The sequence below is a fragment of the Gymnoscopelus microlampas genome (genome assembly GCF_963454915.1).
Source record: "Gymnoscopelus microlampas genome assembly, chromosome: 4".
NCBI lineage: Eukaryota > Metazoa > Chordata > Actinopteri > Myctophiformes > Myctophidae > Gymnoscopelus > Gymnoscopelus microlampas.
This window is the reverse complement of record NC_139941.1, coordinates 6356545-6428633: the sequence shown is the minus strand read 5'-3', so window position 1 is coordinate 6428633 and position 72089 is coordinate 6356545. Positions and strand designations below refer to the sequence as shown.

The window sequence follows — 72089 nt, the reverse complement described above, 5'->3', positions numbered from 1 at the left end:
CTTTTTTTGTGCATAGGTGTATATGTGTATACATTGTATCATTATGTCTTTAGGACCCCCTCGAAAACGAGATGCTACATCTGAAGGGGTTATTCCTAAATAAAGAGAATGTCAATTATCATCAGATACAAATGTGGTGAATCTGGGGTTGCAGGCCTCTCTCTCTCTTTCTCTCTCTCTCTCTCTCTCTCTCTCTCTCTCTCTCAAAGATTTGAGTTAAAATGTTCGCTTTAAAAATATATATATTCAAAGATTTGCACACATTTTCACAAATTAAAAAAAATAGCAGATCTACAAGCTCGTAGTGCGGCACTCGGTGCCGCGCTATGAGCTTGTATATCTGCTATTTTTGAATAGACAAAAGTGTAAGTCTAATGTTCCAGCTCCAATGTTGTCTGCTCAAGAATGTGTATGTGTGCCATCACTTCCGATTTCACGTGTTCATCCTGTATCCTGTATGAGTTCTCCCTCTCCTGATTGGATAAAATCGGTATCCCGACCTGAACCTGTATTTTGTATTCACTAAAGAGCTGGAGAGACGGGGAGACCCCATGTTTCTGAACAAACACTTAGCAATGATTACCATCAGGGATATAGAGCTATGTAACACTTATTTGAACAAAATAATAATAATAGAGCACCTTTAACTCTCAAGATTTGTGTTCAGCGCTGAGAAAACGATTCATACCTCCACAGAATGCTGTATCCGGGCAGACATTTCAATATTTATTCTCTGTCAGTCAGTCGACACGCGCTGACACTCTGCACCTTAAAGGAGGAGTTCACACAAAAAATGACTTATTTTCTATCAATTGCACACCCCATGAAGCCTTGAATTCATGGATTTATTTTTGTTTTTGTGGCATTCCTAAGCCAATAATTTGATGACCGGGTGTGTATCCGGTAGGAGACAAAAAGAATCTACTTTGTGTCTCCTACCGGATACATTAGCCGGTAGGCGACGGGAATCAAATTATTAGCTTAGGAATGCGACAAAAACAAAAAGAAATCCATGGATTCAAGGCTTCATGGGGTGTGCAATTGATAGAAAATAAGTCATTTTTTGGGTGAACTACTCCTTTAATCCCATGCACAATGCACTGATTTGTATGATTCTTGCACATTTATTTAGTCCATATCACCTGCAGTATACATATATCTACTGCTATGCTCACACACCTTACAGCATGTCTAACCTCAGGTACTTACCGCACCAGATAGATAAACAATGCGTAAATACTGTATGTATACATTGTTGTTTTTATTTGATCGATCTCTCTCTTGCAGTGTTGATTTTGACCGCAGATTTTGATTTAGTTTTAGTCATAGTCTTTTGAATAAAATTCCATTTCGTTTTAGTCCTATTTTAGTCATCTGAAATGTTTTAGTTTTTGTCTAGTTTTAGTCGACTAAATATCATAAGATGTAGTCGACTAAAACTACAATTGATTTAGTCGACTAAAAATGTATTTTGGCGGTGCCTTGATGGCGTCGTTATGGCTGATTTTACACTTGGTTGCGCGCTGAAGATAGCCGATCTACAAGCCCACAACGCGTCGCAGCGCGACGCGTTGTGGGCTTGTAGATCTGCTATTTTCAGAGCGCAGCACCCGAGTGCAACCAAACATAAAACGACTCGTCTTTTAGTTCTACTGGATCTCTTCTCCACTAGTCCCTCACTAACATTTCAGTCTAGTTTTTATTTGTTTGACGAAATTGTCAATACATTTAGTCTTAGGTTTTCCTCTGTGAAAAAAAGGTAGTCGACGAACATTTTTCGTTGTCGTTTTAGTCGACGAAATCAACACTGCTCTTTAGCACTCTTGAGATTCGCAAGAATGTAAAGTGCTTTATAAATAAAATGCATTATTATTGTTATTAGCTCTCTCCCCCCCCTTCTTCTTCTTCCCTTTCTTTTTTTTATGGAAATAACAAAAAACGATGGGAGTTTGTGTAACGCCCAAACTCTCCCGCGTGGAATGCCAACATCTTAACCACTTCGCCAAAGGGAATTCCCTATCACTCGGGTGGAGATATTAGACTTTCAGGCCATCAGGCTCTGTTGCATTTGCACAAAAAACTAATTTCCCCCACATTTTTGCACCCGTAAACCTGTGACGTGACAATAAAAGTTGACTCTGATTCTGGTTCTAAACTAACTAATAGTGCTGAGATGGTTTTCATGCAGCCATGATGGCTGTGTGATGGATGCTCGTCTCTCCGTCAGACATGCAGGGCTTTATCGAGCGGGTCTGACTTCTCTGTGATGTCTGTGGGGTCGTGTTGTGTTGTGGTCATGTCTACACAGTGGTGGAAAAAGTACTCAAATGTTTTACTTTTACGTAAAAGTATCGATACTGCAATGTGGAAGTACAGTACTCTGCTACAAGTAAAAGTCTGGAATGAAAAATGTACTTGAGTAAAAGTACAAACCCTAACCCCAACAGGGGTCTCTGAGACCCCTGTTAGGGTTAGGGTTTGTATTGAATAAACACTCTTAACAGGGGTCTCCGTGTCTCTCCAGTTCTTGAATTAAACAGAAAATGCATGTTCAGGTGGGTTACCAATCGTAGTCAATCAGGAAGAGAGTACCCACTTATCAGCTTCAATGTTAGTGTTCTGTTCCAGTTCCATTTTTGTCCTGCTCATTTCTTGGTGTCATCACTTCCAATTTCACTTGTTTAATCTGTATCCTGTATGAGTGTCTCTATCCTGATTGGATCAAATTGGTATCCCGACCTGAAAATGGATGTTCTGTTTAATAAAGAGCTGGAGAGACATGGAGACTCCTGTTACTGAACAAACACCGCCCGCGCTATGAGCTTGTAGATCTGCTATTTAATTTTTTTAATCGTGAAAATGTAATCACGATTAATTTAATCGTCAAATATTTGAATATATATATTTTTTTAAAGCGAACACTTTTATCTCAAATCTTTGCTTCCGGGGATTCTACAAATGTCTTCTTTAAACGTATGCTGCTATAATATCAGTGGTTCTCAAACTTTTTTCATGTCATGGACCCCCAAAATGATTTGTATTTGCCCGCGGACCCCCATCTCAAAATGTTTTGTTCCAGGGACTCCCCCAGAAGCAAAGATTTGAGTTACAAATGTTCGCTTTAAAAAATAACATATAGGCCTATATTCAAATGTTCCACGACTTAAAAAAAAAAAAAAAGGCAGATCTACAAGCTACATATCTATCTGCTATTTTTGAATAGCCAAAGAAATCTAAAAATGACACAGATTCTTTCCCGGTCTTAAAGGGTAAATACTTATTTTAACAACGAAACAAGAAAAATCACGTACTGCACCTTTACCACTAACACTGAGGGTTTGACATTGAAACTGGTTTACATGCATGTTTGGAGAGCATGGTGTCCATTCCCAGCAGGGAGACAGTCAGAGCAGTATATAGTAACTGGACACTTCATTCCTTTGGACTTAATTAAGTGTTTTATTTTAGCTGAAAGCTAATTGGCCACAGATATACTACACTGTAATGGGCAAGGCTGCAGTTGATTTGTAAAGCACATTTCAACAACAAGACAACTCAAAGAGCTTTGAGCACCCAAACCGTGTGTTGTGCGTGGTGTGTGCGTGTGTGTGTGCGTGCGTGTGTGTGTGTGTGTGTGTGTGTGTGTGTGTGTGTGTGTGTGTGTGTGTGTGTGTGTGTGTGTGTGTGTGTGTGTGTGTGCGTGCGTGCGTGCGTGCGTGCGTGTGTGCGTGTGTGTGTGTGTGTTGAGAGAGGGAGAGAGAGAGAGATTATTAGGCTACATCTTTTGGCATGTGACCACAAAATTTGTGGTCACATGCCAAAAGATGTAGCCTAATCTCTCTCTCTCTCTCTCTCTCTCTCTCTCTCTCTCTCTCTCTCTCTCTCTCTCTCTCTCAGACACACACACACACACACACACACACACACACACACACACACACACACACACATTTGTGGCACAAAATGCTTTTCCACAACAATTCAGGTCTCACATAAATTGCCATGCATATTTTTTTTTAAAGAACCACTACAAACTACTAACCAATACAATAAGCAATGAACAAATTCACACACCAGCCCATCCATATGGATGACAAACAACACATCCTCTGGTACATGTGATGAGAGAGCTGTTATCATCCAGGTGATGGTGGTGGTTTAAACCTCTATGCAGTGGCTACTTGAAGATAGCAGATCTAACACGGCGTGCTGTGAGCTTGTAGATCTGCTATTTTCAAAAATAAATCTTGAAGAAAATGTAAAAAATGTGCAATATTTTTGGAAAACATTTTTTTTTTTAAAGGTGAGAAACAAGTCCAACAAAAAAACAATCCAACCAGGCTAATAATACTCACCCATGTATGAATGTTGTCACACTCCTCCTTTGCTGGGTAAATATTTGATCACGATCCTTCAGGGATCCATTGAGACACATGGATATGGACTGACAACCAACGTCCCTCCCGGTGATGGTGGTGTTTGGGGGGGGGGGGGGGGGGCTGTCAAAGGGCCCAAGATGTGTTTTTGACAGAAAAACCCCGAGGAAAATGGCGTCAACAGAGGGAGAGAGAGAGAGAGAGAGAGAGAGAGAGAGAGAGAGAGAGAGAGAGAGAAAAGGGGGCTGAAAATAGGGATTTTTTTTGCAGCCAAGATCTTGGAAGATCTACGCACGAATGTGTGCACGCACACACACACAGTGAGAGAGAGAGAAAAAATCCAATCCTTAAAAAAAATATGATGTCCAGATATTTCCCTTAGAATTAGATCTATATTCTAACGCGCGCATTCAGAGAGAGAGAGAGAGAGAGAGAGAGAGAGAGAGAGAGAGAGAGAGAGCGAGAGAGGGTGGTTTTGGTCACTCTGCGCCTCAGATCCCTTTCCCCCAAAAATCCCGTTATATATCAGACCGAGCCATTTTTTTTTTTTTTTTTTTACTGCAGTCTAAAACGGAACAGACCCCGGGACGGGAGCGATCGCACACGCACGCACGCACACACACATACACTCACACACAGAGACGTGGTTGGTTGGTTGGTTGGTTGGTATCCGATTTGCAAGAAGAGGAGAAAAAAAAGCCCCAAATATAATCCGACGAAGGGAAAGCGTCAGTTGGTTGTTGAGAGATATCATCCACCGTCAAATATATATATATATGTATATATATATTAGAGCTGAGTTGCAGAGGGGAAAAAGCGCAGAAGAAAAGAGCAGTTTTTTTGGGGGGGGGGTTGTCTGTCTGTTCCTCCTGGTTGCATGGGATGAGGGCTTGTAGCTCTCTCTCCTGCTCTCTGGGTGAATGTCAGGTCCCTCTTCGCCGTGTGTCTGCGAACCATCTGACGGGGAACAGACGGGAGACGCAAAGCTCTACGCGGTGTTGCCAGGTCAGTGAAAGAAACAAGCAAACCAGCTATATGAGAACGGTAAGCGGAAGTCTCGCCCCAAAACACGCTCGCCCCCATTTCTTTTTTTTTACTGGGGATAAGGTTAGAAATAAGATCTAAGGCAGTTTTACTGAGGTTACGTCTAGGAATAAGGTTAGGTTTAGGCATAGTTTACTGAGGTTATGTTTAGGAATAAGGTGCGGTTTAGGCAGTGTTTGTACTATTCAGTGATGTATCGGTGAATCTATCTCTGGTGGGACGCTATTTTAAAGACGTTTGATTGATTGATTGATTGATTGATTGATTGATTGATTGATTGATTGAATACTTTATTTAGAATTTCGCAGAGAAAAAGCACATGAAAGTACAGTTTACAATCAGGGGTGCAATGCTCACTGGACGGGCTTGCACGCCGTGCCGGAACCTATTTGACCAGGAGCACACGCAGGCACACGCATAGATTTAAAACTACTTTAAATTTGCACGTCAACAATGTTTTCAAAGACTCCCCACACCTAGCGAATTAACATAGGAATAAGCCTAGATGCATATCAATTGTCCATTGTGCGACTTGCAGTGTAGGTGTTAAGCGACGTGCGCGTCACATCATTGAAATAGAGTGCAAGAACATACCAAATGAGCATTGCATGCCTGTTTACAATACAAGGTCAACTAAAATGGATCGCTCATGAAAGCCGCAATGGCTTGTTTCAAATTAGAAACAACGTCATACGCACGTCGCTTAACACCTACACTGCAAGGTCACACAATGGACAACTGATATGCATCTGGGCTCAATCCTATGTTAATTCACCTGGTGTGACACACGGCAGTCGGCAGCATTTGCAAACTTTGCTGAGTTGTGAACTTAAGGGCTGTTTTTAATCGATGCATTTGCGTGTGCTCCTGCTCAGAAGACTGGTGGGACGGCGTGTTACCGCGTCTCAATGACCAATGCATCCCTGGGTTTAGGCATAGTTTACTGAGGTTTCGTTTAGGAATAAGGTTAGGTTTAGGCATAGTTTACTGAGGTTTCGTTTAGGAATAAGGTTAGGTTTAGGCATAGTTTACTGAGGTTTCGTTTAGGAATAAGGTTAGATACTTTACTGAGGTAACGTTTAATAAGGTTAGGTTTAGGCATACTTCACTGAGGTAACGTTTAGGAATAAGGTTAGGTTAGGCATAGTTTACTGAGGTTACGTTTATGAATAGGCCTACCAGGCGGCGACCGTTCCGAGGTTGCCAGATTTGCTCGGGGGTGACCGTGTTTTGGGGCCAGCGTTTTGGGATTCTAACAAGCCCAAAAGAGGTGACTACATGAGCCCTTCATCTGCTTTTTGAAAATAGCCGATCTACAAGTTGTGAGCGAATACTAAACACTCACAAAACACAGTCACCCCGGGGCAAATCCGGCGACCTCGGAACGGTCGCCACCTGGTCATAAACGTTACCTCAGTAACTATGCCTAAACCTAACCTTATTCCTAAACTTAACCTCAGTAAGGCTATGCCTAACCCTAAACTTATTTCTAACCTTATATCCTCAGTAAAATAAGTCAAAGAATACAAGAACCTCTGGGGACAAGTGGTCTTCGAAACAAATAGGGGCGAGCGTGTTTAGGGGCGAGGCTTCATGTTACCTAGTCAGCTTGTAGATCTAGTAGATCTGAAGAAATTGTGAAAAAAATTGGATATTTTTGAAACATTTTAACATCACAAATCTGGTACGGGGGTCCCTGGCACAACATTAGATGGGGGTCCGTGGAAATACATATTAATTTGGGGGTCCTTGACATGCAAATGAGAACCACTGGTTTAAACAACATTAGGAAGCTATCCCAAATAAGCAACTACACTTTAGAAAAAAGCCCCGCAAAAAAGAATTGCAACCCACAACAACTACAAATATTTACAAGCGACTTTACGGAAAAACAAGCCCAAAGTCGCTTATAATAAGCGGACATGGCAACACCGGCTCTAAGCCCTCCTCACACACACACACGCACGCACGCACGCACGCACGCACACACATACACAGACATACACACACTGGGAGAGCCGTCAAGTCACACAACACCAAGACTCCTCCCATAGCACCTTCTCCGACCACTGACTTCAATATAAAATGCATGTTATGATTAATCATGTTATTATTATTAGACCACAGTGATTCACAACTTTTTGAATTGTATTTGATATGCATTAGGCCACAGCCCCTCCCCCATTTGATAGGCTACAGGTTTTTTATTCATTTCATTTCATTTCATTTTTTTTATTTATTATTATTTTATTTTATTTATTTATTTATTTATTTATTTATTTATTTATTTATTTATTTATTTATTTATTTATTTATTTATTTATTTAAGACTCACAGGCTCACAACGTGTCGCATCGCGACGCATTGTGCGCTTGTAGATCAGCTATTTTCAAAATATTTTCATACATTTGAAAACTTGTGAAATGGAACATTCTGCATAATGAGAACTTTGACTTTTGATACTTTAAGTATATTTTTATACCAATAATGTACTTCTACTCAAGTACATTTTGATTACCAGACTTGTACTTGTAATAGAGTATTTCTACATTGCAGTATTGATACTTTTTCTTTAATAGAAAACGTTTAGAACTTTTTCCACCACTTTGTGCAAAATAGGAAAATAAATCCCAACCTTGAGCTTTTATTTTGAAGGCAGCATCCATAGACTTTTTTTTTTCTGTGGCTGGCTGTGGGTCACTTGTTACGTCAGGACAGGAGCGGAGGAGCGACAGCGCCTCCTACTGGTCACACGCAGTGGTATAAAGCAGGGGTCTTCAACGTTCTCAGCCCAAGGACCCCCTTAGATGAAGCAGGGACCCCCCACCACTAGATATTGTATAATACAGGGGTCTTCAACGTTTTCAGGCCAAGGACCCTCTAGCTGAGAAAGAGATGAAGCAGGGACCCCCTCTATATTGTATAAAATTGTGTTTCAGATAAACCTTTGCTGCTCTTTTTTCCCTCTACACCTATAACTCTTTTTGCCAAAAATAGCTGATCCAGCTCGAGCTATAGATCTGCTATTTTCGGCCAATGTTCCCCTCAGAAAAGTAGCTCTAGGGTTCAAGTGGTTCATTTTTTTTAAAGTTCCTATTCCTTTAGCTACTAGTTACTTTGTAGATTTGGATTATTATTACAAAACATACATTAACCACTTCAGCCCTATACATTTCAGCCATTTGAAAATAGCAGATCTACAAGCTCACAATGCATGCGATGCATTGTGAGCTTGTAGATCTGCTATTTTCTAAAGATGTTTATACATTTTATACATTTGAAAACTTGTGAAATGGGACATTCTGCATAATGACTACTTTTGTACTTTAAGTATATTTTGATACCAATACTTTTGTACTTTTACTCGAGTAAGTTTTGATTACCGGACTTAGACTTGTAACAACAGAGTGTTTCTACATTGCAGTATTGATACTTTTACTTAGTAAAAAATGTGAGTATCCCACCGCTGGTCACAGTTTTTTGCAAGGGCTTAAATATACACATGTGACACGTGTATATTTAAGCCCTTGCAAAAAAAAATGCATGTGTACAGTAATATGGAACAAATTAATTTATGTTTTGAGTGGCTAAAATAATATCTACATTTCTCTTTTGCCAAAATGTAATTCCAGTGTCAATATGTGTTAGGCCGGGCCGGACCACAGTGGAAATAAGTTGATGACTTTACTCTTTTACTGTGCTTTATTATCCTTGATTGTCTTTTTAACCCTCATGGCTGAAAGCAATTAAATAAATCAAAGCAAATCAGTGTAAAAATATATATATTTTGGCCAAAACAAACAATATGAACTGAAGAATGTACTGTCTATCATCGTAACATGCTAGCAGTGGTGCATGGACAGTAGTACTCAACCCCCTACTTGAGTCAAAGTATAGATACTCCTGGTCAAATATTACTCCACTAAAAAGTGAAAGTTGCTCTGTCAAATGTGTACTTGAGTTAAAGTACTTTAAGAAAATACTTCAGTATTCAACATGTCTTAAAAAGAAGAATTCAAAAGTAGGCTACAATTACATTTTCTTTTTAAAGGTAGCTGGGTGATATATTTTGGTTAAAACAAAACGTTTTTTGTTAAAAGGTTAAAGCTCTATATTTTGATAGTGGGCTAATCATTGCTATAGAGTGTTTGTTCAGTAACAGAAGTCTTCCCGTCTCTCCAGCTCTTTAACAAACAGAAAATACATTTTAGGCAGGTGACGAAATTTCAGCCAATCCAGGAGAGAGTACCCATATATCAGCTTCATTTTTATAGGGTTCCAGTTAATTGTGTCTGCTCATGTATTTGTGTCATCACTGCCAATTTCACTTGTTTAATCTGTATCCTGTCTGAGTTTCTATCCTGATTGGATAAAATTGGTATCCTGACCTGAAAAATGCATTTTCTGTTTAATAAAGAGCTGGAGAGACATGGAGGCTCCTGCTACTGAACACTCTATAGCAATGAGTAGCCTACTATCAGAATGTAGAGCTATTTAACACTTATTTTAACGAAAGAAAATCACTGACCCTACCATTAATATCAATGCATTGCTATATTAACATTCTGTAATAGGCTCTATGAACAGCAGCCATATTGGGAATGAATTGGGCCCCTTCCTTACTTCCTTCACAGGTGTTACCAATAATACTAATTAAGGCTCTGTTCCATTCTGGTCTCAAAGTGTGGTCCAGGGACCCTCATGGTTCCTTGAGGGGGTTCCAAATGGCCCCTTACGGGTGTGTAACGGGTCCATTTGGTTCCATTTGTACACTCTCAGAGTTATGGGAGTCCTTGAAATTAAAAAGTTTGAGAACCACTGTGCTACACTAAATGGAACAGAGCCTTCATTAGTATCATTGGTAACACCTGTGAAGGCCCAATTTCCTTCCAATATGGCTGCTGTGCATAGAGCCTATTTCCCCCCCAAAAAATCAAAGACTTGAAAAAAAATGGCAGATCTTGCAGAGCTTGTAGATCAGCTATTTTTACTCCCTCGCCACTGCAGCTCATAAGCCTAGTATGATCTCCCCTGGCCAAGTGGGGAAAGCAAAGCAAAGTTTGTTGTTTATCCAGGGTGTCGGACTAAGCACGAAGCTTGTTTCCAGCCGGACCCTGCATGGAAGCCTTGCTCAAGGGCTATTCAGCGGTGATTCATGATTGATGAATTGGGGAATCGAACTTGGGACCTTCCGGTATCAAGGCCGCCCCTCTAACCACTAGGCCACCGCGGGGGCTCAACCAAAAGGGCCGCGGGGGAGATATGAGGCTTATACTCCATGAGCCAGACAAGATTTCATTATCGAAAGAGTGGGCAAAACCATACCTATATTAAATTGTTCATAGGGTCAATACGAGTAAATAAATATATGATAACCTCTCCACAGGAGCAGCTTTTTCATGGTTATCACACATTTTGTTATTTTCCCCATACGTAGCCTACATGACAGGTGAAAAAATGACAAAATTTAAAAAAGAGTTATCATAATGAAACTTCCTGAGATGATTACTTACATGAAGACAATGTATTGTGCATTCAAATATGCAAATTAGGCATTACGAAAATATGCCCAAATTTGTATAACTCTCCAGAATCAACATTGGAACATTGGACAAAGCCAGAGTGAACATTCTTATTTCATTTTGTTAAGATGTTGGAGTCAAAGGTTTTTAACGAGGGAATATTAAATATCTGGCTCAATTTTGGGGCTCTGGCTCATGAACTAAATGCCTAATTTGCATATTTAAATATACAATTGCAGAAAACTTGTAATACGAAAAATCATTGTCTTCATGCAAGTAATCAACTCAGGAAGTTTCATTATGATAACTCTTTTTTAGATTTTGTCATTTTTTCACCTGTCATGTACGTATGGGGAAAATAACAAAATGTGTGATAACCATGAAAAAGCTACTCCTGTGGGAAGCTTATAATATATTTATTTACTCGTATTGACCCTATGAACAATTTAATATAGGTTTGGTTTTGCCCATTCTTTCGATAGTCATTACGCAATTTTGGGGCTCTGGCTCATGGATTATTATGAACTGGAAGGGCAGGGGTACTCCCTGACCCCTATACCACCCACAGTGTTTTTTAGCCGCGAGCTGAAAGCGCTGCGGCTCTACAGACAGCCTCAGACATCGTCACTCGCGACACGACATGTTTTCGACATGTTTTCGGGACACCTATTTGTCTATTGGCTGTCCTGGCTGTCCTTCACTACTTTACAGCCAATGGGGAGACACTACTTTAAAGCCCATGGACGGCCCATGGACGGCCAATGGACGGCCGTCATTCACAGCACCCGCCTCCCCTCGCAGCACCCCCCCCCATCCGTCTCCATCTGTCCCTCTCCCAAGTCCCTCTCTCTCTCTCTCTCTCTCACACACACACACACACACACACACACACGCGCGCGCGCACGCTCTCTTTCTCTCTCTCTCTCTCTCTCTCTCTCTCTCTCTCTCTCTCTCTCTCTCTCTCTCTCTCTCTCTCTCTCTCTCTCTCACACACACACACACCAGCTCCAGCGAAAAGTTTGTGGTTGCTTTGTTGATGTGTTAGCAACATGCTATGCTAACCGTAATAGTGAGAGGACAGAGTGAGAGGCTGAGAGTCATAAAGTCATTAAGTCATAAAAAGTCGGCCAGCGGAGAATCTTCTAATCATCTGTGACTTACAACAGCCGCAGGGCTTCAGTGTTGATTTAACTCTGAGGAGCAGTGGAAGTACTCAAATGTTTTACTTGAGTAAAAGTATTAATACTGCAATGTAGAAGTACTCTGTTACAAGTAAAAGTCCGCAATTCAAAATTTACATGAGTAAAAGTACAAAAGTGTTGGTATCCAAATGTATTTAAAGTACCAAAAGTAAAAGTACACAAATGTTTGAAAATAGCAGATCTACAAGCTCACAACGTGTCGCGATGCGACACTTTGTGAGCTTGTAGATCAGCTATTTTCAAATAGCCTTGGTATAAAATAGGACTAAAGTGGTTAATGTATGTTTTATAATGTAATAATTTATATCTGCAAAGTAACTAGTAACTCAAGTTTTCAAATAATTGTAGTGGAGCAAAAGTACAATATTTGCCTCTGAGATGTAGTGGAGTAGAAGTACAAGTACTGAAAACTGGAAATACCACAGTAAAGTGAAAAATACCTCAAAATTGTACTTAAATACAGTACTTGAGTACATGTAGTTACTTTACACCACTGATGACATGCCTGTCTAAGACAAGTCCCAGAGTATTCCTAAAACTGTATATATCTGTAGGCTATTTTTATTTAGTTATTATTGTCCATTTTATTTTCTTGCTTAATATTTTCTTTTCTTCATTATATCAATTATATGTAGAACCATCTGTGGTACAAGTTCCAACAACATTTCGCTGCTTGTATCTTTATGAGTCAGTAACAAATAAAGCTTCTTGAATTCTGCACAATCCTAATGTTGTAATTCACTGCAGAAGGACTTGTTTTGTACCACAATAGGTAGCCTAGTCCTATACCGGTTACTTATTTTTATTTTAATGTTAAGACATTTATGCTTGAATGACAGTGATTAGGCCATAACATGTTACAGCACTATACAAAAACAAGACATGACAAAGTCATAATATAGCCGCAAAATGTCATATTGAGGTATGCCATTTTTTGGCAGAGTTCTTCTACATTGCAGTATTGATACTTTAACTTGAGTAGTTGGGGGGACACACACACACAATACAGCTGCTAATAATATGAATGTCAAATCATATTCAAAAGGACATATATATTTTTTTTTAAGTTTTTTTTTTTTTTTTATGTTTTTTCAAAAAGTTTTTTTTTTTTCATTTTTTTTTTTAATTTCAATTTCTCAACGGCAGATTGGGGCAAAAAAAGCCTGCCGCTCGCGGCTAAATTATGACTTTAGTCATTTCTTGTTTTTTTACAAACGGCATGTTTTTGGACTAAATATAGAAGCGCTGGTATTTCCACATCCCTCCTGAAGGATGATGTGTGTATTAGAGCAGGGGTCTTCAACGTTTTCAGGCCAAGGAGAGAGAGATGAAGCAGGAACCCCCTCTATGTTGTATAAAATTGTGTTTGAGATAAACCTTTGCTGCTCTTTTTTCCCTCTACACCTATAACTCTTTGCCAAAAAATAGCCGATCTACAAGCTCACATAGATCTGCTATTTTTGGCTAAAGTTCTCCTCAGAAAAGGGATGCTAGGGTTCAAGTGGTTAATGTAAAAAAAAAAGAAAAAATCATATCACACAAAGATTTGGCGGACCCCCTGTATTAACTCTGAGGACCCCCTAGGGGTCCCGGACCCCCTGTAGAAGACCCCTGCATTAGAGCATTGGTGCTGAAAGTGGGGTCCGGGGACCCCCAGGGGTCCTTGGGAGGGTACCCCTAAAATGAAATGTATTTTGGCTGCAGACCCCCATCTCAGAATATGTTGTTCCAAGGACCCCCAGAAGCAAAGATTTGGGTTAAAAATAAAAAAATGTGCACACATTTTCACGATTTTTCAAAAATAGCCAAAGTATAAAATAATGGTTAAACTGGTTACACAGATGTGTTCCCGTTTTCTTTATTGAAGCGTTATTTTACTTTGTTGCACAACAGTATCGGGCAAAAAGAAAAAAAAGAGCAGATTAAGCTTTTTCATAATGTTTCATACTGTAGATTGTTTATAGACTTGCTTGACAGCACTATCAGTGCTGTGTGAATTGATGTTGCTTGACCGTAGGCTCTGTACTTCGTCTGCTCCTTTTTTCCTATAGGCTACAACAAACCTATCTGCGATGCATTGTGAGCTTGTAGATAGGCTATTTTCGGCAAATGCCCCCCTCCATAGGGATGCTAGGGTTCAAGTAGTTCATACAAAATAAAATAGTTCCTATCACACAAAGATTTGGTGCCCCCCCCCCCCCCTGTAGTAACTCTGAGGACCCCCTAGGGCCACGGACCCCCTGTTGAAGACCCATGATGTGTTAGAGGATGGGTGGAGTTGACGGGTGGGTCTTTAGCGTTTCCTTCACTTTCGTACGGCTGCTGCTCACATCCAGTTCAAAACACTGGTGTATACCTACAGTGCAGTACAAGGCAGTCAAGGTCATGAACCCCAGTGGTGGAAAAAGTACTCAAATGTTTTACTTAAGTAAAACTATCGATACTGCAATATAGAAATACTCTGTTGCAGAGTCCGGAATTCAAAATGTACTTGAGTAAAAGTAGTACACTTGGCATCAAAATGTACTTAAAGTACCAAAAGTAAAGTTACATTATGCAAAATGTCCCATTTCAAGTTTTCAAATGTTTAAAAATCTTTTGAAAATAGCAGATCTACAAGCTCACGACGCATTGTGAGCTTGTATATCGGCTATTTTCAAATGGCTGAAATGTATATAGGGCTGAAGTGGTTACTGTATGTGTTGTAATAATAATACAAATGGAACCAAATGGAACCAAATGGATCCGTGACGGGTCCATTTGGTTCCATTTGTGTACTCTCAGAGTTACATTCCTCTAAGGGTTCCTAACCCCCCTCAAGGACCACTGGGGGTCACCTGACTCCTGGCTCCCAAGATGTGGAATGACCTTTGACCTCTGCCCCTCAGCCAGGACTGCAGACTCACTCCCCATATTCCACCACAGTCTGAAAACTCACTCCTACAGACTCCACCTCACTAGCCCTAGCACTCACTTATTCAGATTCTAGCTCCCCTAGCACTCACTTATTCAGATTCTAGCTCCCCTAGCACTCACTTACTCAGATTCTACCTCCTATAGCACACACCTCTTCAGACTCCACCTCACCCCCTAGCACTCACCTCTTCAGACTCCACCTCACCCCCTAGCACTCACCTCTTCAGACTCCACCTCACCCCCCCAGCACCCCCTTTCCTTGTATCACTTCTTGTTGCCTATTTTTTGACAGATGCTGGTTACACTATGCTGATGTGTGTTGGTTGCTTGTTTACTTATGTTATGTTATGCTCTTCAGATAGACTGATATTAGTCTAGATAGAATGATATTTAGATAGCATCTTGTTTGGACTGACGCTAGGGTTGATGTTTACCTCTTTGCACCATACCTGCATGGCCATTTACACTCACACGGTCACAAGTTAACTGGTAGAACCACAAATCTATCAATCAGCTTGAATCAGCGTCCCAATTTCGGGCATTTCATGAAAGTGAAACGGCCAATCTACAAGCTTACCCCTGGGGGACCCTGGTCAACTTAAGTAATTCATGGCCATAGGGTTTAAGTGCTTAAAATGACATTAACGCCAAATAAAAACATTAATCACCATTCTGAGAGATGTGAGAGGTTGTCGCGTTACGTGTATTTGAGTCAGCATATACGTATGCGTATGTGCGCATGCGTGTGCATATGTGTGCGTGCCAAGGGCCCAGCATTGGCCTTGGTCTTAGTCTAGTGACAAGAAGAAGTGACAGTTAATATGAATGGCTTGTAGTTTCGCTTTACCCCTGCTGGTGTCAGATTTTTTTTTCTCAATGCAAGTGGGTGGGTTTTTGACGAATTTTAGACTTGATTTTCTTACCTTAATACACATTGTCATAAATACTATATGCTTCCAGTCGCTAGTTTAAAGTCTTCTTTCAATCATCATGATATGCATTATAAAGTATGGTCCCATTTATTTTAAAATTGACGATAAAGTACCCAGATAGCAAAATATGGTTATTCAACGTTGAATTATAGTGGTTAGGGTTGATTTTTGGTTACGATTGAAGACTGATGGTTTTTCAACATTGAATCACTGTTGTATTGCAGTGCAAAATTCAATGATTGAAATGCCAACATTGAATCAGCGTTTAATCTATGGTGCAAATTCAATGATTGTGATGCCAACATTGAATCAGCGTTTTATCTATGGTGCAAATTCAATGATTGAAATGCCAACATTGAATCAGCGTTTAATCTATGGTGCAAATTCAATGATTGAAATGCCAACATTGAATCAGCGTTTTATCTATGGTGCAAATTCAATGATTGAAATGCCAACATTGAATCAGCGTTGAATCTATGGTGCAAATTCAATGATTGAAATGCCAACATTGAATCAGCATTGAATCTATGCTGTTTGCCTTTTTCTTTTCTTTTTTCTTGATGGGGGGAGGGGGGGAGGCACACCCCTCCTCACACCCCCCCTCCCCCCTTTTAATGATTGAAATGACAACATTGATTCAACGTTTTATCCATGCAGTTTGCCGTTTTCTTTTCTTTTTTTCTTGTTGGGGGGAGGGGGGGCAACCCCCTCCTCCCCCTCCCCCCTCCTCCCATTTAATTATTGAAATACCAACATTGATTCAATGTTGAATCTACACTGTAAAATCCAATAGCTATACTTAAATAAATATAAGTTAGCTTTACTCATTTGTTACAATACTAGGTTTAATCAAGTAACGTGTACTAAAAAATACAATTTACTTATTGTTATTAAGTAAAGACATCTTTGTTTACTTGCCCAGAATCAGTAACATTTAATTGCACTGTGTTTAGTACACTCTTAAAAATGCTGGGTTATTTCTATAAACACATTGCTGGGTTGATTTGGCTGGGTCATAATTATGGGTTATTTGGGTACTGTAAACTGATGGGTCAAAGGGGTTATTAGGGCTTCAATTGCCTGCCTGGGTTATTTTTAACCCAGAGGTTGCTTTATTCATTTTCCCACTTGTGAATCATTCTGATACCTTCTTTTTGTCACTTCTCACATGAAAACACAAGGTACGTAACCTATATTTTATCACTATATTTGACCTATATTCATATAATGAGGGGGATCATTATAGGGATCTGTATTAATTGTAATATGGTACAATACTGTGCAAAGTATACACTGTAACAAATTTCTGTAATTTCTACAGTAAAAATGTACAGTAATTTACTGTTCTGTCATTTTACAATGTTTAACTGTATTTTGCAATGCATCATGGGAAAAAAATCATTACAGAAACATGAACATCATCATCATTATCAGTTATTATCATCATTATTAATTGTATCCTTCATCTTCTTGTTTATGCCCCAAAATGACTGAAGAGCTGATCGATAATCCATTGTCCGATTGTTTCGGCGCACCCTAGGGGCCGAGACAATAGTGAAAAACTGTTTGAAAGGAGTAAAAACTAAATTGGACACCAAATTCTGGGTCAGCGCGTCGCCCCGAACGCGAACATATAACTCCCCTAACACACGGCCTTACCGTTCTCCTTAATTGGCTAGGGTCCAATGTCAAGTTATTATATGCGCAATAAAGCAATATATCTCGATACGATACGTTTTTCGAATCCGCCTTTCGGATATGTTGTACAGCTTGCCAAGACGCACACGTGGATGTCTTGTTTGTCCCGGTACGACACTCCTAAGTTGACCTCCTACACTATCGGAAGGCACATAGAGTCTTAAACCTTAAGACCATACCAAAGGACAAAGTCAGAAAAAAAAAAGTGCCGTACCGGGACAAACAAGACATCCACACGTGCGTCTCAGCCAGCTCTACAACATATCCAAAAAGTGGACCCTAAGTCCTTATCGTATTCGAGATATTGAGCGAGATAGCGAAGCCGTAACCATAGCCAATTAAGGGATAATTAAATCATGATTTGATATGAGGGTTTGATGATTTCAAATTTTAGCATTATTTTACATGTAGATTTGGAAAAAAAATATATCGGGGTTATCACGGGCCTGGAACACCCTAAAACCAACCAGAAAGTGGCCTTTTGAGGCACTTCCTGTTTTCTGAGAAAAATATAACTTACATATTTGGAATCAGCGTCATCACATTAGTCTAAAGCCAGAGTATCGAAGAAAAATACAATTTCTAAAAATGTAACGAGGGTTGACCTTTGCAGTCTTTTCGCTGAACTTTGAGCTTTATCAGTGTCTAAAAAAATCAAGGCTGGTGCCAAAAAATCTGGCTTACTCTCAATATGGATGGAGAGAAGTTTTAGATTTTTAAAAAATATCTGGAGCGATTAGTTCCAGATTTTGTGCTCAACAAAATCTGTTTTTTATTCAAAAGTCAACGTCCAATCTTTTTGGTGAGCTTTTGTATTTCCCAAGGTTATAGAAAATCGAGACCTATCCCATTCGATTTCAGCGTCCTTTTCTAAGTCAGAAAAAGTTTGTTTTAATTTAAAAATAAAATATTTTAAAAAAATGTGAGAAAAGCTAGACTTTGAACTATTTCAAAAATCTTTAACTTCTTATTAAACAATTCTAGACTATTGTTTAACCTACCATTCAACTCTAAATCATCTAAATAAGAGGGTTGAAGGGTCAAAATAAAATAATGATAATAATAATATGTTTGTGAAAAAAGCTTCAAGTTTATGAAACTTTAACGCTTATTTAAGCCACTTTTTAAGGGTCATACAAAATCAAAACCTAGCCCATTCAATTCAGCGTCCTCTTCTGAGTCTGAAAACATGTTTTTTAATTAAAACAAAATATTTTAGAAAAATGTGAGAAAAGCTAAACTTTGAACTATTTCAAAAATCTATAACTTCTTATTGCAGATCGGCTATTTTCTTTTTTTCTCTCTTTCTTATATTATTTGACAATTTGGCCAATGTTTGACCAGTTTATAGTATAGTTTGTTGATTACTTGTATTACAGTCTTTTTCTTTGATTTGTTTTCATTTATTTTCTAAGGTATTAAAATTATTACTTAAATTGTCAGGGTCTCGACCCACAGGTTGAGAACCGCAGACATCCTTCATGCACAAGGCGGACAGTGTTGCCAGATTTTGCGATAGAAATAAGCAACCAGGTCTATGGAAATTAGCCCAAAAGAAGCAACTATGACTAATTGAAAATAGCCAATCTACAAGCTCACAACGGGTTGCGATGCGACGCGCTGTGAGCTTGTAGATCTGCTATTTTAAAACAAAACTCTTATCTGGAAGAAAATGTGAAAAATTAGGAATATTTTTGAAACATTTTAATACGAATCTTGTATTGGGGGTCCCCCCTGGCATAACATGTGTTCAGATGGGGGTCCGTTGATTGGATAATAGCCTACATATTAATCTGGGGGTCCTTGACATGAAAATGTTTGAGAACCACCACTGGTTTAAACGACAGTAAGGAAGCAAGCCCAAAAAACTTCACAGAAAAAGAAGCCCAAAGTCGCTTATAATAAGCGGATATGGCAACACTGAAGGCGGAGCTTGTTAGTTTTGAAATCACACCGGAAGGCAGAGGAAACGGCTGTTGGCTGAGAGATTTCTTTTTCAAACCGGGGTGCTTTCGTGTTTACTGTACTAGATAACAGGTAAGTTTAATTAGTTTATGGAATTAAAATGTTATCCAAACACGGTCGTACACGGTTACATGAACTAACACGTTCATGTAACCGTGCACGACCGAGTTTTAGCCATGGTTCACACGACGCTCGTCCTTTCACGAGCCTCATAGCCGGAATTTCAACCTGTTTTTTGCACTTTCAACCCGTACATCAACATAAATATTCATACTTCAACTATAAAGTGCTTACCCCACGGCCACGAATGTTACAATTTTAATCGGGTGTGTCTAAGTACCCGCATCTTCCGTATTGTTGAATAAAAGATATTTTAATCCGATCGGTGGCCATTTTCTCATAGTTGTAATGCATGTGTATAATGTAATACACCTCCCAACCGACGGTCGCGTAGTTTAAAGCATACAGAAAACTCGGAGAAAATGGCCACCGATCGGATTAAAATTACTTTTATTGAACAATACAGGAGGTACGGATACTTAGACCCTCCCGATTCAAATTGTAACATCCTTGGCCCTGGGCTAAGTGCTTTATATTTGAAATCTGAACGTTTATGTATGGGTTGTAAATGTAGAAAACGTCATGATATGATCATGTTTCAGGACTAACGGTTTGTCAACCGCGTTTACATAGAAAGCAATGTGTTTGTATGATGTTACAATGCGACCAGGTATCCTAAAACGTTAAAATATGATTCAACTTGTTAGTTGTAACATTAGCTCTTAAAAGAGAGCTAATGTTGGCCACATATCCCTTTGGTGAGGCCACATTTGTTTTGACTGTAATTATTATTTTATATATGAATCTTGTTTTTAACCTACAGTAAAAAGTAAAATAATTTAATTAAGAGACAGAGAGTACAAATGGTACCAATGTATCCTTAAGGAGAATAAATTAACATTGAGGATTTTAGTGTGCAGACAAATTTGGTAATCCGTTTTTTAACTTAAGTTTTGTTTTGCAGACAGTAGCTAACAAAAGCAGGTAATGTTTATCATCAAAGTGGGCTCCAGGGACCCTCAGGGGTCATTGGGGGGTTTCCATGTGGTTCCCAGCTAAATGAGATTATATAGCATGAAACTCAGTTTAACCACTTAAACCCTATAAATTGCCTATTTGAAAATGGCAGATCCACAAGCTCACAGTGCATGGTGATGCGTTGTGAGGGTGTAGATCAGCTATTAAAAAACAGTATAAACAACATTTGTGGAATATTTTTGAAACACTTTTGTAAATCTTGAGTCCTTAGCCAAGTACATACTAATTAGGGGGTCCTTGACATGAACATGTTTGAGAACCACTGATTTCATTTGTATAACATGAGTTCATTAATCAGTATGCATTGTGAAACACTTTGCCAAGTTCATCAGAAGAACTGGTTATCACACACCTTCAATTAACCCATTAAGACCTGAGGCCGATTCTACAAAATGTCTTCTAAATGTATTTGTTTTTAACTTGTGTTATTATGTCAGTGGTTCTCAAACTTTTTCATGTCAAGGACCCCAAAATGTATATGTATTTGGCCACAGACCCTCATCTCAAAATATTTTGTTCTAGGGACCCCCAGAAACAAAGATTTGAGTTACAAATGTTCGTTAAAAATTCAAAGATTTGCGCACATTTTCAAGATTTTTCTAAAATAACAGATCTACAAGCTCGTAGCGCAGCACTCGGTGCCACGCTATGAGCTTGTATATCTGCTGTTTTTGAGTAGCCAAAGTGTAAAATAATGCTTTTTAGGTCAAATCTAAAAATGACACAGAATCGAATGCACTTAAAAAGCGCATAACCATTCAGTGTTCAATTCAGGGATTTGAATCGTCATATATTTGTAACAATGATTACTGTCTCATTTCATCGTTCTTTGACAAACTTCTACCATCTATTTAACAGGCCGTCACCAAGAAAGCCCTTGCCTTAATTTGGATGGTACTACAGTTGGCAGTGGCTATGTAAGTCATCAATCAATCAACACAAAAAGGAGAACACTCCATACACACACACACACCTAAAAGAAATGTGCTCAAAGTTTTTCCTAGTGCACAGTCACACGCACATTTTTGGATTGCTCCTTAAAATCCCATGTAACCATCTTCATGGTTTACGCCAGGCAAATTTAAGCTGAACCTAATTGTCTCTTTTACAGGCAGCTTGGTACACACCTGGCCGGGGAAAAAAACCTGCTACAGACTTCCTGGAGGAGCGATTGAGGAACACCAGGAAGCGCATGAGAAGGCTGAAACGACCACACCACCAAGAACCAGAGGAACAGACCGTCCCTAGTACACCAGGTAATACTAATAACCAATGTTAATTATCCCCACCAGGCTAGATTGGACAGATGCAAGGGATTATATTTGCGGTCCCATGACTCTTCTGTCCATCATCTTCTAAAAACTAGTCTCAGGCACCGCTGGACCGATTGGCGACTTTTCACACACTCCAAGTAGGCCAGAACCTCAAATACTTGAAATCAGCTATAATGAATCTGTACTTATCATTCAACAGAATCTGATGTGCCTCCTGAAAAACTTATTGAAATGGTTGAATGGATGAAGGTCAATAGGTGTCCAGTGTCCCAGGTTGAGGACTACATGAATCAAACATCTCTACATGGAGGCAAGTGGATTCGCAGCAATGGAACTAAAGGCCTACCGGAAATATTGGCGTATAGTTCCCTAGGCTTGTAGACAATCCTGGCATGGTAATACATTATTTTGCTATTGCAGTTTTGCCTATTTGAATGATACTCTATTTGACTGATACTCTGCAATGCACTACAAGTTTATGTTTAACCACCTAGACCCTACAATATATACTTTGTAGACAGGAGTCCACAGGGTTCTACTTGGTCCACTCCTTTTTTCTCAAACTGTTGTCACACAATGGTGTGTTTATCAAAGAGCTTATCTACAATACCCTACTGCTTGCATACACTCTTATAAGTAGACTCATAAGTGATTTTATTTTAATTTTCTCATTTTACAATTGTTTATATAATGTTATGTTCTCTTCTGTGTAGACCCAATCCTTCGATCTCCTAATCTCTCCACCTGGTGTGGAGAATTTGATTTGTGGGATTCCTCAAGAGGAAGAACTGCACACTTCAGGTGGGGGTTTCATTTAACATAATGGTTAAATAAACAACAATGAACTGTAACTATGTTTCTTAGCAGGTGCTGAGGTTATGAGTTGGGTCTCTTGGATTCTTTCCTGCTTTCTTCACTGTCCTCTGGTCATAGAGATTCTGAAGGGCAGAGCGCTTAGACCCCAAGGCGGTTACCCTCGGCACAACTTTGGGGTTTCACATAATGATATCTGGGTGGTTTTCTATCAGCTGACATGAAAAGCATTCTCTGACCGGGTCAGCCTGTGACTGAGCACTTGGTGTTCAGATAAAACTTGTATTCTGACCATGTGACATTGGTGTAAAATCACTCCTCTGTGTTTGTATAGGTGCACAACACATGCAGTTTGAGTCAGCCTGGGCCCTGACCAGAATCCCCTCAGCTACCTTCCTGCCAACACGCACTGTGCCCATCTTCATCTGTCTACAAGGACATCCGGGAACAGGTTAGCACCTTTTTACCCACGAATAACAGAGCAACATAAGTTTAGTTGGGAATTAATAGCCGATCTACAAGCTCGCAACGCCTCGCGCTGCGAGGCGTTGTGAGCTTGTAGATCGGCCATTTTCGGCTAAAGTTGTCCGTAGAATAGGGATGCTATTGTTCAAGTGGTTTGTATAAAGAAACAATGATCTTATCACAGAGATTTGGCCGACCCCCTGTAGCAACTCTGAAGACCCCCTAGGAGTCCCAGACCCCCTGTTGAAGACCCCTGCCCTGTTATGGCTGACTCATGGTGACATGAGCGTGGCATGGGGGGTCTCCTGTAAGCCAATTTTAATATAGGTAATTGTCTGATCACAGTTATGAGAAAAAGCGTTCATCTGTATACATTTATCTATTGAAGAATAGTGAAAATAGCAGATCTACAAGCTCGCAACATCTCGCAAAGTGATGTGTTGTGAACATGTAGGTCGGCTACTCTCACTATTTTTCAACATTTTTAAATGCCTGGCCTGTTCTGGCCATAGTACATAATGGTATTATTGGCCCCGGTCATTGTCAGTCATTTCTTTTTTGTTTACAAAGCCTAAAAGTCGGAACCGAAATGTAATTCGTCCAATGTTTAATGCCAAAACGGTTACATTGTTGATCATAATTATTTGTATGACAATTAACCAAATGTTTTCCTAATTTACACACTTTTTCAAATGTATTTAGTCACTGTATTTTGTTCTGTGGTTTGCTGTGTTGTAGGCTTATGCTGAGTTTAACAGGATCGCCACCACACACCTAGAGACAGACTTCTTTGATGCTCTGGATCGCTATACACCACAATTGGTCACTATCTTAAAGTCCAAGAAAGGTGCCATTAGAGATAAATTATCCGGAATTGTGCAGCAAATTGATGGGTAAGTCTACAACATGCTTCTTATATTTGTAATTATCATGACTAAGTTTATGTACAACCTATTACCCCAAATAGTACTTATGCTTCCCGGCTGTATTACAGAGTGTTAAAGTATTGCTAACTATTGATTGTTGTTGATAACTAAATGCTGTGGATTGTACTATTTTTAAATCACATCTCCAATCAGCAACTGTTCTCTGCAACTGTTCATCAAACATATATTGTGGTGTTTCATGCTGTAACTGTACTGTAACTTGTGATGGTCAGATCTTGAACTTTATTTGTTCATTATCCACTTGTAGAAACCCGACGTGACCGCGCTGGGTAGGCTTGTTCTCCGAGGCCTCCTTCTTCTGCTTGGAGATGACCACAGCAGTTTCTACACCACTGTCTTGGTAAGTTCTCATAGTTACACCTTAAAGGTCCAGTGAAATTACATTTTCGTTAATTTTATTTTGAAGTTTCAGTCTGAAACGGCCTTGCAAACCAATCAGAAGGTTCAATCCCTTCAGGCTATAGCACGGTGGAATCTCACTCACATGGTGTGCAGTGTAAGTGTTTGTAGCCTGCACTCACACTTTGCTCAAGGGAGAGAGAGATGGCCACTATGCAGAATGTTTGTTACCAAGTTGCTTATTTCTAGCCTAAAATGTTTTCAGATACATATTTTACTGTGCTGTTTACCATGAGTAATATACTGTCAAAAACAGTAGGCCAACCAATGTTGATAAAACTTCTCAATGCAGATGTGTGTGAAGTGTCTACATTTCCCTGTTGTAATGTTGTTTTTGTTTGGTTCTGTACAGGATTGTGACAGCGAAAGTGAAGACGCCTGGTCAGAGGTATCGGTCGGATTGCTGACTGTGAGCAGTGAAGATTCACCTCCCTCAGATGGTGTCGACCTTCAGCCAGTGTCAACAGCCATCATCCTTGAAGGAGGTATTGTGATGGATAATTTCCATAACCTCCCTCAAGCACCATGCCTGCTGTCTAGCCTGACGTATGCACTCAATTTGAAGTACCCTAATGATATGAAGAACATATTGAACTTTATTCAAAGAGTGATGCTTGGCTTGGGAAAGGAAAAAACTACCCCCCAAACTGCAAAGTCTTAAAAACCTCCTGTCATTTTAGAAAGATTGTATAGTGGATAACTGGTAGGCAGGTTGTCCTCAGCCCTCCTTTGTGACAGTAGACTAAAATGCATGCATTTTATTTTTCTCATGCATGAGAAAATGTTGTAAAGTGATAGGAGTTCTAAATGAAGCCACTTTTATTCATTTTAAGTACTTTAGAGCTGCAAATTATTAAGACTTTGAATGTAATACCATTAAGTAAAAGTAAGGCACTTTTTTGAAATTGACAAGTGTTCACTTGTTCATGTGTGAAATAATGTACTCTTTCAAACTGTAATGGGGCTGTCCACACTAAGCATATCACTTTTGTCAATCCTATCGTTGTAGAATTATTTAGTTTAAATACAGTGCAGACATGATCATTTCAGTGGGCAGTTGCTCATGTCTTCCAGAGTTCCAGCAAATCACTCATATTGTCATCATCAACACAGATACTGTTCGTCTTTAGTTGTGTTGAACAGGAGGAGAAGGATGGAGGGGCTACTAGGCTACAATTGCAGTAGCAACACAGAAATGTGTGAGGAATTAATTAGCATAATGACTTTGTGGACGAAAAGAGGTTCACAATCATTGGCTACTCTAAATTCTATAAAATAAATTAAAAATGTGTACATATAGTGCTTGGTGTGGATGGCCCGTTAGGCTTTATTAATTACGCCATTTGTATTACTAGAGCACTTGTCAGTGTGTTTTGTCAGACCGTTGGTTTAGTCTGCAAAGTTAGTACACGTTTGGTCATTATAAGCCATGTTGGGTATTGTTTTTGTGGAATCGCTTGTAAATAATGGTGGTTTGGTTTGTAATTTAAATTTGCAGATCAATTATTTTCAAATAGCATTTTTATATAGGTGTAAAGTGCTCATGTGGCATATATTCACTTACAAAATATCCAAATGCTTTCAGACATTTTCACGATTTCTTTCATAAATAGCAGATCTACAATCTTCTATATGTTATATATTTCATCTGTTAAATCATAAAAACAATGCTTAAAGCAGTTCAAAGCAGGTCTAAATGCCTTGGTTCAATAAATGTGAAGATTCAAATCATATTGTCTGTCTTTATTTTTATATTTTCACATTTTGGGAAATGTAAGGTAATTTTGAACAAGATGTAGCCTTACAGTATATCAGCATACACATAATTTAAAATGTACATGCAGATTACCATTAGGTTGTTGGATGATCAGGATCAATATTGATTCCTAACATGATTCAGTATAATCAATTTATAAATTAAATCAGTGTTCGATTCCTGATGTTGATTCAACATAAAATCAACTAAAATGTGCATGCAGATTACCATTTAGATGATGGTTGAATCAATGTTGATTCCTAATGTTGATTCAACATTAAATCAACTAAAATGTGCATGCAGATTACCATTTAGATGATGGTTGAATCAATATTGATTCATAACGTTGATTCAACATAAAATCAACTAAAATCAGCATGCAGAATACCATTTAGATGATGGTTGAATCAATATTGATTCATAACGTTGATTCAACATAAAATCAGCGTGCAGAATACCATTTGGATGATGGTTGAATCAACGTTGATATAGTGTTAGTTAGTGGTTGAAACACAAACGTTGAATCAACAAAGATTAGGGTTGCGATTTCAGTACAGTTTCAACGTTGAGATCGAACGTTGATTCAACCGTTATGGCCGCCTATTTTTCAACGTTGATTCACCCATATTTTGCTATCTGGGTAGGGTATGCTCTCGGAGGGGCGGGATGATTTGATTGACAAGCTACCCAACCAATAGCATTCATTTCCGGTTGCATTAGCTGTGACCAGGCCTGGAACTTCGCCATTGTAGGGGCAAGGCCACTTGGCCTTTGGTGTTGTCCATGTTTTGAGGGCACAAAGGCCAAATGCCAGGGCAGGAAGGCCATCAAATAGAACAGGATTTTAGTCCATTGAAATACTTAATTGAATTTAAAGGAGACACACCATGAATTTCACTTTTTTTTATTTTTATTTTATTTTTTGGGCTCCCCAGTGTCTCTTGTACCCCAAAAAATATTTTTTTTTAATATTCAGTCATTCATTCTCATTTCAGAGATTTTCAGAATGGGCGTGTCTAAACAGGCCATCTCAGAATGGCAAGTTTGCTTACCTCACCAAACTTTCTGCCCATGTATTTTGCCAGACAGAATTGCTCAGTACTGCAGTACAGCACCCCTCTGCCCAACAGGACGTTTTGGTATTACAGCTGAAAGTGCTTTATAAGCCTGAGAGAATTGACTTGGGATGAGTATATCTGAGTGTTGATTTAGGCTCAAACCTTTTGAAAATGGTTTGAGGGACATACACCATATGATATTAAATATCAAATATTTTTTTTAAATTCATGGTGTGTCTCCTTTAAGGGTTAAGGATGACTTTAAAATTAATATGTAGACTATCTGCAGTGAAATAAATAAATTATGGAATCCATTCTCAGCCCTGCACCAATCAAAGTTACTGGATTGGTTTATAGATGGGGAGTTCAGAATCTCAACAAAAGACACTGGTGTCTACATATTGACAAGAAAGAGACAGAGGAGAAAGTGGTACAGTCAGCTGGGGTATTAAGGCCACTGTGGCCTCAGGGCAAGCCGTTTTTTAGGGGCACAAGGCCAAACTGAGGGGCAACAATGGCCATGGCCTTCGTGGCCTCCCTGAAAGTCCTGCCCTGGCTATGACGCGATATAGCAAGATGGCGGATTTGAAATTGCTGACAAAACGGCTTTATTTACGGTCTGTAGAAACCAATGGCGTCGCTTTGTCCATTCATTTTTACAGTCTATGGTATGTGCGTGTGCATATGTGTGCATGTGTGCACGTGCATATATGTGTGGGTGCGTGCGTGTGTGCATCGGTGCTTTCACCTGGACATGTGTGTGGTAGTGTGATAGGGTGACACCCATGTGACAGGGTGACACCCAAGTTGAAGCGGTGTAGAGGAAGTCTCTCTAACAGGAGTCTCTTCTTCACACAGCAGGTGCCAAACGTTCTGTTGTCACAGCATCTGTGACACGTGTCACCCAGGGGACGGTAGGTCACGGGAAACACAACAGTCACTTCACAGGTTAGCAACTACAGCACAACTACATTATCTTCATAATTGATTCATTAAAGGTGACATTTCTTTGTGAAAAAAAGAAAGGAAAAACGTTTGAGTTTACATTTAAGTTCTATACTCTGAAAGTATAATCACTGAGAGTGCGTTTGTTCAGTAACAGCTCTTACGACCAAAAATAAACATGGGGAAGCAGCATTTAGTTTGTATGCACCACAAATCTGGAACAAACTCCCAGAAAACTGCAGGTCTGCTGCCACTCTTATTTCTTTTAAAACACATCTAAAGACCTTTCTGTTTGCCGCTGCCTTTGATTGAGTTACTTTACTTTTTTCTTTTTCTTTCTCCTCTGCACTGTAACTGTTGTTTTTACTTCTTTTCTTTTATGCATCCTAATGTCATTGTATAGTTGTGTTTCCTTTCCTTGATGTTCTGTGTGAAGCACATTGAATTGCCTGGTTGTTGAAATGTGCTACACATATAAACTTGCCTTGTCTACTGTGATGGCAGTCACTGCTCCACCAAGACCCGAAGCCAATTCGAAAAATAAATGAGGAGCAAAGCAAATACACAATGAATCACAAGATAGCCTAAACTTGAAACACACAACAACGAAACAGGGAACCGTCACACAGGGGTCTAAACAGAAAAATGTATTTCTTAGGTGGGTCCCCAATTTCGTCCAATCAGGAGAGAGAACCCATTTATCGGCTTCAGTTTTATAACGTTCCAGTTCCGCTTTTGTCTATTTTTATTTTATTTTTTTGTTTTTAGCGATTTGAAGAAATTAGCCAATCTACAAGCTCACAACACGTTGCGATGTGACACTTGTCGATCTGCTACTGCACAGTATTATATTTCAAGGGGTCACCTGCCACAAAATAGTTTCTGACGGGGGTCCGTAGCCAAAATACATATTCATTTGGGGGGTCCTTGACATGAAAATGTTTGAGCACTACATAGGTTCAGGATTTGCAGTGTGCCCCCCATCCAGTTATTACACTGGCCCGGGGCCCAGTCCGAAGAAAAAGAAAAGAAAGAGACAAAAGGAAAAAACGTACAATACAAAGAAGACTAGACTAGGACAACAAGAATGCAGTCACACTGTCAGTCAGTCACAACAGGAGGGAGTAAAAGCTACACACACACACACACACACACACACACACACACACACACACACACACACACACACACACACACACACACACACACACACACACACACACACACACACACACACACACACACACACACAAAACACAAAACACAAAATAACAAGTGAACCTAGGAGTCCTCTACAGTGTCAAAGTAAATCCCAGTTTGTGGTTGAGTGAGCAGCAGTTTGGACAGTTCAATGCAAAACCTGTGTTGACTTCCATGGAAAACACCTGTGAGAAAGACACACACACACACACACACACACACACGCACACACACGCACGCACACGCACACGCACACGCACACGCACACACACACACACACACACACACACACACACACACACACACACACACACACACACCTAAATATCAGTCTCTAAACAGTATAATATCAAAACATATACTAGAAAAAGTCAGGTCAGGTAGGTTATTGTGGCCTCCTGGAGGCACTATAATAGGCCAATGTGAAAAGGATGCCATTTCTTCTTGGGCCTTCCATTGAGGCATTTTGTTCTAAAAATGTGTTTTACAAAAAATGACCTGCTGGTGGCGCTATAACAGGCCAATGTGAAAAGGGTGGCATTTCATCCTCGGCCTAGTGGGAATGTGAGTGGAAATCGCACGCTGCGTTCATGATTTGGGGCATTTTGTTCAAAAAGGACCAATCCTGCAAACCTTGGAAACCAATGTTAGCCAATCAGGATGGAATATGAAAGAATCGGACAGATCTGTCTTGATCACATGACTACAGAGATAATGTGTACTGATTTGCGTGATTTTCTGACAAAATCTGAAGGAGTGATATCAAATAAATTGTTTGAAGAAGTCGGCCTCCTGGTGGCGCTATACCAGGCCGATATGAAAAATTGGGGCCAGAGGTTCTGCTCTGGCACCCAGGGAGTGTGCGTGCACAGTTTCGCTGCAATCGGGCCAACGGTGCCGGAGATTAGCTGCTCGCAGACAGACGGACGGACGGACGGACGGACGGACGGACGGACGGACAGGGTGCAAAACATAGTCTCTGCCACGCCTTTGGCCTGGCGGAGACAATGATCTGTACACTGAAACTATAGAAACTATAGGATACCATGAATGAAAGCATCTGTCTAAATAACATGCATCCTAATGTCATTGTATAATTGCGTTTCCTTTGCTTGATGTTCTGTGTAAAGCACATTGAATAGGCTCCATGCACAGCAGCCGTATTGTAACAGGTGTACCAATGATACTAATGAAGGCTCTGTTCCATTCTGGTCAGACAGAGTCAGGGTGCTGATATTGTGCATGTTGGCTCACTGGAAACACTCCCAAATGGCCCTTTACGGGTGTGTAACTCTGAGAGTGTACAAATGGAACCAAATGGACCCGTAAGGGTCCATTTGGTTCCATTTGTACACTCTCAGAGTTATGAGGGTTGTGGAAAAATCTGAGAACCTCTGTGCTACACTAAAATGAACAGAGCCTTCATTAGTAGCATTGGTAACACCTGTGAAGGAAGTGATAATATGGCTGCTGTGCATAGAGCCTATTGCCCCGTTGTTGAAATGTGCTACACAAATAAAACTGCATTGCCTTACCTAATAACCTTTGCTTAAGTCTGCATGGTTGTCAAGGCTAGGTCAAGTGCTACGGGCTAATGTGGAGTCTGAAAAGGTGAGTCTTCAAATTACGGCGGAACAATTGGGAGTGAGTCTGCAGTTCTAACTGCAATGGAGAGTTGGTTCCACAGTTCGGGAGCCAAGAGGGAGATGAGTCTGGGAAGTGTGGAGCGTTGTCCTGGATGTTTTAGGGAAGGTTCTGACAGCTTCCCTGTGTTAGCTCTCACACACACACACACACACACACACACACACACACACACACACACACACACACACACACACACACACACACACACACACACACACACACACACACACACACGCACACACACATGCAAATCTTGTACTGATGACCTTTGCCACATGTACAGTTCCTCATGCCCTGTGAGCTTGCGTGTGTGTGTGTGTGTGTGTGTGTGTGTGTGTGTGTGTGTGTGTGTGTGTGTGTGTGTGTGTGTGTGTGTGTGTGTGTGTGTGTGTGTGTGTGTGTGTGTGTGCGCGCGTGTGTGTCTGTGTGTGTGTGTGTGTGTGTGTGTGTGTGTGTGTGTGTGTGTGTGTGTGTGTGTGTGTGTGTGTGTGTGTGTGTGTGTGTGTGTTTGCGTGCGTGTGCGCAGTGTGTATTGATTTGGGATGTGTGCAGGAACACAAACAGGCCCCTGAGAGTGACGGGTCAACAGCTGGTCCCAACAACCAATCAATGGCAGTATATCCCCAAACAACACACACACACACACACACACACACACACACACACACACACACACACACACACACACACACACACACACACACACACACACACACACAGACACACACACACACACACACACACACACACACACACGCACACGCACACGCACGCGCACACACACACACACGCACACACACGCACGACATGCACACACGCACACACACATGACACATGGGTCACCATGGAAACCAGATACAGGCCTAGTGGGAATCGTTTCCCAGCTACAACTGTAAATATTGAGTTATGACACACACACACACACACACACACACACACACACACACACACACACACACACACACACACACACACACACACACACACACACACACACACACACACACTGTATTACTATACTTGTGATGGCATCAGCATCTTTAAATCTAAACCTAAAGCAGATATACAAGCTCACAATGCATCACAGCGCAACATATTGACAGCTTGTAGATCTGTTATCTTCAGTGCGTGATACTGGAGTGTAACACAAAAGAAAAAAGAAAGAAACTCCTGAACCTAACCTCTAAATGCCTAACACTAATCCTGAGTCTTTTCATAATAGTCTCTATGCACAGCAGCCATATTGGAAAGAAATTGGGCCTCTTCCTTACTTCCTTCACAGGTCTTGAAGCCAATGCTACTAATGAAGGTTCTGTTCCATTCTGGTCAAACAGAGTCAGGGTAGTGCATGTTGGCTCCCTGGAAACACTCTGCTACACCAGTGGGTCTCAAGTGTGGTCCAGGGACCCTCATGGTTCCTTGAGGGGGTTCCAATTTGGCCCCTAAACTTCCATGTGTGTAACTCTGAGAGTTGTGGGGGTCCTTGAAATTAAAAAGTTTGAGAACCACTTTGTTACACTAAATGGAACAGAGCCTTAATTAGTCTAATTGGTAGGACCCGTGAAGGAAGTAAGAAAGTCTCTTTCCAATACGACTGTGCATAGAGTGTGTGCGTACGTGCGTGCGTGCGTGCGTGCGTGCGTGCGTGCGTGCATGCGTGTGCGCGCGCGTGTGGCTGTATTACAGTGTGCAGATAACAGCGGGTGGAGTGGGCGTAAAGCCATTCTGTTTATTTAATGCAAATCATTTCATCACTGTGCATTTACATGTACGTAAACATATTAAGAACTAATCTTGAACAAACGAAACACATTCAAATACTGTGTTATACATGTCCTTATGTCCTTTCAAAACCAGTCTGTCAGTCTGTCTGTCTGTCTGTCTGTCTGTCTGTCTGTCTGTCTGTCTGTCTGTCTGTCTGTCTGTCTGTCTGTCTGTCCTGTATCTGTTCTCACTATGAACTCTCACAGTGTGTATTACTGAACCCTATACAAAGTTGACCGTATTCCCATGGGCTACACTATGACGTATTTTCCAAACTTGCAGATCTACAAGCTCACAACGTGTCGCATCGCGTTGCGCTATGAGCTTCTAAATCTAATATTTTCCAGCGGAGCTGCAGAGCTTAAGACCCTGAGGCCAGACAGGATGGTGTGCAATTCAGGAGTGCCGAGTCGGTGTTGGCAAAGGTACGCTCTCTCGCATTGGCAAGACAAGCCATTTGCAGCGAAACCTTCCCCTCAGAGCATAGGATGCTATTGGGTTCATGTGGTTAACCAGTAATGAACAGTGCGTTCCCAGCTGCAGCAGATGTTGTTTTGTCTCAGGTTTTGGTGAAGACTCTCGCTTCACATCCTGTTGTTCTACGGCACAGCTCTCACTGTGGTCAGGTGCAGCTGGGGCGAGTGTGTGTGTGTGTGTGTGTGTGTGTGTGTGTGTGTGTGTGTGTGTGTGTGTGTGTGTGTGTGTGTGTGTGTGTGTGTGTGTGTGTGTGTGTGCGCGCGCGCGCGCGTGTGTGTGTGTGTGTGTGTGTGTGTGTGTGTGCATGACTCCCCAATTGTCATTGTGACCCGAGATTGTGTTTCATGCTGTCATTATTATTACTATTATTACTCCATTATTATTATTATCATTATTATTGTTATTATTATTATTATTATTATTATTATTATTACCCTTATTATTATTATTATTAATATTATTATTATTCCATCCTGTTCCATTCTGGTCAGGGTGCTGATATCGTGCATGTTGGCTCAGTAGAAACACTCCATTTTGGTTCCCAAGTGGCCCCTTATGGTGGGTGTGTAACTCTGAGAGTGTACAAATGGAACCAAATGGACCCGTAAGGTTCCATTTGTACACTCTCAGAGTTATGGGGGTCCTTGAAAATAAGACAACCACTATGCCACACTAAATGGAACAGAGCCTTAATTAGTATTATATTGGTAACACCTGTAAAGGAAGTAAGGAAGGGGCCCAATTCATTCCCAATATGGCTGCTGTGCATAGAGCCTATTGGCACACAACCGCTTCAACGTAATCACAACGTCATCACAACGTCATCACAACGTCATCACAAGTTCATTAAGCTATATGACATCACTGGGAGCCTTCTCTGAGCGCTCTCTGTGCTCGTTAGGCGTAAAGCTAGAAAGTCACAAGCACTACTCTTAGGAGGATGACTCCTTTTGGAGTCTGCACCGCTGTTCTCATTGCCCGTGGATGGGGACAATTAACTGAGGTGCGACTGGGCACATATACACATAGCATATTCATCCAAACATCTATGTACATGAGCAGGCCTGGAATGGTAAATGGTAAAATGGTGTTATTCATGTTTTGAGGGCACAAAGGCCAAATGCCAGGGCAGGAAGGCCATCAAATAAAACAGGATTTTAGTCCATTGAAATAATTAATTGAATTTAAGGGTTCAGGATGACTTTAAAATTAATATGTAGACTATCTGCAGTGAAATAAATACATTATGGAATCCATGCTCATCCCTGCACCAATCAAAGGTACTGGATTGGTTTATAGATGGGGAGTTAAGTTCAGAATCTCAACAAAAGATACTGGTGTCTACATGACAAGAAAGAGACACTGGTGTCTACATATTGACAAGGAGAAAGTGGTACAGTCAGCTGGGACATTAAGGCCACCGTGGCCTCAGGGCCTGCCATTTTTAGGGGCACAAGGCCAAACTGAGGGGCAACGATGGCCATGGCCTTCATGGCCTCCCTGAAAGTCCTGCCCTGTACGTGAGATTTCAAAATAAGGAGCATGAGCATAGCAGCTGGTATCTGTTCCTAGACATAAGTGCAAGAAGAGTATCTGTGTACATGACGATTAAAGTGCAGAGTACCGGCAAGTGTCAAGTTGAACCATATATTCCTCAAAGGTTGCTTTACTGGTTTAATCCGATGGTAGGTCCATGAGGAATACTCTCACCGTGGCTCTGTTCCCAAAAGAGTCAAATCAGGTGTCAGGTCATTATATCCATGAGTTTCCAGTGTGGCGTGAGGCCTTGCATGAATTATGGCCGTCACTTTCTGTTGTCAGTCATTCAATTAATTTGAATGATCTGTGTCAGTCAATAATAATGTGGGAACACAACCTGTGGGAACCTACAACATCGAAAACATCCGTTGTATGAGCTGCTGCTGGGGGGATAAGACGTTAATACATTAGATCCTAAATGGACTAAAGTGAGTGCTGGTATTCCTTTCTATGAACCTACAACATCTCCCTCCGCACTAGCCTGATTATCAGACTGAAGCTGCGTGGAGCTTCAGTCTGACATTGGCTCCAGTGTAGGCGATTACAAGGGGGAGGGGATTAGAATTTCAACTAAACCAATTACAATTGGTTTAGAATTTCCCTAAACCAATCAAAAGGGACCCCCCCCCCCCCCTTCTGGAAACAATCAAAACGATGAAGCCTGCACAAAAAAAAAATTCGGTGAGACAATAAAGATGATTCTGATTCTGATTCCTTTATACTTTTCCTTTGCACTATTCAAATTCAGATATAGCAAAAGTAGCAGATCTATAAGCTCAAAACGTGTCGGTCCGAGTCGCGTTTCGAGCTTGTTGTAGATCTGCTACTTTTGATGCTTTTGTGTGACGCTGTAGTCTGATCAAGATCAACGCTTCCCGACACCAACGATGTGCTACTTTACTTGAGTTGAGAATCAGAGTGCTTCTTCCAGCACTGTTCATGTGAGACAGGCTGACGCTGAACATGAGCTGTCACCAGCCTGGGGTCAGGAAAGGTAAAACAACACGCACACAGCGGTGTGTGTGTGTGTGTGTGTGTGTGTGTGTGTGTGTGTGTGTGCACGGTGCAGGATGCAGCGCGACACGTCCGCTGAACAATACACTTCCTGTGAGTTTGATAAACAGCACTGTGGTTTCCTCTGTTCTGGTGTCACACGCTCTCACACACACACACACACACACACACACACACACACACACACACACACACACACACACACACACACACACACACACACACACACACACACACACACACACACACATACACATATATACATACTTACACACACACGCACGTGCATGCACACACACACACACACACACACACACACACACACACACACACACACACACACACACACACACACACACACCGACTGAGTATCACTGTGTCCTACTGTGAAATATGAGTTGATAATGTTACAGTACCGTGATAATTACTTACAGTAAAAGCTCCATAAATATCTATTGACTGACTGACAGACACATACAGTACAGAGACACAGAGAGATATGTAAAGAAAGGGACATAATGAGATAGAGACATACCGACATAAAGAGACAAAGAGACACACAGAGACACACAGGGACACATACTGTAGTGTGACAATGTGACCATACACTGTCACGAAGAGGGACAATGCCTGCTGATTTTGTGTGGCACATGCTCAATAACTCCACTACATTTCAAAGGCAAATATTGTACTTTTACTCCACTACTTTATTGATAACTTTAGTTACTAGTTACTTTGCAGGTATAAATTATTACATTATAAAACATACATTAACCATACATTAACCACTACATTAGCCGTATTTTATACCTCGGCTATTTGGAAATAGCCGATCTACAAGCTCACAACTTGTGAGCTTTGTTGATCAGCTACAGTATTTTAGTACTTTTACTTTTGGTACTTTAAGTACATTTTGATACCAAAACTTATCTACTTTTACACAAGTACATTTTGAATTCCGGACTTTTACTTGAAACAGAGTACTTCTACATTGCAGTATTGATACTTTTACTTAAGTAAAACATGTGAGTACTTTTTCCACCACTGATCCTATACAACTATCCTGCACTATGCAGAAAAACTACGACACAAGGTTACAGTGTCCTCACCGTATCCCGTCCCAGAACAAATAAAGTGTCCATTTCAATCAGTGCAATGCGAAAGAAAAGTGTCAGTGTTCACAGCATGCAATCAGCACAATAACCATACCCTAAAAGTGTCATTAGAGGGCAGAGTCCTTGATACGTCTATTATTTCAAGTTATGTCACGGTTGACCTGGCAGAGCGACCATTGTGTGTCTCATTGTAAATCCTCGCTACTGGCACAAAGGACATGCCAAAGTCTCACACAGGCATCCAAGCTTCCTCGCCATCTCCTCCATCCCCACGACGGAGCCAGCCTTCCTCCGCAGCCTGTTTAGCTTGTTAGTGTCACCCACTCTGTTGTCGTCGGTCCCCCCCTGTGATATGCTCTATGCACAGCAGCCATATTGGAAAGAAATTGGGCCTCTTCCATACTTCCTGCACAGGTGTTGCCAATGATACTAATGAAGGCTCTGTTCCATTCTGGTCAAACAGAGTCAGGGTGCTGATATTGTGTCATGTTGGCTCACTGGAAACGCCCTGCTACACCAGTGGGTCTCAAATTGTGGTCCAGGGACCCTCATGGTTCCTTGAGGGGGTTTCAAATGGCCCCTTACTGGTGTGTAACTCTAAGAGTGTACAAATGGAACCAAATGGACCCGTAAGGGTCCATTTGTACACTCAATCATTGGCAACTGCGAATGTCTTCACACTATGGCTGCTGTGAATAGGGTGCATTGGCAACGGTGCGCCTCGCAAGTCTGCATGTTACGTTTGTGATGTCCACTGTCCACGATCCAACCATTAGGCAATTTTAATATAGGATAGGATAACACTGCTAGAACACTGTACCGCATGTGGCAGGGGGCGTCAGTGGCTCAGGGGTAGAGTGGGTTCCCCCAGTGTTATTGTTGAAGTGTCCTTGGGGCAAGACACTGAACCCTACATTGCCTCCAATGAGTCGGTCGGCGCTAGCTTGCTACCATTGGTGTGTGAATGTGGGAAAAGTGAAAACGCTGGCGTCGACTGTTCGCCGCTTCACCTCCCAATGCCCCCCCCCCAATGAAATTCATTAGAACACACAACAGACACACCGTTCTTGATTGATTGATTGATTGATTGATTGATATGCAAAATCATTTAGTTCTGGACATGAAAAGTCTGAGAACCTCTGATATAGCAACATACGTTTTTTCAAAAAAAACAGTCAGGATATAGAAGACATTTGTAGAATATATATTCATAGATTTGCACACATTTTCAAGATTTTTCTGACATAGCAGATCTACAAGCTCATAGCTCACTCGGTGCCGCGCTATGAGCTTGTATATCTGCTATTTTTGAATAGCCCAAAGAAATCTAAAAATGTTAAAAGGTCAAAAGAGCTTAGGTAACTTCGGGTCAAAGTCTTCCCTCTGCGCGATCAGTTTTTCGTCTAACAAAGGTGCGAGGATTCGGTGTCTCAGGGCGACGTCTGCAAACAGCACAAAGAAGATGGCCTCGATATCGGGGCGATCCGCCCTCTTCTTTGAGGAGCCTGCAGCGTTGGATATCCTCCAGGGTGTTGTTTTGTGTTCCTCTACTTCCCACTGGAACACTTTGCTGGCATGCCTTCACGCCACAGTTGTAGGACGCCTTGACCACGTCGAACACGTTCGTGGGAACCAGGCGTGTGAACGGTGGACCTTATTGGAGAGTGTCGGAAGATTTTTTTTTTTTCCTTAAGTAAAAGCAGCAATCCCACAACAGGAAAATACTCTGTTACAAGCAAAAGGCCTGTATTCAAAATTTCACTTGAGCAAAAAGTATTGTCATCAAGATATGCTTAAAGTACCAAAATGAAAGTACTAACTTGTTTTGCCAATCAGGAGAGAGTACACATTTATCAGCTTAAATGTTATACTTTTCCATTTCCAATTTTGTCTTCTCGTTTCTTTGTGTCATCACTTCCAATTTCACTCGTTTAATCTGTATCCTGTGCGAGTTCTCTCTCCTGATTGGATGAAATTGGTATCCTGACCTGAAAATGCAGTTGTTCACCAACGTATATGGCCCAACCTTTAGGAACCTTTGTATTTGCCCAGAATGAAGAGTTACTAAACTCAAGTGTCGAACTCAATAAACATGGAAAGCTATATTAATTATTTTTCAGTGAGCCATTATCCCTGTCTTTCAGCTGTATTTAAAAATCTTCACATTCTTGCTCCATTACACACAATCACAGAACACTAAATATTAGCTAAAAAACACATTGCACTTATAAATAAACTATTTCTGGGGATTCGAGGCATTTCCTAATAGTTAGGTGTCCAACATTGTGTAACAAGTGCAATGTTTTCTTGAAATGACATTTTGGAGAATAAAGGTTTTTCCTAATAAAAGAAAAGTTCCAATTTCTATCAGTTCTTTCAGCCATAGGTACCTGTGTTCACTATCCCATCAACAGTCCTATAACACCTTACACATGGCAAAGGATCTAAGGACCATTTTGAAGGTAACTCTATGTTATTGACGGTATATCGGAAGAATTCACCATTTCCTCTTAACCCATTAAAATCGGTGTCTGTGTCATTTTAGATATTTGCGTTGGCTATTCAAAAACAGCAGTTATGGCTTACAAGCTCACAGCTTATACATCTGCTATTTTTTAACATTTTAGAAACGTCTTGAAAGTGTGAGAACTAATTGATTTAGAAGGCATGTGTAGAATTGGCCTCAGGTCTTAATGGGTTAATATCCACAAGAGCAACACACTTACAGACTGCAGCCTTTCAGAAAGGCTCTTTAAAATGTGTTAAGTAAGCCAGACACACTGAAAACAGGCACTTCAGTAGTAGATTTAGAGAGCTTATATTTCAGCAATGAGTAATAAAAAAGTAATTGCATGGTGTAAAACAAATTTGCCTAACAGACAGCTCATAATGAACTATGGATCTCTATCTTCTCCTCTCCTCCCCTCCCCTCCCCTCCCCCTCCTCTCCTCTCCTCTCCTCTCCTCTCCTCTCCTCTCCTCTCCCGCATGGTGTCATGGCTACTGTTGTACATACATTTGTGTCAGTATGTCTAAGAGTGAATGGATGTGTATTATCTCTGCTCACCCTTCACTCTGCTGTCAAACTGTACATACAAAAATGCGCGAGAGAGAGAGAGAGAGAGAGAGAGAGTGTGTGTGTGTGTGTGTGTGTGTGTGTGTGTGTGTGTGTGTGTGTGTGTGTGTGGTAGATGTGCTATTTTTTGGCTTGCAGGCTCATGGTTAAAAATGGCACGTACAAAAAATGGCATTCATAAAATCACGGTCTTAAAATGTTGATCTCCTCAAGTAGGCTATACACACACATACATGTATACGTGTGTGTGCATGCGTGCGTACGTGCGTGCGTTTGTGCGTGTGCGTGTGTGTGTGTGTGTGTGTGAGCGATTGACAGGGTCAGATGAGGGGGGGGGTGTTTAATCCTGTGTGTGTGTGTGTGTGTGTGTGTGTGTGTGTGTGTGTGTGTGTGTGTGTGTGTGTGTGTGTGTGTGTGTGTGTGTGTGTGTGTGTGAGTGTGTTTGTGTGTGTGTGTGTGTGTGTGGGGGGGGGGCGCTAGGATACTGTATGGAGATGGAACAGAGAGGCGTGTTTATCCTTGCATGCATCTCCTGGCTGACAGAACTCTGTCCCGTGAGATGCTGTCAAAACTGAGACGCTCTGAAGGAGAAGAAAATCTGTCAGCAATGTGAGACATTAAAGTATGGTTCCTCAATCGCTGTGAGACGTTTGACAGCTTGAAGCTTAATATTGCAAGCAAAGACATTGGTACCACCAGTGGACCAATGCTGAATAACCTGAAAGGGATATTTCACTTTCAAACATTATTTGAAAGTGAAATGTCCCTTTAAGGGTTGGGGGGGTTACATAAGCAAGGTAAAACACTAGGTAACACATCAAGTGCTTAGAAATAGTAATCTAGGATCAGGTGGGCTAAACCAAGAACCTATATCATCAGTCTAAACATTATAATAATATAAAAAAATGTATAATCCGTACATTGAAACTATACAAACTATATGCCTGGTGAACAAATGAACCTGGCATCTGTCTACATAACATGCTATCTAAATTACATTTTCACCTCTGCATAAGAGGTCAAGGCTATAGGGCAAGTGCTAGTTCTCAAGAGGTGATTTATTTTCATATAACGATATTTATATTTTTCATATTGTTTGCTATAAAGAACCCATACAGAAATTCTGCATATCTGAGAAAAATATAAATATACATAACTCTATATAATAGATACAGAACAGTGTTTGTGGACCCCCAAATTATTACGTAGGCTATAGGCTTTTTCCAAGATTATTATTATGATTATTACTACATTTTTATTTTATAGCAAATCGTCTGTTTTCTACTAACCTAAAAGGGGGTTAAAAGTGGTTATATTTTGGTGCTATAATACAGTGGTTCTCAAATTGGGGTCTGGGGACCCCCAGGGGTCCTTGGGGTGGTTCCAGGGGGTCCCTGTTAATAGCATCACAATGATGTTGTAGCACTTCATCCATATTTTATACCATGGCTATTCAAAAAATAGCTTTGTGCCACGCTGCGTGCTTGTACATCTGGAAGATTTTTAATAATTTAGATTTTTTTTTAACACAAATCTTCTCTTCTGGAGACAGTGCAGGCACAAAACCTTTTCAGATGGGGGTCTTTCACTTCAAAAAGTTTGAGAACCACTGCTATAACAAGTCATTTAGCTGGGGTCCCCCCTGGAACCCCCTACAACAGTGGTTTTCAACTAGTGGTCCGGGGACCACCAGTGGTCCTTGAGGGAGTACCAGGGGGTCCCCAGCTAAATTAGTTAATAGTGTCACGATATCATTTTTAACCACTTAGCTTTGGCTAGATCTAGCAGATCTACAAGATCTACAAGCTCTAGCAGATCTACAAGCTCATAGCGCGGCACCGAGTGCCGCGCTATGAGCTTGTAGATCTGCTATTTTTGAAAAATCTTGAAAAAGTGTGCATAATTATCTTTGAATATTTATATTTTTTAAAGTGTACATTAACTGATATCTTTGCTTCTGGGGTTCCCTGGCACAAAACATTTTCAATTGGGGGTCCGCGGCCAAATGTATATCAATTTAGGGCTCCTTGGCATGAAAAAGGTTGAAAACCACTGCCCTACAAGGACCCCCGGGGGTCCCCCGGACGGACCCCACTTTGGAGAATTCCCCCCCATGTGATGCGCAGTTACAACTGCATGAATATGATAAAACCGCCAGATGGCGCTGACCGACCAATATTGGACCAGGGCTAAAAAAACCTTACCCGGAAATACTAGTCTGTTTAAAGTTGGAAAAAATAGCCCCGGATCCATAGATATGCCCGGATCTACAAGCTCACAACGCGTCGCGGACGGGACGCGTTGTGAGCTTGTAGATCCGGGCTAACCCCGGAAGCGATACGGTGTTGGACCTTTAACAACAAAGCAGTTTGTTTGCTACTGAGTTGACAGTTAGAAAAGCAGCATGGCGCTGGATGTGAAGGCTAGAGCTAAGAGATACGAGAAGTTAGACTTTCTCGGAGAGGGACAGGTAATAAAATATAAATGCATAATATAAAAATATATACATAGAAATATATTTAAAATATAAATTCGGTGTTTGAACCCGTTTCGAAGGACATTTTGGCACCTTGAAAGCTACGAAGCTTCAACACGGTTGTTAATGTAAACACATACTGTTGTATGCAAGAAATAGGCTCTATGCATAGTATCACTTCTTTCACAGGTGTTACCAATACTAATGAAGGCTCTGTTCCATTTAGTGTAGCACAGTGGTTTCCACGACCCCCATAACTCTGAGAGTGTACACAAATGGAACCCAATGGATCCATTTGTACTCTCAGAGTTACACACCTGCAAGGGGCCATTTGGAAGCCCATGAGGGTCCCTGGACCCCCAACTGTAGACCCACTGGTGTAACAGAGTGTTTCCAGTGAGCCAACATGCACAATAGCAGCACCCTGACTCTGTTTGACTAGAATGGAACAGAGCCTTCATTAGTATCATTGGTAACACCTGTTAATGTCTTCATAATATGGCTGCTGTGAACAGAGCCTATTGTCCCATGTTTGGTTCATAACGGGATACAGGAAGAGTGTTATGTTGGCTGTTCTTCTTTCCAAAAAAAAATTAAAAAATTAGAAAATAATTTGGAAAATGTTCAGAAGGAAAGTACACCTGATTTGAACATTCTTTAACATTTCTCTCAGTGGTGTAAAGTAACTTAAGTACATTTACTCAAGCACTGTACTTTTTTTTGGTACAATTTTGAGTAATTCTTTCTACTTTACTGGAGTATTCCAATTTTCGGTACTTTTACTTCTACTCCACTATACATCTCAGAGGCAAATATTGTACTTTTACTCCACAAAAAAAAATTGACAGCTTTGGTTACTAGTTACTTTGCAGATATACATTATTATATTATAAAACATACATTAACCACTTCAGTCCTATTTTATACATAGGCTATTTGAAAATAGCCAATCTACAAGCTCACAACACGTCGTGAGCTTGTAGATCTGCTATTTTCAAACATTTTGGTACTTTAAGTATATTTTGATGCCAATACTTTGGTACTTTTACAGGCCTTTTACTTGTAACAGAGTATTTATATTCTGTGCTATTGCTACTTTTACTTAAAATATCTGAGTAATTTTTCCCCCACTGCATTTTATATTTCTACAATTGCTACAACACCTGTGGATAGCCAGTCATTTTGGGCATAAACAATAAGTTGAAGGGTAGATAGACATACATGTAACACGTTTATAACAGTATGACAAGTTATAATGGTGACATGCAGTGTACCTGGATGTCTGGTCTGTGATCATTTATGATGGCTTTATAGATGAGTGATTCACAGCCTTTTCTAAAGTTGAAGTTATTATTTTTTGTTAAAATTCCAATTGTGTCTGTTCATTTCTTTGTGTCGTCACTTCCAATTTCACTTGTTTAATCTGTATCCTCTATGAGTTCTCTCTCCTGATTGGATCAAATTGGCATCCCGACCTATATAACTATAATATAGTTCATATTATTTCAGAGTGCTATTAGCTGTCCGTGTGGCATATTGTTTTTGTTTGATATGATTTTAATGTGTCTATTATGATGTGTGCTGTACAGTAAAGTGCCTCTCAGCAGTGTTGACATTAACCAGTGTCTAAATTCAACCGTTTCTTGTTGTCTTTCATCTGCAGTTTGCCACAGTATACAAAGCCAGAGATAAAAACACTGACACCATAGTCGCCATCAAAAAGGTACCGGTTGTGCTTTTCAAAATGCTTTTATTCTCTGATCGATTAATATTCAAGTCAGTGCAGGGGCTTGAAACTGAATTTTCATTCATGTTCTCTCTCTCTCTGTCCCCCCCCCCCCCCCTCTCTCTCTCCTCTGACAGATAAAGGTTGGCCATAGAACTGAAGCTAAAGATGGTGAGTTATTATTATTATTATAAGTTGGTGTTTGTGTGAGAACCACAGTACATTATTGCAATGAGACAAACACTACGCCATACATGGGCAACTGACGTCCTGGGGGGCCCCCACCTTCACTTAATGCGGCCTCAAAAATAGCAGATGTACAAGCTATGAGCTTGTAGATCTGCTATTTTTGAAAAATCATGAACATTTGTGCAAATATTAGATTTTTAGGTTTTAGTTTTTTTTTTTATATTTGTAACTCCAATCTTTGCTTCTGGGAGTTCCTGGAACTAAATATCTTACAAATGTTCGCTTTAAAAAATATATATATTTCAAGATTTGCACACATAGCACACTCGAGCTTGTATATCTGCTATTCTTGAATAGCCGAAGAAATCTTAAAATGACACAAATGATGCTTTCCCTTGTCTTAAAGGGTTAAACAATGAAAATAGCATTGTGAGCTTGTAGATCTGCTATTTTCACTGCTTTTGTGCGACACTTGTATGATGAAGCAGAGCATTAATTTATGAACAAAACATAAACAAAAATAATGCACATACAGTACAAGGTTTCTGCCTGCCAGCAACGATTCAGTGATCACATATCATGTATGGGGCACACAATAGACCCGGTGTGATACTGATCAATTACCCTTCAGCTAGCCTCGATCTCCAGGCTTTTATTGTTTAGTTTTGCTAAAAAATAAAAGCCTAGAGGAGTGCGTCGGTGTACCCGGTATAGGAAGTGTTTCATTTCCCCAAACAACCAGAGTGCAGTGAAAATAGCAGATCTACAAGCTCACAACGCGTCGCATCGCGGCACGTTGTGAGCTTGTAGATTTATACCTAGGCTATTTTATACCTCAAATAGCCTAGGTATAAAATAGGGCTAAAGTGGTTAATGTGTGTTTTATAATTCATTTATATCTGCAAAGTAACTAGTAACTAAAGTTTTCAAATAATTGTAGTGGAGTAAAAGTACAATATTTGCCTCTGAGATGTAGTGGAGTAAAGTAAAAGTATAGACAATTGGAAATACTCCAGTAAAGTAAAAGTACCTCAAAATTGTACTTTAGTACAGTACTTGAGTAAATGTTCTTAGTTACTTTACACCACTGTAAATGGCTCTCCTCTCCGGGAGGGCATGGGTGTGATCTATATGGCTGTGTATATGGAATACATGAAATGTATGTAATATCACAGTCATACTAGGGCTATTCCATCCTGTACATGTCAGGGACCCCTATTTGAAAAAAAATTGTGCCAGGGACCCCTATAACAGAATACATTTGTTGATAGATTTAGTGCAGATTTCTATAAATGTCTATAGGCTACTGTAGGTGAGGAGATGACGGTGGAGAGAGAGTGAAACCTATGATGTGAATAGTCATTGTTATACGTTGTCTCGTTGAGCTAAAAAATAGTGAAATAAACCTTTAAAATATACCATGTATACTTGCGAACCATGTAAACACTCTGCACTTATTTATCAGGCATCAACAGGACGGCCCTTCGAGAAATCAAACTTCTGCAGGAGTTGCATCATCCAAACATCATTGGTGTGAGTTCCAGTTTAAACCAGTTTTATCCATTATCCCAGTGGTATTCAACCCGTTCACCGCCGCAGAAGAAAACTTTTGTGTCTTTTCATTTTAATGCCATAATCTATATATTTGTATTATGTGTAACCAGTGAAGCAGCTTCTAATTCCACTGTTGTTTACAGCTACTGGACGCTTTTGGTCACAAATCCAACATCAGTCTTGTGTTTGACTTCATGGAGACGGATCTTGAGGTGAGGACACCATAGCTAGAGTATAAGAACTAGAGAATGGACGGCCCCACCTTTTCATTTCAGGAGTCTGAAGACTCCCCTCTTCAGACTCCACCTTAGCCCGTAGCACTTGCCCTAGCCTTCCCTTGACGAACTTGCAGGCTTATGCAAAGGGTCAAATGTAATTTAGATAGCATGTTATTTAGACAGATACCAGGTTCATTTGTTGACCTGGCTGGCATCCTATAGTTTCAATGTACATATTATTAGTTTTTTTATATTCTACTGTTTAGACTGATGATAGGTTCTTGGTTTACCTATGATCCTAGATTACGGTTTCTATGCATTTTATGTATTACCTCGTGTTTACCTTGTTTACTGTAAATCGATCTGGATTAAGAGCGCCTGCTAAACACCTAAATTGTAATTAAGTTCGGTTACCCAGCGCATGAGGCACCCGGAAGTACACTCTTCTTCCTCTGATTTGATTCAAGTTTCTCTTTGATAACATTTAACTTTTGAGGGCAGTACGCAGGCCTCAAATCTAGCCTCATATTGCGCTGATCGGAGCAATGGCCATTGCAATGGCCATGTGTGCAATTTAGGTTTTGTGGTCAGGCTATTCCCATGCCAGACCACTGAACAGTGTTTGTGCCAAGTTTGGTGCGGATCGGAGCAACGGTGTGCCTTGCAAGTCTGGATGTTACGTTTGTGACGTGTAAAAAGAAAAAAACGGTACACATTCGGCTGCGTATTTTGCTGATAACGATCTCGTCAAAAGAGTCAAATGATGGCAGATATATCGTCCAGACCCTAATACAGATGAATTATTCAGTACGACATGATAAAGATCAATACATCACATCCTGTTGGAGAGAAACCAAACAAGAGTGCACTTGGGGGGAAAAAAATAAATCTATATTTCTCTGCTCCCAGCTCTCATGCTGAACCATAATGGCTGTTAATCTGGCAGCACAGCGCACATGAATGTGAAACTTGATCCAGATCCGTTTCTCCCAGCATGGCTTTTTAGCTTTCGTCTCTGTCGGGTGGAAACCTCATATATCCAAAACTGTTAACTTTTCAGGATTCAAATAAAAAAAACGGCAAAAGTAGCAGATCTACAAGCTCGAAACGCGTCGCTTCGCGCCGCGTTTCGAGCTTGTAGATCTGCTACTTTTGATGCTTTTGTGTGACGCTGTAGTGTGATGAAGTTGGGCGTTAATTTACGAAGAAACAGAAAAGGTTAGAATGTGGAGATGAGAGGTTTCTGCCCGACAACAGCGTTTTATTTTTAGGCTATGCTCTCACGTTTCTGTTTCTGTTGTTGTGACTTGATTGGGGACAGATGTTGGACGGCGTTGTGTTTTTCGGAGTGTGTGGCGTAGGGACGGAGTCGTAAACCTGCAGGGGGTTCAGATAGAGATGTTGGATTTAAATAGCCTGAACAGGCCTGTCACAATTATTACATAATCGCTCGATCGCAATTATTTGAGCGATAATCACAATAATTCTTGCATCGTCGTCATAATTGTCATAATTGTTTCCATGTTGGAAAAGATGTTCATACATTTTCCAATATTTTCAAAGAATTGCGGAAATAGCCGAGCTACAAGCTTACAACGCGTCGCATTGGCGCAGTGTAAGCTTGTAGATCGGTTATTTCCGCAATTTTTAAGAAGCCTAAAAGGCAAACATGAATATAATTTGTATTCCTATGTTCTGATGTTCAATGATAAAAACACAATTAAATCGTTAATCGCAATCGTTCTGTATGACAAATCGTCAACTTACATTTTGTAATGGTGACAGCCAGCCTGATCACAATCATTTGAGAGAATCACAATTATTTATAATCATCAGAATTGTTTTCCATTAATCTGTATGATTTCATCTAATATTAAAATTTGATTTGTAAAACAAACTACATAGCATAGAAAATCAAGAAAATTGAAAAAAAAAAAGAATATATTAATGAATAAAAATGTATCATTTTATAATAATAATAATACTCATCTGTTGAAATGTCTCTGTCTGTCTGTCTGTCTGTCTGTCTGTCTGTCTGTCTGTCTGTCTGTCTGTCTGTCTGTCTCACTCCCTCTCAGGTGATAATTAAAGACAGTAGCTTGGTTCTGACTCCAGCCAACATCAAAGCCTACACCCTGATGACTCTACAGGGGCTGGAATACATGCACCACCACTGGATCCTGCACAGGGTGAGAGACAGAGAGCACCTTTAAGAACTAACCGTGTAGACCATGGTTCTCAAAGGGTCCTTTAGGGGGTTCCCACCCAGCATAATAATTTAATATAGCATCAAAATTATTTTAACCATATTTTATATCTTTGGCTATTCAAAAATAGCAGATCTTCAAGCTCACAAGCTTCTCGGGGTCCTTGGCACAAAATATCTTGAGATGGGGGTCCGCAGCCAAGTACATATCATTTTTGGGGTCCTTGACATGGAAAATGTTTGAGAACCACTGATGTTGACCAAAGTGCTGTTCCATATCACATAACATTAGCAAGTGAACAGAGTGCAACACCAATAGAAAAGATAACCAGATCAGCTCTTCGATTTTTATCTGTGAGGCCAAACAAGTTTGTGTCCAGACCTTGTAGTCCGAGATTTAAAGCATTGAAGGACGTGGAAATATACAGTACATACATTAATTTGAGGGTCCTTGACATGAAAATGTTTGAAGAACCACTGCTCTAAAACGACATTAGACAATACACTTTGACTTGCCTGCCCTTGTCGCTCAGTTTGGGCTTGTTTTCATGGACCCGGTTGCTTGTTTCTCCCGCAAAATCTGCCAACGCTTGTCAGAGTACTGTGAATTTGTTGTACTGTCTGAGAGTGAATGGGTGTTTTTTTTTTTTCGTTTTTTTTTTTTTAAGGATCTGAAACCCAATAACCTTCTGCTGGACGGGAGTGGAGTGTTGAAGTTGGCAGATTTTGGCCTGGCCAAAGCGTTTGGCAGCCCGAACAGAGTGTACACGCATCAAGTGGTCACCAGGTGGGAGCTCTCTTCTATCGCATTGGTTCTCAAAGTGGGGTCCCGGGAACCCCAGGGGGTACCCAGTAAAATGAGTTAAATATAGCATCACAATCATGTTAACCACTTTGACCATATTTGATACTTTGGCTATTCAAAAATAGCATATCTACAAGCTCATAGCGCGGCCGCGCTATGAGCTTGTAGATCTGCTATTTTTGGAAAATGTTGAGGATTTGTGCAAATCTTTGAATATATATTTTTAATGCGATTTTTTTTTACTCAAATCTTAGCTTCTGGGGGTCCCTGGAACAAAATGTTTTGAGATGGGTGTCCACGGCCAAATACATGATCTATTTGGGGGTCCTTGACATGAAAACGTTTGAGAACCACTGTTCCATCGTATCAACAGTGGTGTTTACACTGTGCTGAATACCGTCGCTGTCGGGAGGGATACCTTGTATGTCCAAAAGCGTTACTTTTCAGGGAAGGGGGGTGCGGGGCCGGGGTCCTTATGTAGTCACAAGCCCGTATTAATACTTTTCATTGGTTCAAATTCTAAAATTGCTAAAATAGGTTGGGTATTTTTGCTACTTTTGTGCAACACTCTTGTACGACCAAGTAGGACATTCATTTATTAAAAAACGTATTGAAATCTATATAAATATGGAGATAGAAGGATTCCACCCGACAGCAACGATATGCACCTTTGCACCACTAATGTATTTCTAACAATCCTCAAGCTCCTCCCCACAAAAACATAAACATTTCTATTATTCTAATTAATTCATATTTAACATTAAAGACCGTAAAATACGGATTTGTACTTGGTAACGTGCCGGTATCATGCACTGACAATAGCCAATCTACAAGCTCACAACGTGTTGCACACCATGTGTCGCACTGCGACACGTTGTGAGCTTGTATATCGGCTATTTTCGGATTTTTCCCTCCTTTTTTCCCCCTGATGTAGTATCAAGCCCTTAATAGACAGATAGTATTTTTATAAACCTCCCCTTCACACTGCACTTACATTTCATAGACTCATGAAAGGTTCAAAGGTTACAATGTATATTTTTAAGCAGCTTATATATTTTCCAGATATAATTATGCCATGGCCCACTAGGGGTCAGTGTTGTAGCAGTCTTCTATACTTGTGAGGACCAAATATCCCCACAAGTATATAGTAGTATAGACGACATGAGGACCATTTTCCTGGTCCTCACAAGAAAAGGATTTTGGGAGAGTTAGGTTTACATTATTAGAAAAAGATTCAGGTTAGGATCAGACATTTAGAGTTAACCCATTAAGACCGGGAACGCATCTGTGTCATTTTAGATTTTAACCACTTTAACCATTATTTTATACTTTGGCTATTAAAGCAGATAAACAAGCAGATCTACAAGCGCATAGCGCGGCACCGATTGCCGTGCTATGAGCTTGTAGATCTGCCATTTAAAAAAAATCTTTATATGTATACATATATATATTATATCTCTGCTGTCCAGCCAGAAACTGCTAACTCCAAAACGCTCATTGTTCAGGAAACGCAAAAACAAAATATACGTTTTTCAGGAAATGAAGAAAACCTTATATTTTTAGAACAAAGCAATACTGCCTCATCAAAGTTGGTATAGTGACTTTATATATTGTCAGATACTTGCATGTGTCATTATATTATCAACACTTTAACCAAATCGCAGGTAAATCAACACTTTACCCAGCGCAAGTGGAGTTAGCAGTTTCAGATGAGCAGAAATCAAGCTGAAGTGGAGTTAGGTGTCCAAACAACAATAGCTCCACTCGCTGCTAAGGGAGAGGTTTCTGAAGGGTACAAATTCTCAAAAGCTAACAATGGATCTCCAAGCTCACAATGCATCACAACAACGTGTGAATTAATGCCCTGATGCTTCATGCCACTTATTATATAGGCCTACAATAATAAACAGGACTTTAAATATTACAATAACTTCTGCAAAGAGGTAGTAGAATAGCGCGACAGAAATGCTATGAACGCCTTTCTTCTTGTCACATTGCTCTCCTCATTAAACACTTAATAGATTTTAGAAATATAATTACTTGTTTTCATAACATTAGCGTCAGTGCTAAGTTTGATAAACAGGTACACTGCATAGTTTTAACAGACTACGGGGAGCTTGTTTACGTGGTCCTCCTCCTCGTTCACTGCGCAACGCGCTCTACTCATGCTGTTGAAAAGCAGCGCTGTAGAGGAGAGGGGGGAGTTGTTTGTTTTTGACGGACAGTTTGAGGATCCAATGGAGTTGGGAGTTTTCGTCAGAGGCGCTTTTTAATACTTTTCATTGGTTCAAATGTTTTGATATTTTACACAGACCTAAAGGGTGTTCAATAGCCTTGATTTATGAAAAAAAAAAAAAAAACTGAAAATGGAGTTAGCTGGTCCTGGCTGGACACCGACGATATATACATATTTATTAATTATTATTATTTTCTTTTTTTTACAGTGAACATTTGTAACTCAAATCTTTGCTTCTGGGGGGTCCCTGGAACAACATATTTTCTGACTGGGGTCCGCGGCCAAATACCTATCATTTTAGGGGACCTTGACATGAAAATGTTTGAGAACCACTGATATTATAGCAAACATAAGTTGTTTCAGGAAACTGTTAGGATTTAGAAGACATTTGTAGAATCGTATCTCAGGTCTTAATGGGTTAAACATGATTCATACGTAGTTTCGTGCCAGTGTCATGCACCGAAATATTGCTGTCCTAAAATATTGATGTCCTCACAAGTATAGTAATGCGTCTGTCTGTCTGTCTGTCTGTCTGTCTGTCTGTCTGTCTGTCTAGGTGGTATCGATCTCCTGAGCTGCTGTTCGGAGCCAGGATGTATGGAGTGGGGGTGGACATGTGGGCCGTTGGGTGCATCTTGGCAGAGTTGCTGCTTCGGGTACACACACACACACACACACACACACACACACACACACACACACACACACACACGTTTGTATTACTTTTCTAAGATCATCAAAATTGTATAAATCGTTGCTTTATATACATATTCGAACTTTTAGTTTCTATCTTAAATTAACGCCCTACTTGATCATACTACAGCGTCACTCAAAAGCATAACAAGTAGCAGTTTTGAGGTTGTAGATCTGCTACTTTTGCTTTTTTTTATTTGAATCCTGGAAAGTAACAGTTTTGGACATATGAGGTTTCCACCTCGACAGAGACGATATGCAATTTTTACCTTGGTTTTAGCATTTTAAACCCTAATCCTGAAGTCTGAGTAATGCTTAGTTTCACGCCGGTGTTTGCACCGAAAATAGCTGATCAACATGTTGTGAGCTTGAAGATCTGCCAATTTCATTGCATGACACCGGTGCGCAACTAAGTGTAAATCAGGCATAATTCCAACCCTAACCCCTAAACCTAACCTCTAAATGTGTAATCCAAACCCTAACCCCAACCTGAATCTTTTCCTTATTGCAAGCCTAACTCCCCAAATATTTGTGTCACCCACTCCCAAATAATCAGTTGGATGCCACATTAAACACGGAACGGAAGATATTTCATTGAATAAAAAGCCAATATTATTTTAGCACAGGGAACATAATTGCCTGTCATCAAACAGTGTTTGTGTGTGATGTCAGATAAGTGGTTTATTATGGGATGGAGCCGTTCCTCACCACTTAGTATTTCTTCCTCATGGGAATCCATTAGAATGTCTTTTATGCTGCGAACGTTTAATCTTCTTTTCCCACAATCCAAGTCATGTCTTAAAGAGGAAAGACTGAAGGCAAAAACAAACTGGAAAATATGGTGATCATGACGATTAATTGTCATCAATCTATTAATGCACGAAATCTAGGCGTAGTAGGCTTGTCTGTCTATCCCGGGCATGACTCGGGCTCTGGCCCACTGATTGACCTCAAACTTGCCTTGAATGCCCCAGATGACCCATACAGTGTGTTCAGACCTGTAAGGGTCCATTTGGTTCCTAACTATGAATCATTTAGCTCTACAGTACGTGACATGAAAGCACGTCCTCCATGCAGTAACACAATTAGGGATGTTAACAATTAATCGATTAATCGAATTAATCGATTAAGAAATTATCCGATTAAATCAAACAATTAACAATGAATTTTTTTTATTTTTTTTTTTATTTTTTTTAAATGTTCACAATCCAAGATATGATGATTTGAAGATGTTCTGCTCCATTCACTTCTTGTTTAACTTACTGAAAAAGGCTGTATCTCGGCTCCTAAGCACTTTTTTGGGGGATTTTTTTTTTAATCTGAAATTAAGATTCTCAGATTTAAAAAAAAACGCCGCTTATCAGTTAACCGGTTAATCGGTTGATAAGGTTATCAATTATCAATTAATGAATTGATCGATAATTTGCATCCCTAAACACAATGTAACACGTGTCTGTGTATGTGTATGTGTTTGTGTTTGTGTGTGTGTCTAGCTACCATTCCTAGCTGGAGACTCTGACCTGGACCAGTTGTCAAAGGTCTTTGAAGCCCTGGGAACACCGACAGAGGAGACCTGGCCGGTACGTACCTTCACATTAACCCAAGGTGACAATAAAGTCTGTGGCACTTTCCCCTGCCACCAAATCCATTCAATGGTGGTCGAAGAGACGCCCATGGATTAAAGTGCTCTGTCGCCATATCTGTCCATGTGTTTCTCTTGGCTAACTCTTGTCTTTTTCTCTAAAGATGCTTAGTTGCACAACAAAGATAGCTGATCTACTAAGCTCACAATGCATTGCAGCGTGACACACACATTGCGAGATTTTGTTTTGCTTTAGTTTAATCGTGTGTGTGTGTCATTTTACGTTGCGCCATCAAAATAAAATACATTTTCTCCGTGTGTGTGCACAGGGTATGAGCAATCTACCAGACTACGTGTCCTTCAAGTCGTTTCCAGGGACTCCTCTGGAAATGATCTTCAGTGCAGCTACAGATGACCTACTGGAGCTGCTCCAGGGTCTGTTTACCTTCAACCCCAACACCAGATTCACAGCCACACAGGTACTACTTCAATGACCCCCCCCCCCCCCACCCCCCCAACTGTTTACTGTACAAATCTTTTTTCATATGATGTTTTTTGCACATTGTTTATTATTGTTTGTCTTTAAATGTCTCGATGAATTGAATACACAGGACCTTGATGCCTAATAAGGAGATGGGTGTTTTATTTTTTACTGAATTCAAATGTCCTTTTATAACGTTTCTTTTGCTTGAGGTTTTATGTAAAGCACATTGAATTGCCAATGCCTTGCTGTTGAAATGTGCTATACAAATAAACTTGCCTGTGCATGTAGACACTTTGATACAATGAATAACCTGATTATTCCCTGTAATTGGTGTACATGTAAATGTTACAGTACCTGTGAGAAAAGCGGAACGGGGATCGGCCGTTTTATACCACTAGTCGATGCGGTTGACCGTCCCAAAAAAAAAAAAAAAAAACGTCAACGAAGGCAAACAGGAAGCCGATGGGCTGAACGGGCACGCTAATCGCCGCCGTGGCCTCGAGGGCGCATTTTACCCCGGCGGCCGGGGGATGTTTCGTTTCCCTCGAGGGGCTTAGCCTCTAAGAGACGCGGCCCGGTCTCCCGCGGCGGAAAAACGATTGCTCCGCGTTCCACTTTTCCCACATGTACTGGTTTCCCACATGAACTGTAACATAAACTCACACTATAATTTGTGTGTGTGTGTGTGTGTGTGTGTGTGTGTGTGTAGGCTCTGAAGATGGCTTACTTCAGTAATCGTCCTGGTCCCACAGCCGGGCCCTTGCTGCCAAAACCCAACCAAGCCACAGAGGCCCTCCGGGAGAAAGACAGGGGGCCCACTGTCGGCTTCAAGAGGAAGATGGATGCTATAGACTCAAGTATGTATATACAGTGTGTGTGTGTGTAAATGTAAACACTTGAAAGCTATCATACCTATTCCGTGGCGAACATTCAGCGAATGTAGCCGATCTACAAGCCCTTGTAGGCTTTTCTCTTCGTCAGACATCACTGGTAGTGAAATAATTACCCTTGAATTCAGATGTCACCTGACGTTTTGGTACTTTTAGTCTAGGCTAAAAGTACATTAGAAAATGATGATGATAGGGCGCCCCTGGTAGCTGACCAATTAAGGACGCATACCGTGAATAAGGCTATAGTAGTATCCCAGTCTCTCTCTCCCTCACCGTAATTTATCTGAAATAAAACATAAAATGGACAAAAATGATATATAAATATATATATATATATATATTTTATATGTATATATATATACACTAATAATACACTACTGAAAAAAGTATAGCAGATTTAATCATTGTAGAATGTTTCCAAGATACCTATCAGAATATTATTGTCAATCCACAATCCACTTTTTTTGTGTAACGTTTGTCTCTCGTATCTTCGTAGAGAGTCGTGCCGATCTGCAAGCTCACAATGCGTTGTGATGCCACACGTTGTAGATTGGCTATTTCCTTTATATGTGAAGGATTTTGAAAGTGAAAGTCTGTCTGAGAATAGTTTTTGTAAATATTTAACCAAGGAAAAGTATTAAGAAGAGCTTGTGACTAAACAATAACCACTTTTGGAAGCATTCGAACTCAGGTTCTGTTTTTCCATTTCCTGAAAAGTTCCAGTTTACTACATAACAAGGTGACAGTAATGATATAGCCTGACATACTAAATGCAGAGCTATACCACAATAGAAACATAGAAAACTCGCTGTCCCAGTGGACACATTTCTACTGCCGCTAGGTATACAGTACCTGTATATCTTCATTACCGCCCAGCTCTATATGTTATTCAAGGGTACAGTATATATACCTTCTAGTGGTGTCAAAAATAATCAATTCATAGATTAATCGCAATGCGGACATGGACGATTCTGAATCGATTCACAAATGAAATGAAACAAAAAAATCAAATTTAGTAAAAATGAATAATGTTATTTTATTTTTATTTTTTGAAAAATGTTATGTTGATAATTGCACAGAGCAGCAGCCAGATTTATATGTTGTTCAGTATATCTGACTGCTTGTATTGACTGATGAAAAAGTTGCCATGTTGTGCAGTAATATAGAAAAGTGTGATGCATCGCGATGCACCGTCGAATCGAATCAAATTATTACAAGGTTAATCGAATCGTTACCTGGTGAATCTTAATCGAATCGTTACCTGGTGAATCTTAATCGAATCGTTACCTGGTGACTCGTAATCGAATCGAATCGTTACCTGGTGAATCGTAATCGAATTGAATCGCGAAGGTCGCTAATACCTTCATACCGCCCAGCCCTATATGTTATTCAAGGTACAGTATATACCTTCATACCGCAGCTCTATATAGCCACTTTCTCATACGAACACTATTACCCAGACTTAAGTCAAGGATCCTGCCCGCATAAAATCCGTTGCATGTCCGATCCCACTGAGCCGGAATGTTGCGTTCATACTGTACATACAGCCCCTCCGTTTGAACTCTGGAAAACTTCCATAATACAGTGCATGTCTGAAAGTGGCTCATGTCATTCAAGGTATGTACCTTCATAACGACCAGCTCTACATGTTACTCAGGGTGTCAGGGTAATGTCTGGGTCTGGGATACAGTGTGGTTGAAGGCAGTAATTAACAGGGTGTTGGCAGCACGTTTAACTGCTGTTGGAAAACATTGAATATGGAGAGAAAACACACACACACACACACACACACACACACACACACACACACACACACACACACACACACACACACACACACACACACAGAGGGTACTGGCAGGGTGGAAACGTCTGTTCCTGGGAGGTTCAAAGCTCTGTGGTTTGGAACCATGTGGGCTCAACGCTATAATATGAGAAGAGAGACTCTGCCCTGGCAGCAGTGTTAATTTAGACAGCAAATTCTTATTTAATTTTAGTCATAGTCTTTTGAGTTAAATTCCATTTAGTTTGAGTCATATTTTAGTCATCTTAAATGTTAGTTAGATATATATTTAGTGTAAATATTAGACTAAATATCATAAGATTGTAGTTGACTAAATTTATAGTTGATTTAGTCGACTAAAATATATTTTGGCGGGCCGTTATAGTGTTGTAATGCCTGATTTATAGTTGACTGCATGCCGAAAATAGCTCACTATGCGTCGCAGACGCGTTGTAGCGCGTTGGAGCTTGTAGATCGGCTATTTTCGGAGCGTGACACCCGCGCACAACCAAGCAATAAAATGGCTTGTCTTATTTCTACTGGGTCTCTTGTCCACTAGTAGTTGGGTCATTTATGGCACTTCCGTGACCGTGGAGAGCGAAGGTCCGTTTCTCAATGGATTTGTCATCTAGGAGGGTTATAAAACAAATTTAGCCGGGGTGTATTTTTTTAAACGGCGGGGAAAATTTGTGGGAGACCAAAATCCAAAATGGCTGCCGTGAAAATGAACTTTTTAATGGTTTGACCTACAATGATAAACAATACATGGTTTCAGAGCTTATTTTGGTCAAGGAATACATATATGGTGTTTATATAATGATTTGACCTATTGTCGACCTTCAAATGCAAGATGGCTGCCAATTATGAGCTCCAAAAGGGAGTTTTTTCAAAATCGTCACAGAGCCTTCATATTAGGCTCAAATGAAAGCTCTGCTCATGACGAGTTGAATAATATACAGTATAAGTACACAGAAGTAATCTCTGAGGTCAATAAAGTCAATGTTTGTGTGTAAACAGCAGTTGCTGATTTGCGGTTTCCCATTAAATAGGGTAGGCTACTGAGAATATGGTGTCCAGTTCATCACATCACATTTTCATAATGAACCAAAAATAAATGAGCTCTATAGCCTAACATAAAATAGTATTCTGTATGCAAAGCTGGAAAGGTTAGTTGCTTGAGGTGAATTTAAAGGTCAACTCATTTGTCACCCTTATTTTGTAGTATTGCTCCCAGTGTTTCCTGTCTGCCTAGTTACTTTTACCTGCCTTAACCAGTCTTGTAATTGTGTCAGTGTTTCCACCTGTGTCCTCCTAGTCCCCAAGCCTATCCCAGTGTTGATTGTCAGTTGAGTTCACCTGTGTCCTGTTAATCCCTGTATATTTAAGCCCTGTGTTTGCACTGTGGTCTTGTTGGTCTGTAATCATGTGAGGTGAGGTTTTTAGTTGTTGTTCTTTGTGCTCAAGAATCTTGGACATTAGAGCGTCTGCCATTCCAGATCCCTTGAATCGCTTGTAGATGGCATAGATGTAGGACATCAGCTGGTGGAAAGTTACGAGGATTGGGAGGATGTCCTTGAACATTTCTGGATTCTCCGCCTTGAGCTGAGTGAACGTCTTGTAGGTGGGCAGGTGACCAACAAGAAAGGAGAATGGAATATTCTTCTGCCGCATGGCCTCCACATGTTTCACCATTATGTCATTCACCACTGACTTGCTTGGAGGTTCATTGTATGTTGTGTGGTAATTAGGCATGCTCTTGTTGGGTGGTGGATGACAGCAGGACTGGGCACCACTGTATCCTGGAACTCGCTGCTCTTCAGGTGGTGGTCTTCTGCCATGATTGTCTACACGAGACAGTGCATGTATTACAGAGCGAGCACGCTGCGGAGCTGACCCATCCACTGGTGGATCTACCCTGGGACAAGCAGGTGACTCACTCTTGCTACCAGGGGGGCCATCTGTACTGGCAAACCTTTGTCAGTTCCGCACACTTCTGCTTTAGCTGTGCAGAGATTTCCTTCTTCTTGGTGAGCGTTTCAGCAGTCTCTTCGCCTGGTTTATTTTCATAGCTCTCTGGCTGCATGTACATGACATTTGTTCGATGGACTGCTGTAGAGTCACCTAGAGTCACCTGTCATAGTGTCAATCTTGAAGTCGTCATTGTCGATGATCACTATAGCTGGCTTGCTGTCTGCGATCTCGTGTGGGCAAGTTGCTGATGCCTCCACATCCATCAGAGCCCAATGGTCATAGAGGAGCAGTGTGTCTGCAAAGCTGATGCAGACACCGCTCTTGTGCAGAGTGTCTACCAGATCTTTACTCCTTGTCATGCCATGGACATTTACTCCCAGGCTGATAGCAGAGCTCCGCAGTGTGCTCGCTCTGTGATACATGCACTGTCTTGTGTAGACAATCATGGTACAAGACCACCACCTGAAGAGCAGCGAGTTCCAGGATACAGTGGTGCCCAGTCCTGCTGTCATCCACCACCCAACAAGAGCAAGCCTTATTACCACACAACATACAATGAACCTTCAAGTAAGTCAGTGGTGAATGACATCATGGTGAAACCTGTGGAGGCCATGTGGCAGAAGAATATTCCATTCTCCTTTCTTGTTGGTGACCTGCCCACCTACAAGACGCTCACTGAGCTCAAGGCAGAGAATCCAGAAATGTTCAAGGACATCCTCCCAATCCTCGTACCTTTCCACCAGCTGATGTCCTACAGTACATCTATGCCATCTACAAGCGATTCAAGGGCTCTGGAATGGCAGACACACTCTGGTTGGTAGTAGTGGAGGGGTTGGTAGACCAAGCACTACGAGGAAAGCACTACAGACAGGGCGTGCTGTGCATCCTGCTCTGGCGAGAGGTTCTTATCCAAAATCACTTGTCCAAGATTCTTGAGCACAAAGAACAATGACTAAAAACCTCACATGACAAAGGTCTACAGACCAACAAGAACACAATGCAAACACAGGGCTTAAATAGACAGGGATTAACAGGACACAGGTGAACTCAACTGACAATCAACACTGGGATAGGCTTGGGGACTAGGAGGACACAGGTGGAAACACTGACAAAATTACAAGACTGGTTAAGGCAGGTAAAAGTAACTAGGCAGACAGGAAACACTGGGAGCAATACTACAAAATAAGGGTGACAAATGAGTTGACCTTTAAATTCACCTCAAGCAACTAACCTTTCTAGCTTTGCATACAGAATACTATTTTATGTTAGGCTATAGAGCTCATTTATTTTTGGTTCATTATGAAAATGTGATGGGATGAACTGGACACCATATTCTCAGTAGCCTACCCTATTTAATGGGAAACCGCAAATCAGCAACTGCTGTTTACACACAAACATTGACTTTATTGACCTCAGAGATTACTTCTGTGTACTTATACTGTATATTATTCAACTCATCATGAGCAGAGCTTTCATTTGAGCCTAATATGAAGGCTCTGTGACGATTTTGAAAAAACTCCCTTTTGGAGCTCATAATTGGCAGCCATCTTGCATTTGAAGGTCGAAAATAGGTCAAATCATTATATAAACACCATATATGTATTCCTTGACCAAAATAAGCTCTGAAACCATGTATTGTTTATCATTGTAGGTCAAACCATTAAAAAGTTCATTTTCACGGCAGCCATTTTGGATTTTGGTCTCCCACAAATTTTCCCCGCCGTTTAAAAAAATACACCCCGGCTAAATTTGTTTAATAACCCTCCTAGATGACAAATCCATTGAGAAACGGACCTTCGCTCTCCACGGTCACGGAAGTGCCATAAATGACCCAACTATAGTCCCTCCCTAACATTTTAGTGTAGTTTGTATTTGTCATACTGTAGTTTTTGTCATCATAGGTAATGTTTTTGTTTTATTTTCATCAGTGACAAAAGGTAGCCGACGAACATTCTGGCAACAAATCTGGCAGATTTGAAGTGACTAGCCTGGCATCCATCCTGACTCACTACGTTCGGCTGTTGTTGTTTTTTTCACTTCGCTTATCAGTCTGGCCAGCCTCCTATTTGACTGGTATTTCAATTACGTAGGCAAGTCAGGAAGTGACTTGAGTTTTACATTGGACAACACTGGTCCCGCGGGGGGCAGGACCAGTGTTTGGGGGGGGGCCCTAAAGACCAATAAGACGGCTTCTTATTGGTCTTTGGGGGGGGGGGGGGGACCAGTGTTGTCCAATGTAAAACTCGAGTTGTTTTCACTCATAGGAGGCTCTCCGGACTGTATAACGAGTGAGAAAAAGAAATCCGCGGAGCAGTCTGGATCCCAGGCTAGCAGTTGATTTTAACCACCATTGTCATTACACAACCAATACGAAACAGCGATTATTTCCCATCAAACTTTTATTTTTGGTAATGCTTCCATTCATACGGGTTGATGATTAATTTATTTGAGCTGAAAGAATTAGAAAAACACAATGACGCTCCATCGCCTCGTTATAATCGCGCCCTGTTGTGCATGTACTCATAACACAAACAACCAGTTCCCCCGGTGTGTACAGATGAGACCTTAACCTGTTAATGTCTCCTCCTCGTTTATAGGTCAGATGAAGAAGAAGTTGATTTTCTGATGGAAGAGGAGAACTGGTAGCAGCCCAGTCCACACACACACCTCCAGTATGAGAGAACTGGGAGCAGCATTCATGTGCCCCAAGTTACTGAACCATCTCACCACCAGGCTCATTATTTATAAGCTGCTTTGGAAAAGAACATCAGTCCCCCCCAAATAAATTACATCAAGAAACAAAGTCCCAAAGCCGTATGAGATGTTGTGAACTTTGTGACATTTTTAAGCCAAGTCTGAACCAATGGATGAATTCCCTACTGGTGGGCCGTGAGGGTATTGCAAGTCGTTCCACCAATAATTGGCAAAAGCACTTAAGACTGTATTGATAATATTGTCTCTGTCGGGTGGAAACCTCATATGTCTAAAACGGTATGGTTTCAGGATTCACATTCAAATATAGCAAAAGTATAAGATCTACAAGCTCGAGCTTGTAGATTTGCTACTTTTGATGCTTTTGTGTGACGCTGTAGGATGATCGAAGTAGGGGGGTTAATTTTTTAAGAAAAAAACACAAAAAGTTAAGATATGGAGATAAGAGGATTCTGCCCGACAGCAACGATATAACATTAATATGAAAAAGAAGTAGCACGTAGCATTAAGCCTCCGTATGCGTTAAGTGTTGACTTGTCGGGACAGCTAACTGGCCGTTGGCTAGCTGGAGTTTATCAAGTTGTTACTGTCATTTAAGGCCTGGTTTCTGCGCCTTGGTTCGTACCATAGACTGTATAAATGAGATGGACAAACCCCCTCCGCTGCTTTCTACAGACCGAAAATGAATCCTTTGCTGCAGACTGTAGGTCGGCCATCTTTCACTACGCGTCAGAATGAGTTCAGACCATTATTGGTTGGGTAACTTGTCAATCAAGAGCGGGGGGCGGGGAATGAATGCTATTGGTTGTGTAGCGTGTCAATCAAATCATCCCGCCCCTCCTAGAGAATAGCCTACTTTATCGTCAATTTTATAATAAATAGAACCATAATTTAGCAAAACGCATATCCTGATGATTGAAAGGAGACTTTAAACTAGCGACTGGAAGCATATAGAATTTATGACAATTTTTATTACAGTAAGAAAATCGAGTCTGAAAGTTGGTAAAAACCCATCGGCTTGCGTTAAAATAAATTCTTTCTGAACTCACAGGTCGGCACGGGTGAAACAGCGCCTCTCGCTGGACATTTACTAAACATCCGGGTTGGCCTCATAGTAAATATCTCAGCCTTGCCCCTTGGTTCGTACTGGCGTCCGTACTGGTATAGGATCTTATTCGCTGAGGGAGGTGAACGTCAGACAGCTCAAAAATATTTTCAGTGTGATTCTGATATAAATGGTTAAGCAGTGGTTTTCAACCCTTTTTCATATAAAGGTCCATTATTTATTCGGCATTTGAGCCACGGAACCACCATTTGATGAGATTTAGCGCCTCAGATCCAAGACTTTAAGAATGTTTTGTTATCGTTGGATACGATCTTGTCCACAATTCCATGCTGTATTGATGTTGTATTGATTTTACGCTCTCAAGAGTTAAAGATCTACCTAATAATAATAATAATAATAATAATAAGGGTCCATTTGGTTACCAACTCCATCATTTAGCTGGGGACCACCTGGAAACACCTCAAGGACCACTGGTTGAGAACCACTGACTTAAAGTATACTATGTTGTTATTATCTTATGTATTGATTGAAATCGATTTGATTTGATCTGATCGTTATAATAAACATGCCTGAAAATCTGAAAATGCACATGTTCCCACCTGTCTGACCACTTGGGCTGCTACTGTGGTCAGATGGGTGGGCTGCAATTTAAACAAGATTTTCAAGTGGGCCCTGATCCAGAAAAGGGGTTTGGGAAAACACTGCTGAAACGTATTGCTTGCGATTCTACGTGTTGAATGTCTTGGCGACTCGATGAGCCGACAGGAATCGACCTGTTGCGTCGCAAATAATTGGTTTGGACTTGGCTTTAAAAGAGTAGTTCACCCAAAAATGGAAGCCTTGAATTCATAGAGATTTTTTTAATTGTCTCCGGTAGGAGACTTGCGGAGCATCTTTCCGCCGGTCATCATTGAATGCGACAAAAAACTAAAAATCTCCATGAATTCAAGGCCTCATGGAGTGTGTAATTGATTGAAAAGAAGTCCTTTTTTGGGTGAACTACTCAGGAGGTCGTAGAAGAGAACGTCGCATGATGCACTCCCTAAAGGCTGCGAGTTCATTGTGACAAAATATGGCTTGGACTCAGTGACTGAGTGACCATTTGACCAGATACAAAATACTTGAGTTGTTGTGATTATTATTTTTGTATCGGGTCTTGTTTGATAAATAATAAATTGTGAGACATTGGATTAGTTGTGATTTTTCCTGCTGCTGCTGCCTGGTGAGTCACTGTGCTTGTTTATTTATTTAGAAGGTAGAATGGACGTTTTACTTGAAGGTGCTCTAAACCAGTGGTTCCCCATCATGTTCATGTCAAGAACTGTGCACAGCCCTCCAATGAGAGACAGAGTGAATAAACAAAAATGGTACCATATTATAAGAGCATTAGTGAGTAACAGCTACATGAAGATGGGTTGAAAATGGGTGATGTCGTCCTTGAAACCCAATTTGTATACGCTATGTATTCGAAAATAGCCGATCTACAAGCTGTTAGTCGGCTTCAAATAGTTGACTATACCAGTGTAAGGCCTAGAATATCAGAACATTATTTAAATTGAATACATCTTTAAAATAGTATATTTTTATATACCATAAAACATGTACAGTAGTAATCCTGGTCGCTTTTCCGCCTCCCCCATGACAGCCGGGGCGCCTGGGAAGGGAACTGGTTGGAATAACGTGTTCCTTCCACGCCGACCGGTCAGTTGGCTCTCATGCATTGAAGGAGGCATGAGCTTGGCCCTGGGCTCCTTAGGTTGGTGGGGGGAGTATAGCGCCCAGGATCACTTAGAAAATTGGCACCGGGTGAAAAAAGGGTTACAAAATCGTGGGGTCCCCAGATGATTAGTTTTTATGCAACATTGTTTTCTCATTGAATAGTAAACAAACCAACATACAGTTTAGGTGTATACAGGGTATCTGCACATTTCTAAAGTGACAATTTAAGGACTTTTATGACCTTTTTAATACCTCTAAGACATAGACAGATAGACAGGTACAGCGGCTCTCTGACAATGGCTACGGGTTGGCCTATTAGCATAACGCTTTGTTTTTTGTTTTTTACGTGCATCCGGACTGCTCCGATCCGCACCTGCCATGAGAATAGCAACACCAGGACCAGGTATGTTGTCCCCCCGGGTTACATGTGCAGATTGTGCACCGTTTCTCCAATCCAATAGAAATATAGAAATATAGAATTATAGAAACATAGTCTAGCCCCCGGGGAGGCCCCCGGGGGCTAGACTATATTTCTATTGTATTTTTGTTTGTTTAGTCTAGCCCCCGGGGGGCTAGACTGTATTTCTATTGTTTGTTTTGTTTCAGTTAGTTGTATTTATTTATCCCTAGTTTAGTTTTGTTGTTTATACAAAAACAAAGCACTCCTACTTTTAGTTTAGTTTTGGTGTATAATTAATTACCTTATGGTTATTGTGGGCTTGCTGCAAATATAGCACACTAATGTTCTTCCCGCTTTATATTTATTTATTCCATGCACTTTTTTGTGACTTACTTCCACATACTTTGTGCTTCGTTCAAACTTTAACATGTTCAGCTATAAGCGGTGGTGTGCGGGTGCTCAACTTTTTGAAGATTTTAAAATCATAACTCCTATAATACTAACTCCTTCATATTTTCACATAGGAACTTAACTTTACTTTACTTAACTTTATATAACTTTAATGTTTTTGTAAATATATATTTGTTTGTAATATATATATTTTTTAACTTTATTCATAAATGTTTCATCCCATTGAGAATTAATTAATGAGTTGATGAAAATCATCAAACCCACCTCAATGGGTGAGTTGGGTTTGCCGGACGACTCGTCTTCACGGCCAAAATATTCACCTTTTTTTTCAAAACTTGTCGTCTTTCACACAATCTGACTACCAAGACATGCACTACGTCCCTCTGAGTGACAGGTGTTCCAATCAGACTCATCAGTTAAAAAAATTGAAAAATGTTCAGCTATTTTCTTATGAACATATTCACAAACATTTTTTTTAACTCACTCTATTAACCACGTTTTTGATCGTATCAACACCAAAATCGCACACGTTGTGCCTCAATATCTAGGGACACTCAGTCAAAAACCTGTTTGGGCTATAGTCATTCGTTCAGACATAGGTATTGCATTGCCCCCAGTTCGCAGCATACTACAGGCTCCAAACTTGATGGGTGGTCTTTGTGGGCTAATAGGGACGTTCTTTAACACATTGGGGGCCAAAACCGGGATTTCTCGTTTTTTCAAAGAAGAGTGGTTGAGTGCCGAACACGGGAAATCTTGTGTTATCAATGTTTTTTTTGTTTTTTTTTCACAAGGGGCGGGCTAGCGCAACTTTGGAATCACCCACGGTGCCTCTTAAATGGAAGAGACAGATGGATCACTGCGCCAAAAAACCTGGCTTCCGTCCGCTCCCATTATATCTCCTTGAGAAAAACCTCTGTATCTCCTTTTTTTTTAACGTGGTGAAAATTAGCCATTTTCGGCGCGCGATCACTCCGCAATGATGACGGCTCGCGTGAGAGATGTTATTGTTCCAGGCATTAGCCTGGACCATCCACCATCGTACACGCATACATTGTTTACATCCGGGTGCTCGTCGTGGAGTCTACAGCTTTAAACAGCGCAGCGTTACAAACGGTACGATCGCTGGCACTAGACGTACCCTGTTTTAATAAAACTCGAATGTGTTAATTGCTGAAGCCCCGCCTCCTCTGTGTTACTTACTATTGACTGGGGTTTAAACAGCCATTACTCTAGTTCGCAGCATGCTACAGGCACCAAACTGATGGGTGGACTTAGGGGGCCAATAGGAACAGGCTATAATTGCTAAAGCCCCGCCCCTCTTCGATCCTCTTCGGCCAATTCGTTCCTATTGGCTGGGGTTTAAACAGCCATTACTCCAGTTTGCAGCATGCTACAGGCACCAAACTGGTGGGTGGTTTTAGGGGGCAATAGGGACGGGCTATAATTGCTAAAGCCCCACCCGGGCTATAATTGCTAAAACCCCAGCCAATTCGTTCCTATTGACTGGGGTTTAAACAGCCATTACTCTAGTTCGCAGCATGCTACAGGCACCAAACTGATGGGTGGACTTAGGGGGCCAATAGGAACAGGCTATAATTGCTAAAGCCCCGCCCCTCTTCAATCTTACTGGCTGTGGTTTAAACAGCCATAACGCCAGTTCGCAACATGCTACAGGTTCCACACTTGGTGAGTGGTCTTATGGGGCCAATAGTGACGGGCTGTAATTGCTAAAGCCCCGCCCCCTCTGTGTTCATATTGGCTGTGGTTTAAACAGCCATTACTCCAGTTTGCAGCATGCTACAGGCACCAAACTGGTGGGTGGTCTTAGGGGGCAGATAGGGACGGTCTATAATTGCTAAAGCCCCACCCCCTCTTGGTGAGTGGTCTTATGGGGCCAATAGGGACGGGCTTTAATTGCTAAAACCCCTCCCCCTGTTTTCATATTGGCTACGGTTCAAACAGCCATAACGGCAGTTTGCGGCATGCTACAGGCTTCAAACTTGATGAGTGGTCTTATGGGGCCAATACGGACAAGCTGTAATTGCTAAAGCCCCGCCCTCCTTGTGTTCCTATTGGCTGGGGTTCAAACAGCCATTACTCCAGTTTGCAGCATGCTACAGGCACCAAACTGGTGGGTGGTTTTAGGGGGCAATAGGGACGGGCTATAATTGCTAAAGCCCCACCCGCTTTTCGTTCCTATTGGCTGGGGTTTAAACAGCCATTACTCCAGTTTGCAGCATGCTACAGGCTCCAAACTTGGTGGGTGGTCTTAGGGGACTAATAGGGAGAGCTTTAATTGCTAAAGCCCCGCCCCCTCTTCAATCTTACTGGCTGTGGTTTAAACGGCCATAACGTCAGTTTGCAGCATGCTACAGGTTCCACACTTGGTGAGTGGTCTTATGGGGCCAATAGGGACGGGCTGTAATTGCTAAAGCCCCGTCCCCTCTGTGTTCATATTGGCTGGGGTTCAAACAGCCATAATGCCAGTTTGCAGCATGCTACAGGCTTCAAACTTCATGAGTGGTCTTATGGGGCCAATAGGGACGAGCTGTAATTGCTAAAGCCCCACCCGCTTTTCGTTCCTATTGGCTGGGGTGTAAACAGCCATTAGTCCAGTTTGCAGCATGCTACAGGCTCCAAACTTGGTGGGTGGTCTTAGGGGGCTTATAGGGAGAGCTTTAATTGCTAAAGCCCCGCCCCCTCTGTGTTACTATTGGCTGGGGTTTAAACAGCCATTACTCATTACTCCAGTTTGCAGCATGCTACAGACACCAAACCGGTGGGTGGTATTTGGGGGCTAATAGGGAGAGCTTTAATTGCTAAAGCTCCGCCCCCTCTGTTTTCCTATTGGCTGAGGATTAAATAGCCATAACTCCAGTTCGCAGCATGGCACAAGCTCCAAATTTGGTGGGTGGTCTTAGGGGGCCAATAGACAAATTAGGGGCCAATAGACAAATGTGCCACTCCGCGGCGACACCGCAGCACTCTCTGGATTTGTCTAAAGGGTCAGGCGGTAATTACTGATGCCCCGCCCCCTCTGTGTTCCCTTTGGCTGAGGGTATAATGCATTAATCTCCAGTGTCCTATAGGTTCCAAACTTGGTGGGTGGTCCTAGGGAACGGGTTGCTGTCGGAGTGAGTAAAAAAAAAGTACTTAAGTAGTAAAGTTATCAAAGTGAGTAAAAAGTAACTTATTTGAGTAAAACTACTTAAATGTAATCAAAGTGAGTTAAAAGTACTTCATTTGTTTCACCCTAGTAACCGTCTATTAGACCCTAGCAACCATGGTTTTACCAAACATTTTGGACTTTTGGCTTTTAAATTCATATTCCATTTATGTTAATTTGTATACCTTAAAATGTACATTCTGCTTAATGTACGCAGTTTAGGTTTCTACAGGAACTGCCTTTTCTAGTTTTAATTTATATAATGTATGTAAAAAATTATAATGTATAATTGGGTTCTCCTGAGATTGAGCCCACAAATCACCTTCAGTAGCATTATTACAGTAGATACTGTATAATACATAACATCCTTATTATGTTGATGACATTACTGAGTAGATGACACCACAGATTAGAATGTTGTTTTAGGACTGTCAAGTGACAGCTAAGAAAAATGTGCACGACTGCAAAGACGAAACAGAGGCGAGGCATCCACTCTTTCTCAGAGCTTCCGTTGCGCAGACTGTTTAGGCGGAAGCGTTTGAAATTGTGAGAGCAAGCAGGGTGGCTCGAGAGACTACATCTTCGTAAAACGAAGGCACAGAGGCTATTGTCACCGACTGAACATGAATAAATGCCTCCGATATCTTTTGATGTCAACCTACAGATAGGTAGGTATAAGCTTCAGATTCAAACCACTACTCAACCATTTTCTCACCCGTTGCCTTAATGTAAACCTGATCCATCCTAGAATTTTGCATCATGATACATACAAGCCGATCCTCCTTGGTAACAACTTTAGAGGGAAAGTATTATCACCATTATACATGTATGGCAGGAGTTTGACGGTGAAAGTGTGTGTGAAGCTATGTATTAATGTGTTAGTATCGGCATCAGAGAAGGACAGCTTTCCTCCATCCCAGTCCAGTTGGACTCTGATCTTCTGGGGTTTCTGCGTCAATAAGAGTTCAGTGAATGTCCAAGGTGAGTTGTGTACTGGTCTGGATTGTGCTATGTATCCGGCATCATCAAACGATATTCCCCAGTATTCACCCCCTTTGTCTCCCTTCCTCCCTTTGTTAGCGGACTCTGCTAACACACCTAGTGACCAGTCTGCATTGTCTCCAACTTCAATATCCCAGGTTTTAGTCCCTGAGTTAAAGCCCTCGGAACCCAGGACACAGTAGTAGTAGTCAAACCTCTCTGGGTTGTCAGGAATCTGGTGTCCAGGAATCTGCTGTCCATCGCCCCGTCTCACGCTGGTCAGATCATCAGACAGGATAAATTCCGGATGGGCGGTGTTGGAGTCCATAACGACAGGAGTGTAGGAGACAATGTCCTTCATCTTGTCCCAGACTCTGAAGGTCAGGTTACCAAGGTATTTGTCGCTCTCTATCAGTGCTCCCGAGAGCTGCTGTGGGTCCTGCAGTGTGAACTGGACCCTTTCCACTGTGTCGTTGTAGTTCTGCAGAGATGAGGTGTGTTTGGCTCTCAGCTCCTCCTCTATGGCTCTGATTGTGTTTGAAATGGTTGATATCTCTTTGTTCAGACCAGCAATCTCCTCCTTCAACATCTGACCCTTCTGTTCCACTTCCTCCCTCAGTGCGGCGGTCCTAGCCTCCTCTTCCTCTTGAAGAAACTGATGGAGCTTCTTAAACTGTTCATTCATCCGCTTCTCGGTGTTCCGGGCCTGGACCTGAATGTGTTCCGCTGTTTGGTCGCACTTTGTTTTAACTTCATTAAAGACCTTCAGTTTCTCCTGCAAGATGGCCAGGGATTCCTCGGCTGCCTCCTTGGGATCCATTTTCCGACGTTTCTCCTTTATGAAGGTCTCACACAGGTTCTGCAGAGCCAGGACAACCGGCAGATCATCACTTGAAGATGTGTTCTTACAAACTGGACATTGCTTCTTTTCATTATATTTCCACCATTCCTGCAGACAGGCCTTACAGAAGCTGTGGCTACATGACAGGAGGATGGGATGTTTAAATATTTCACGACACACAGGACAGGAAAAACCATCTTCTGAAAAAGCCACCTCGAATACCATCTTATCCCTGACCAAATCTACAATTTTTAGGCAGAGACAGGAAATCAACCCTCTGTCCTAGAATGTTCCCGATGTTAACTTTCCCTTTGAATCCTGGTTGTTCAAACCCGATTCAAACTCCGATGACTGTGTGGAGCATGTTCATTGGTCAGTATGGCTATTCTGCTCTTAAACAGTAGAAACTAAAAGGGAGTTTCTTCATTTACACCTGTAAAGGCATAAAGCTAAGTGACCACAAAGTTGACTCTGATTGCAAAAGACGCTCTGTGCTGCATTCTTGTTTTGGTTCCTCTAGAAATAGACCAATGTGGAGTTGACATCACGGTGAGTGCTATTTCATACTGATGTCATACTGACGTCAATGTGGAGCACCTTTTGAGCAAGAACAGAAGACACACATACAGAAGTTATATTGATTATATCATATTGATATTGATTGATTGATATTGATGACGTCATACACACGACAATGTGGAGCTCCTTTTGAGCAAGATCAGAAGACACACATACAGAAGTTATATTGATGACATCATATTGATATTGATTGATTGATATGACATCACACACACACACACACACACACACACACACTCACACACACTCACACTCACACTCACACTCACACTCACACACACACACACACACACATTTATATACTGTATACACACACTTTGACCCCTTAATTATTTTGAGCAGTTTTTGTTAGCAGTATGTACACAGTTCATGAAAACTCAAAATAATTAAGGGATCAAAGTGTTCCCTACATTTCTTTGAGCAGTATATGTGTGTGTGTGTGTGTGTGTGTGTGTGTGTGTGTGTGTGTGTGTGTGTGTGTGTGTGTGTGTGTGTGTGTGTGTGTGTGTGTGTGTGCGTGCGTGCGCGCGTGCGTGCGTGTGTGTGTGTGTAATTTGTTTGGGGGGTTAATTCGGTCATTTCGGTTGATTCAGTTCAAAAGGTGTACTCCATGAAGTGTAGATGTGAGAGGTAATTTTGTCTTTCTATTTAAGGGAAAATCAAGGTTGCTCTAATGAAAATTAGAAGAACTCCAGCTCCATGGCACATATCATTTAAACAAAAATAAGCACTTTATTTAGGAATAAGGACGTTGTTGACACCAGTAGAAGTGAAGTTGTCTTCTCTCAGCAAAACGGCAAACGTGACATATCAGTCGTTTTTTGTAGCCTGCCTACTGCACAACACACAAGCCAGTCTCAAGTTGTTAACCACTCTTGATTGCAACAACGTCCCAAAAGACCTGGCAGTGCCTTTTTTGCAACAAATGGTTTAATTGGTAAGTCAGAGTCAGTTGAATAAATTAAGGCAGCATGAATCCACACCGTAGGAGTAGCAGCATTAGTCCCAGCGAGAGGAGCCTCCTCCTGGGACACTTCTGCATCCAGTCCTGGGGCGGCATTGCAGTTGCATTATTGGGTGGCAAAGCAGCTTCCAGAGGCAGCGTTGCTGCTGCTGATGGTGGTCTCTGAGACCCACCCAGCCTGGGTCGGTTCCCC

General features: G+C 41.0%; 3 protein-coding genes across 3 annotated transcripts in view; 2 read left to right on the top strand and 1 right to left on the bottom strand.

Annotated features, from left to right (window-relative positions):
• Nucleotides 1-4524, bottom strand: part of setbp1 (SET binding protein 1) — a 97639-nt gene extending 93115 nt beyond the window's left edge. The window contains exon 1 of the mRNA XM_084056253.1: nucleotides 4356-4524. The gene's annotated coding sequence lies outside the window, so the exon portion shown is untranslated. The remainder of the gene's footprint in view (nucleotides 1-4355) is intronic.
• A 14453-nt stretch (nucleotides 4525-18977) lies between these two features.
• LOC311043171 (uncharacterized protein) lies at nucleotides 18978-25058 on the top strand (the record flags this gene model as incomplete). Its single annotated transcript, XM_084054355.1, has 9 exons — nucleotides 18978-19727; nucleotides 21612-21670; nucleotides 21865-22009; nucleotides 22227-22337; nucleotides 22741-22828; nucleotides 23175-23291; nucleotides 23490-23605; nucleotides 24044-24198; nucleotides 25004-25058. Exons 4-9 carry the CDS (start codon nucleotides 22332-22334, stop codon nucleotides 25056-25058), a joined length of 537 nt encoding a protein of 178 aa, XP_083910481.1. The 5' UTR covers nucleotides 18978-19727; nucleotides 21612-21670; nucleotides 21865-22009; nucleotides 22227-22331.
• Nucleotides 25059-42614: 17556 nt separating this feature from the next.
• On the top strand, nucleotides 42615-64022 carry cdk7 (cyclin-dependent kinase 7). Its single transcript, XM_084056251.1, has 12 exons — nucleotides 42615-42711; nucleotides 44381-44440; nucleotides 44581-44614; nucleotides 46098-46165; nucleotides 46330-46398; nucleotides 48483-48593; nucleotides 49279-49397; nucleotides 52208-52307; nucleotides 53838-53924; nucleotides 54256-54405; nucleotides 55120-55267; nucleotides 61652-64022. Exons 1-12 carry the CDS (start codon nucleotides 42646-42648, stop codon nucleotides 61678-61680), a joined length of 1041 nt encoding a protein of 346 aa, XP_083912377.1. The 5' UTR covers nucleotides 42615-42645; the 3' UTR covers nucleotides 61681-64022.
• Nucleotides 64023-72089: the final 8067 nt, after the last annotated feature.

Coding starts and splice junctions, on each gene's coding strand:
- cdk7 (XM_084056251.1), top strand. CDS start 42,646: ATGGCGCTGGATGTGAAGGCTAGAGCTAAGAGATACGAGAAGTTAGAC. Junction 46,399..48,482: donor TCATGGAGACGGATCTTGAG/GTGAGGACACCA, acceptor ACTCCCTCTCAG/GTGATAATTAAAGACAGTAG. Junction 48,594..49,278: donor ACCACTGGATCCTGCACAGG/GTGAGAGACAGA, acceptor TTTTTTTTTAAG/GATCTGAAACCCAATAACCT.